At 39.0% G+C, this 70,721-nt stretch overlaps 6 protein-coding genes, 1 long non-coding RNA gene and 1 pseudogene across 12 annotated transcripts; 4 read left to right on the plus strand and 4 right to left on the minus strand.

Moving 5' to 3' along the window:
* Positions 1 to 1,717: 1,717 nt before the first annotated feature.
* LOC122034146 (cytochrome P450 81Q32-like) lies at positions 1,718 to 3,380 on the minus strand. Its single transcript, XM_042593269.1, has 4 exons — positions 3,095 to 3,380; positions 2,660 to 2,964; positions 2,168 to 2,599; positions 1,718 to 1,810 (listed from the first exon to the last, which is right to left on the minus strand). The coding sequence occupies exons 1-4, from the start codon at positions 3,378 to 3,380 to the stop codon at positions 1,718 to 1,720; spliced, it is 1,116 nt and encodes a 371-aa protein (XP_042449203.1).
* A 3,444-nt stretch (positions 3,381 to 6,824) lies between these two features.
* Positions 6,825 to 7,925, plus strand: LOC122034147 (zinc finger BED domain-containing protein RICESLEEPER 2-like). Its single transcript, XM_042593270.1, has one exon. The coding sequence runs from the start codon at positions 6,825 to 6,827 to the stop codon at positions 7,923 to 7,925; it is 1,101 nt and encodes a 366-aa protein (XP_042449204.1).
* Positions 7,926 to 16,050: 8,125 nt separating this feature from the next.
* LOC122034362 (ribonuclease H2 subunit A-like) lies at positions 16,051 to 17,979 on the plus strand. 3 transcript variants are annotated; one of them, XR_006126692.1, is made up of 4 exons: positions 16,051 to 16,322; positions 16,872 to 16,955; positions 17,469 to 17,592; positions 17,774 to 17,979. XR_006126692.1 is itself a non-coding variant. In XM_042593592.1 (4 exons), coding segments are annotated over exons 1-4 (261 nt in total). In that variant the 5' UTR covers positions 16,335 to 16,557; the 3' UTR covers positions 17,826 to 17,979. The 3 variants fall into 3 exon arrangements, 1 of the variants encoding a protein (XP_042449526.1); XR_006126693.1 differs by lacking the exon at positions 16,051 to 16,322 and adding an exon at positions 16,335 to 16,553; XM_042593592.1 differs by lacking the exon at positions 16,051 to 16,322 and adding an exon at positions 16,335 to 16,558.
* A 3,491-nt stretch (positions 17,980 to 21,470) lies between these two features.
* Positions 21,471 to 25,114, plus strand: LOC122034360 (cytochrome P450 81Q32-like). 3 transcript variants are annotated; one of them, XR_006126691.1, is made up of 4 exons: positions 21,471 to 22,477; positions 23,633 to 23,840; positions 23,964 to 24,489; positions 24,563 to 25,114. XR_006126691.1 is itself a non-coding variant. In XM_042593590.1 (3 exons), exons 1-3 carry the CDS (start codon positions 21,557 to 21,559, stop codon positions 24,089 to 24,091), a joined length of 1,257 nt encoding a protein of 418 aa, XP_042449524.1. In that variant the 5' UTR covers positions 21,471 to 21,556; the 3' UTR covers positions 24,092 to 25,114. The 3 variants fall into 3 exon arrangements, 2 of the variants coding, with proteins under 2 accessions (XP_042449524.1, XP_042449523.1); XM_042593590.1 differs by having other exon boundaries at positions 23,964 to 25,114; XM_042593589.1 differs by lacking the exons at positions 23,633 to 23,840; positions 23,964 to 24,489; positions 24,563 to 25,114 and adding an exon at positions 22,690 to 23,487 and having other exon boundaries at positions 21,472 to 22,477.
* Positions 24,054 to 24,800, minus strand: LOC122034361 (transcription factor bHLH113-like). Its single transcript, XM_042593591.1, has 3 exons — positions 24,525 to 24,800; positions 24,290 to 24,460; positions 24,054 to 24,182 (listed from the first exon to the last, which is right to left on the minus strand). Exons 1-3 carry the CDS (start codon positions 24,798 to 24,800, stop codon positions 24,111 to 24,113), a joined length of 519 nt encoding a protein of 172 aa, XP_042449525.1. The 3' UTR covers positions 24,054 to 24,110.
* A 2,051-nt stretch (positions 25,115 to 27,165) lies between the features above and the next one.
* LOC122034363 lies at positions 27,166 to 34,982 on the minus strand. 2 transcript variants are annotated; one of them, XR_006126694.1, is made up of 2 exons: positions 28,898 to 34,982; positions 27,166 to 28,168 (listed from the first exon to the last, which is right to left on the minus strand). It is a non-coding gene; the product is annotated as an uncharacterized LOC122034363 (long non-coding RNA). The 2 variants fall into 2 exon arrangements; XR_006126695.1 differs by having other exon boundaries at positions 28,823 to 34,982.
* Positions 34,983 to 39,464: 4,482 nt separating this feature from the next.
* Positions 39,465 to 40,464, plus strand: LOC122034148 (cytochrome P450 81Q32-like). The gene is made up of 3 exons (XM_042593271.1): positions 39,465 to 39,639; positions 39,728 to 39,927; positions 40,012 to 40,464. Exons 1-3 carry the CDS (start codon positions 39,465 to 39,467, stop codon positions 40,462 to 40,464), a joined length of 828 nt encoding a protein of 275 aa, XP_042449205.1.
* Positions 40,465 to 40,772: 308 nt separating this feature from the next.
* LOC122033306 lies at positions 40,773 to 42,945 on the minus strand (annotated as a pseudogene).
* Positions 42,946 to 70,721: the final 27,776 nt, after the last annotated feature.

Below are 70,721 nucleotides of genomic sequence, written 5' to 3' on the forward strand. Positions count from 1 at the left end.
AGAACTGTGGTACAGAGAAAGCTTAATCTTCATTCAGAGTCTTGCAGGCAGTGTAGCAACACTTGTGAACAGGTTGATGCCGTTTGCGGTAACAATGACTGCAAATTTGCTTTTGAGTTGGACCTCTGGAGGTTGAAATTCTGTTACCATGTGCTTCTCTCTGAAAATTGACACCTATTTTTATTGCATAGATTTTTTTGCTTCTTCTTATTTATCTTTGCCAGGTACCTTTTTTATTTATGCAGTTGTGAGTGCCCTCACCCTATTGTTTGTCATAATATGGGTTCCTGCGACCAAGGGAAGATCTCTTGAAGAAATACAATGGTCTTTTAGTTGAGTTCTGTAAATACTCATCAAGTGTGCTCTTTATATCTACTTGATTCGATACTTCACAGGTTCTCGAGTCAGCCATGGGCAAAGTACCAAGATGATCAAACCTCGGCTATTGCATGTACCTGTTGTCTCTCGTATAAATATGTAACTTTAGATTCTTCTTGAGTGCAATCATTCTGAAGGTTCTGACCAAATCACATCATAAATAATACAAGTGAAATCAAATTAAATATATAAGAAATATTGATCTCCTGTAGTCCTGTTTTTGTTTGAGACTAGCAACAAATATAAAAAATGGAGAATTCTTCTTATATGACTGTATGACGGTATTTTACCGATACCATACCGACATTTCAATATACCGAAATTTTGGTATACCGAAATATCGGTATGGTATCGGTATCATTTTTTAGAATACCGAATGTTTTGGTACGGTATACGGTACTCAATTTTTGGTATGGTATACCGTACCGACCCAGGCCTAGTGACCATGCCCAGCTACTTATAGATGCACGTAGGAGCTGTACAGCCCAGCCCTTTATTCTACGCATCCATGTGGAGATGGCTTTGTGATGAAGAAGAGAAGGGAACTCTGATGCTGTTAGAAGTTGGTGACACGTAGCAAGCATAAAGAATATCATGGTATATTATTGTAATGGTAGGTGCATTGTCTTAACACATCAGCCGACACTAGCTAGACCTCTGTCCAGAAATCACATCACTGTATCAGCCAATTTCAATCCATTATAACTTATCAATAAGACTATGCTTTCAGTCTGTTAGGGTAGCTAATTAACAAGTTTACTTCATTTTTATACAAGGTAATGGCCGAGAATCTGGTTAAGTAGCTTCTGGTTTTGTTTGCTAAGGAATTGGCGAGTAATAGGAAAGGATGAAATGACTTAGGTGAGAGGTCAGGTCAGCTCATTTGGTGGAGGTGAGGCCACAAGGATGCATTCGTACTAAAATTCATAATAAAAAAAACAGACTAATCGCTTTCGTTGATCCAAGAATCCTCCATTGCTAAAAACTTTGTTTTAAAAAAAAAATCAGCTTGGCCAACGAATAATTTAGGAACTAATAATAGATTATTGACAAACTTTTAAGCATCTCTTATGCAGTATACTGTTCGTGATTTTTCTATTCTTTTTCTTTTGTTTCCTTTGAGTTTCTTTGCGAAGTTAACCCTGAATAACAATTATACATTTTTCGTTTCTGTTTAAGCTGACAAATGCATCAAAACCTTTGTCCCTAATGATCAAAGGATGATCGATCAGTTTCATCAAAAAAAAAAAAAAAAGGTTAAGTGATCATTTGCCGCTACGGACATAGGGGTTCATAGTCAGATGGTAGTTCATTCTATTAGGAAATAAGTTCCTCCTACTTAAAAGGCAGTCCGCTTTGGGACAAACCGTGAAAAAGCATCTGAGATGAATGTTTTAAGCAGTCCACTTTGGGACAAACCGTGAAAAAGCATCTGAGATGAATGTTTTAAGCAGTCCGCTTTAGGACAAACCGTAAAAAAACATCTGAGATGAATATTTTAAGCCGTCCGCTTTGGGACAAACCGTGAAAAAGCATCTGAGATGAATGTTTTAAGCAATCCGCTTTGGGACAAACCGTGAAAAAGCATCTGAGATGAATATTTTAAGCAGTCCTGTCCGCTTTGGGACAAACCGTGAAAAAGCATCTGAGCTGAATGTTTTAAGCAATCCGCTTTGGGACAAACCGTGAAAATTGTGCACACAAAATTCGTAAACTTTGGTGATTTTGATACAAAATCATAATATAGAATCTTCTCAACTAAGTAGTATGACGAAGAGTGTGCACGTACCATCATCACGCGCTTGATGATGTCATCCGTGTAACGTTCCGGATCTCTGTTCTGCAGCGACAACATAACGTCCATCACTGTCTCCCTTCCTTCCCCATCGACGCCGTCGCCATTATCCTCGCTCTGTCGTCTCTCTCGGTGCAGCACTATGAGTTTTCCCCAAAACTCATCCCTCCTCCTCTGAAGCCTCATTAGCCTCTTCTCCAAACCGTGCCACGTCACTCTCATAAACTCCGGCATGTCGTCCCCTGCATTCGCGGCCGCCGCGCTCAACTGTAGTCCCTCGCTCACTATCTCCTTGATGATCAGCCTCTGCTCTTGCGTCTCCCCTGTCAGTGAAACCACCAGCTGTTCGATGATGGCGCACACGAGGTCGAACAAAGTCGACTTCAGATCCAGCCTCCTCGGCGCGCCACCACTGCCGCCGTCTTGCTGGAGGAAGAAGTTCCGCGCGAGAGCTCAGATCTCCCCGCTGAGAAGGTCAGAGGAAACGTGTAGGCTGTCGAACGCGAGCAAGTGCATGGAGGTGATGTGGCGGAGGCGACGCCAGTGGGACCCGTAGGGCGCCCACAGGATGGCGATGAAGTCGTATCCGAGGATCTTGCCGGCGAGGAAGCGGGGGTGGTTCGCGAAGGCGACGTCGAGGACGAGGATGGTGAAGCACTCTTCGACGGCAGACGGAGAGGACACGAGGAGGACGGGGCGGGAACCGAAGTGCAGGAGAACAACGGGGCCGTGGGCGGCGGAGATGGCGGCGGGAGAGCGGTGGATCGGCGGGTTGAAGAGGTGGAGGTGGCCTAAAATCGGAAAGGAAGGGGGACTGGGCGGTAGATGGCGGTGGTTTTGGCGCCGACGGCAAAAAATGAGAAGAAGGAAGAGAAACAGAGAGGGGAGGAGGAAAATTTCGATAGACATCGCTCTCCTCACTCTGGAGGAGCAGTAGCTCGATCTGGAGGGGAGGAACTACTCGATCTGGAGGGGAGGAGCAGTAGCTCGATCTGGAGGGGAGGAGCTGGAGGGGAGGAGCAATAGCTCGATCTGGAGGGGAGGAGCAGAGCTCGATCTGGAGGAGATCGAGGAGCAGTAGCTCGATCTGGAGGGGAGGAGCTGTAGCTCGATCTGGAGGAGATCGAGGAGCAGTAGCTCGATCTGGAGGGGAGGAGCAGTAGATCGATCTGGAGGAGCAGTAGCTGTGGCAGGTCGCAGTGACCATTAAGGCTGGAAAAAAAATACTGAAATACTGAAATACCGAAATCCCGAAAAATTGTACCGAAAAAATATTGAAATATCAAAATTTTCGGTATACCGAAAAATTCGGTACGGTACCATACCATGCCAAATTTTTCGGTAACGGTAATGGTAACGATTTACATTGTTTCGGTATACCAAAATACCGACACAACCCATATATTAATTATATTAATTTAATTATTTAATTACTCCTAAACCAAACCCTAAGGCATTGACTCTTCCGTCTTCTCAAACCTATTTCACGTTTCTCCTGCCGTCCTGCATAGCCGATCATCCCTATTCGCTCCTGCCGTCCTGCATAGCTCGATCTGGAGGAGCTGGAGGAGAGGAGCAATAGATCGATCTGGAGGAGCAGTAGCTCGTTCTGGAGGGGAGGAGCAGAGCTCGATCTGGAGGATATCGAGGAGCAGTAGCTCGATCTGGAGGGGAGGAGCTGGAGGGGAGGAGCTGTAGCTTGATCTGGAGGAGATCGAGGAGCAGTAGCTCGATCTGGAGGGGAGGAGCAGTAAATCGATCTGGAGGAGCAGTAGCTGTGGCAGGTCGCAGTGACCATTAGGGCTGGAAAAAAATACTGAAATACCGAAATCCCGAAAAATTGTACCGAAAAAAATATTGAAATATGTTTCGGTATACCAAAATACCGACACAACCCATATATTAATTATATTATTTTAATTATTTAATTACTCCTAAACCAAACCCTAAGGCATTAACTCTTCCGTCTTCTCAAACCTATTTCACGTTTCTCCTGCCGTCCTGCATAGCCGACCATCCCTATTCGCTCCTGCCGTCCTGCATAGCTCGATCTGGAGGAGCAGGAGGGGAGGAGCAATAGCTCGATCTGGAGGAGCAGTAGCTCGATCTGGAGGGGAGGAGCAGAGCTCGATCTGGAGGAGATCGAGGAGCAGTAGCTCGATCTGGAGGGGAGGAGTTGTAGCTCGATCTGGAGGAGATCGAGGAGCAGTAGCTCGATCTGGAGGGGAGGAGCAGTAGATCGATCTGGAGGAGCAGTAGCTGTGGCAGGTCGCAGTGACCATTAGGGCTGGAAAAAAAAATACTAAAATACCGAAATCCCGAAAAAATGTACCGAAAAAAATACTGAAATATGTTTCGGTATACCAAAATACCGACACAACCCATATATTAATTATATTAATTTAATTATTTAATTATTCCTAAACCAAACCCTAAGGCATTAACTCTTCCGTCTTCTCAAACCTATTTCACGTTTCTCCTGCCGTCCTGCATAGCCGACCATCTCTATTCGCTCCTGCCGTACTGCATAGCTCGATCTGGAGGAGCAATAGCTCGATCTGGAGGAGCAGTAGCTCGATCTGGAGGGGAGTAGCAGTAGCTCGATCTGGAGGGGAGGAGCAGAGTTCGATCTGGAGGAGATCGAGGAGCAGTAGCTCGATCTGGAGGGGAGGAGCTGGAGGGGAGGAGCTGTAGCTCGATCTGGAGGAGATCGAGGAGCAGTAGCTCGATCTGGAGGGGAGGAGCAGTAGATCGATCTGGAGGAGCAGTAGCTGTGGCAGGTCGCAGTGACCATTAGGGCTAGAAAAAAATACTGAAATACCAAAATCCTGAAAAATTGTACCGAAAAAAATACTGAAATATCAAATTTTTCGGTAACGGTAATGGTAACGATTTACATTGTTTCGGTATACCAAAATACCGACACAACCCATATATTAATTATATTAATTTAATTATTTAATTACTCCTAAACCAAACCCTAAGGCATTAACTCTTCCGTCTTCTCAAACCTATTTCACGTTTCTCCTGCCGTCCTGCATAGCCGACCATCCCTATTCGCTCACAGCCACCGTCGCGACTCGCGATTCTTCTTGCGCAGCCCATCATCGCGCATAGTCGCAGTTCTTCTCCTTGCACAGCCGACCACAGCCTGTCAAGATTCTTCTCCTTGCGCAGCCAACCACCACGCGCTGTCACTCCAGTCGCGATTCTTCTCCTTCGCATCCGACCATCACACTAGTCGCCGGAGAAGAAGTACCGAGTCTGAAGAAATCCGAGCACCGAGTCTGTTCTGAGAGCTGTGCTTGACTTGGGCAAGTGCTTGGCGAAGGAAGGCACGATGGAATCGCCGCCAGAGGATGTCTACTCGATCTGTCACGATTGGTTCACCCTCCCTTGCCAAGCCAATTGCTCCCATTGGTTCTGCGGTCAGAGCATATTCCAACTTCCTTTCCCTCCCTCCTCTCCCTTCTCAATCCTTAACCCTAGTTTCTTGTTCTAGATTAAATTTCCCTATTTTGTTGTATTGTGATACATTACACTGAGATTAACTTTTCTTTTTTTCCTTACTGATTTTGCTGCCAGGTGGGAGATTTGATTTATTTTTTGATTGCACAATATTGCATTTTTTATGTGCCTTGTTAATATAATGCATAGTTTCCCTCGACGAATCTAACACGATTATGTAAAATCACCACTATTTGTTGTTCGTTTTGCTTCCCATCGTTTATAATGTTTCCCCTATTTTTCCAGCTAGCGTTTAGCTATTTCCAGTAAGATTTCGACGAGTCTCTGTCGAGCCACCACTCTGGGACCACTATCTGCTGGTTTAAGCTTCAATATTGCATATTCAGGTTTAAAATCACATCTCTTGTTCTTATAAGTAAGCTGCCCAAACTAATTAAATGAAAAATATAGAAATCAATCAAAATAGATAGAGCTTCTTCTTCTACAGTTCTACTACTAGAGCTTCTGCTTAACTCATGATACTTACATTAATGTCTTCTTTTCTTGAAAGAACCATATTTACACTTACATTAATATTTTCTTTTCTTTGCCCTTATGGCCTTATGGTCTTATGGATTCGCATTCCTACTGTCCTGCATGCATTTGTAATGTTTAAAATAAGCAACTATTCTTTACATTTATAATTAGTGTGTAATTATTTTGATAACAGAGTTGCTATTACATGTTATCTTGATTTAAAAGGTTGATAGTTTCTATTAAATCTTCTTCATGTAGTATGATTTAATTCCTTTCTAGTTTCATGTTGATATATCGAATAAATTGGCAGTTAATACTATTATCTTAGTTTTCTTTCAGGATGGAGTCTAATACTCTCCAAAATTCATCACAAACATCAAATACAATTGAACCTGAAACACAACAGTCCACTGCTGAAAAACGACCAAGGAAGCCTCCTAGACATATCAGGAGTAAATTTTGGGAGCATTGTATAAAGGGATCAAGGAAGTTGAGTGATGGAACCGAACAACAAATAGGGACATGCAAATATTGCAAAGTTGAGATCCCAACAGTTTACGGAAGTACTAGTGGGTTAAAAAATCACTTAGTAAAGAGGTGTAAGTCAAGTCCGCTTTATGAAGCAAGGGGGGATGCTAAGAGCCAAACTATATTGACGAATGAGACTATGGGGCAAGGAAGTGCATTGGTTCCTCATACTTTTAATCAAAAAAAATGTGAATTGAAAGTGGCGAGATATGTGATTGTCGATGAAGTGTCTTTTAGGGTTGTCGAAGGGAAGGGGTTTGTAGAATTATTACATGAATTACAACCAAGATTCAGAATTCCTGATCGAAAGAAAGTTGCAAGTATGGTTTATGATATTTTCTTAGTTGAAAAGGCTAAGATACAAAGTGTGATTGGCAACCAAAGGATAAGCATCACTACTGATACTTGGACATCCATTCAAAACATAAATTACATGGTAGTGACAGCTCACTTCTTGGATAGTGATTGGAAGCTACATAAAAGAATAATTAACTTCACAAAAATCACTAGTCATCATGGGGAAGAAATTGGAAAGATGGTTGAGGTTTGTCTAAGAGATTGGGGGATAGACAAAGTATTTTCAATTGTAGTTGACAATGCTTCATCTAATGACACTGCAATTGATTACTTGAAAAGAAGAATGAAAAGTGAAAATTCATTGTTGTTTGAAGGGAAATACTTGCACTTGAGGTGTGTCTGTCTTATAATTAACTTAATTGTTAAGGATGGCTTGAAGGAGCTTAATGTTTCAATTAAAGCTATAAGGAATGCAGTTGTTTTTATTCATTCTTCCCCATCAAGATTGAATAAATTTAGGGAGTTTGTCATACTAGCCAAGTTTTCTAGTACATCAACAGTACCTATGGATGTCAAAACAAGGTGGAATGCAACTTATAAAATGCTTGAAGTTGCATTAAAGTATAGAAGGGTGTTTGAAAGGATGACTGAAGAATGGTTGCGCTTTATGAATTATTTCAGTGAAAAAGATGATAAGGGTAAAGAAAGGATAGGGCCTCCAAATGGTGATGATTGGGAGATTTCAAAGGCTTTTGTACACTTTCTGAAAAAGTTTTATGATGCCACTTTGGAGCTAAGTGCATCAAAAAGTCCTGCCTCCCAATTGCTTTATCAAACCATGATTGCACTACAAGTTGAGATTGATAGAAAGAGACATGATGATTCAAATCCAATCCTTAAAGAGGTAGCATGTGCAATGAAGTTAAAGTTTGACAAGTATTGAGGAAATTGGAATAACATTAACCCTTTGATATTTATTGGTAATATTTTGGACCCGAGAAACAAACTTCAAATGATGAAAGTCATCTTCAGAAAATTGGGAGGTACTCCTACAAGTGTCAAAGAGTTTGTTGATAGTGTCAAACAAAGCTTGGTAACTTTATGGATGGAGTACAAGGGAATAAATGATATTTTGAATGTTGAGAGTCAAGATATGCAAATAGAGTGTGATGATGGATATGGCGACACTAGTGGTGGTGGTGGACCTGGTGGTGGTCTTTGTGATGAATTGTTTGATGATGTGGAAGCACAAAATGAAGAAGAGCAACTTCAAGAGATATCCAATGAAGTGGATAAGTACTTGGCCGATGAGATTGAAAAACGATCTAATCAATCTTTCAATCTTTTGGAGTGGTGGAAAGGAAGTGAAACTAGGTACCCAATCCTTTCAATGATTGCTAAGGATGTTTTTTCAATTCCATGCTCAACCGTTGCTAGTGAGTCAGCTTTTAGTTTGGGCAAAAGAATTGTGGATCCTTTTAGGAGCAGTTTGAGTCCTAAAATGGTAGAGGCATTGGTATGCACTAGTGATTGGCTAAGAGCGGAGGAGTTCTCTTTTTGGAAAGATCCAACTGATGATGACCTTGAACTATATAAGGAAATTGAAGAAATTGAAAAAAGTAACCATTTTTTATTAAATTAAGTTTATATTTATATCATTGTTAATCTAACATGAATAATAATGTTTCTTTTAACAGATGCAAATGCCAATCAAGACCGTGCAAACACTTCATCTTCTCCCCCCTCCACTTTGGTCTAACTTTAAGAGTAAGACTATATTTATGTTTACTTATTTCAATTCTAATATTTGTAACTAAATTTAGTTTGTAACTTTTGCAGGTCCTTTGAGATGTTAGAGACTTAGAGTTTCAACAAAATTATAGTTAGTAAGATTGCATTTATGTTTTCTTATTTAAATTCTAATATTTGTAACTAAATTTTAGTTTTTAACTTTTGCAGGTCTTTTGAGACGTTGGAATTTCAAAAAATCTGCAGACACTTTTTTTTGTAACTAAGCAGTCTAAGCAATAGTCATTTAGTGTTACAACTTGTGATAAATTTGATGTGACACTTGTTTTGAGTTTTGACTTTTACATGAAACACTAATCTTGTAAGATATTTGATGGTTTATGAATTATATTTATATTCTGCATTCATGAGATTTATACTTGAGTGAGAATGTAGTTGACAATGGCTTACAAGAAGTATTGCAGGTTAATCTAAAATGTATTTGATAGTCATTTAGTGTTGCACTAATCGGAAATGTTTTATTTCATTCATCAACAGTCAATCTTATTATATTTTTCATCCTGTCGAATTTACTCTAGAATTTTTTTAATTGGAATTTTATATACTTTGAACTGTTAAGAAATGGGGTTTCCATTTGTTAATATATATGGATAAATTGATGTCAATCTGCATATATGTGCCCACATAATGGTAAACCTCTAAACCTTCATTTGAGTTCAAACATGTCCAATTTTGTCTGGATTTTTATTCTTGAACAGGGATTACAAATAGTGACCTTGCCACATGCGGCCTTGGAGCTATTCAGGTTATCATTTTGAATCTCATTTCAGGATTTTAATATAATATCCTAAAGTTTTAGTGTCCTCATCTTCTTACCAAAGGGACATCAACTATCTTCCAGGTGGTTGCTACTGGTGTTACCACATGGTTAACAAACAGAGCCAGGTCGAAGAATTCTTCTTATAGTAAGCTTATGCGACATAAATTACCTTTTTTATGCATCTGTTTTAAAAGTAATAATAATGTATATGGAAAATCTTATTTGGTTGCAGATCTGCACTGCAGGAATGGGCGAAGCCTTCTCCTAGTTTCTGTTGTTTTTTTTTTCTGGAGGTCAGTCTGGCAATAGTCAGTTTACTAAATTGTTAGTACAATGATTGTTCTGTGGCATAACTTGATGTTCCTTTTTAATGTGATTAGGCATCCTTTATACTTATTTCAATAATTTTTAAAATTTTTGTAATTGTTGATAACAGGGAGTCTTTTTGCAAGAATCTTATCCATACCATGTAATGAGCATCCTTTCTTTGGTTGGACTTGTGGTATGTATACGTCAGCTGTGAGTTTATCATTTTATATAACAGAAGTCATTGTTTTGTAATCCCTAATCTATTGTTTATCTTCTCATAGGCTTTTGTCGTTTCCTTCTCTCTTGGGTTGGGAGCAATTCCATGGATTATTATGTTATGTCTGAGGTATGTGAGTTAAAGCTAATTAGTTTACTCTCTTCAGAAAGATTGTTGTAGGTTACTGGTGTTCTTGTTGAATGTATGGTGGGTTAGCACATTTCTCTGAAAGTTTAAGAAAAACTTATTAACAAAATCAACGATTGATTCATCAATTATCCACAAACTCATTATATAGGTGCTTGTATTTTGTTATAGTTAATTTTTTCAATATAGAAATATAGATACTGAGGTGTCCGACACTGAATTATTGAAGTTTTACTATAGAATATTGAGTCATTGAGGTGTCCGACTATCAATTTTATATTCATTGTTTTATGAATTTTTGCTTTGTTGACATTGGATTTCCGAGAAATCTTTTCGTGATTTTATGTTGTATGCGAAGTTCACACTAAGTGATAAGCATTATTAGTTATGAGTCTTACCCATGTGTGTAACGTGTGTTCACTTAGTAAGTTGAGTCTCAATAAGCGTTGCGGTATTCAATTATATCTGCTTATGAGATTTTTCATATGTGATATTTTTCATAATCGTTGTGCATATCTATATCAATGTAATACTAGAACTGTGGTACAGAGAAAGCTTAATCTTCATTCAGAGTCTTGCAGGCAGTGTAGCAACACTTGTGAACAGGTTGATGCCGTTTGCGGTAACAATGACTGCAAATTTGCTTTTGAGTTGGACCTCTGGAGGTTGAAATTCTGTTACCATGTGCTTCTCTCTGAAAATTGACACCTATTTTTATTGCATAGATTTTTTTGCTTCTTCTTATTTATCTTTGCCAGGTACCTTTTTGATTTATGCAGTTGTGAGTGCCCTCACCCTATTGTTTGCCATAATATGGGTTCCTGCGACCAAGGGAAGATCTCTTGAAGAAATACAATGGTCTTTTAGTTGAGTTCTGTAAATACTCATCAAGTGTGCTCTTTATATCTACTTGATTCGATACTTCACAGGTTCTCGAGTCAGCCATGGGCAAAGTACCAAGATGATCAAACCTCGGCTATTGCATGTACCTGTTGTCTCTCGTATAAATATGTAACTTTAGATTCTTCTTGAGTGCAATCATTCTGAAGGTTCTGACCAAATCACATCATAAATAATACAAGTGAAATCAAATTAAATATATAAGAAATATTGATCTCCTGTAGTCCTGTTTTTGTTTGAGACTAGCAACAAATATAAAAAATGGAGAATTCTTCTTATATGACTGTATGACGGTATTTTACCGATACCATACTGACATTTCAATATACCGAAATTTTGGTATACCGAAATATCGGTATGGTATCGGTATCATTTTTTAGAATACCGAATGTTTTGGTACGGTATACGGTACTCAATTTTTGGTATGGTATACCGTACCTGTTGGTTGCTACTCGGAAAACCAAGAGGTTCCACTGTACAAAAATTTTGTACAAAGGTCTGAACCTTTTCCTAGCTACCATGTGTTCTTTTAAATTAAATTTTGGATCGCCTGCGGAACTTAACACGTTTGATCCAAAACTTAATCTATTTGTTCTTTTAGGTTTTGACTTGGATCTCCTGCGGAACTTAACACGTTCGACCCAAGTCACCTTAAGTTATTAATTCCATTAAATATTAATTTCCATAATTGGTTCCCAGTACTGACGTGGCGAGGCACATGGCCTTCTTGGATATGGGAGCAACCACCACCGACTAGACAAAACCTTTTATGGAAAGCTAATATTTAATTTCCTAAAATAACTTTAGGTTAACCGAAAAGAACAATCAAATCACAAGAAAAAGAAAAACAAAAGAACACTATATCGAAAACAAATTCGAAACTCTAGAATCGTATGCCTCTTGTATTTAGTATTATTTTCAAAAATAACTAGTATGATGCGGAAAGAAAAAATACTAGTTATACCTTTTAGAAAAACCTCTTGATCTTCTACCGTATTCCTCTTCTAACCTCGGACGTTGTGTGGGCAACGATCTTCCGAGATGAGAACCACCAAGCACCTTCTTCTTCCTTGCAAGTTTCGGCCACCACAATTCTCCAAGAGAAGTAGAGGTCCGGCCACCACCACCAAGCTCCAAGGGATGCAAGAAACAAAACCACCTTTCTCTCCTTCTCCTAGCTAGAACCGGCCACCATCAAGAGCTCCAAGAGAGGTTGTCGCCGGCCATAAGAAGAAGAGAAGAGGAAGAAGCTAGGGCCGGCCACCAAGGAGGAAAAGAGAGGAGAAGAATAATAGAGTTGATCACCCGTGAAGGCACCTCTACCCCCTCTTTTATAATCCTTGGTCTTGACAAATAAGGAAATTTTAATAAAAAATTCCTTAATTCTTTTGTCATAAAAAGAAAAATTATTTTAATTAAAAAACAATTTTCTTCTTTTAATAATAATGGCCGGCCACTTCTAATTCCCCAAAACAAGGAAAATTTAATTCACACAAGAATTAAAACTTCCTAATTTGTTTCTAGAAATTTATAAAAATTTCTCCAATAATTTTATCCCTTCATGATTGGTTAATAAAAAGGAAATTTTATAAATTAAAATTCTTCTTCTAAACATGCGGATAATTTCCAAAAGGAAAGTTATCTCTAAAAATTAAAATCTCTTTTCAATCTACAAATAAGGAAAGATATCAAATCTTTTCTTAATCTTTTATAGAAATTATAATTTTAAACTTTTAAATTATTATCATGGTCAAAAAGGAAAGTTTTCTTAAAATAAAATCTCCTTTCAATATACACATAAGGAACGATTTCAAATCCTTTCTTAATCTTTTGTAGAAAGCTTTAAAAGGAAAGATTTAATTTTTAAACTCTCTTTTAAAACAATGATATCAACATAAGAAATAATTTTAATAAAAATCCTTTTAATATGATGTGGCCGACCACCTTAAGGCTCAACCTTTAGGCTTGGCCGGCCCTAAGCTTGAGCTTCAAGCTTAGCTTGGCCGGCCCCTATTGGTTGGGTAAGAAGGTGGGTATGTGGTGGGTATAAATCTCTATATACAAGAGGCTACGATAGGGACCGAGAGGAGGAATTGGTTTTGGTCTCCCGATGAAATTAAGCTTCCCGTGTTCGCCCCGAACACACAACTTAATTCCATCAATAATAATTTATTCCACTAAAGAACTATTATTGAACTACCGCACCAATCCCAAATTACATTTTGGGCTCTTTCTTATTATGAGTGTGTTAGTCTCCCTGTGTTTAAGATGTCAAATGTCCACTAATTAAGCGAGTTACTGACAACTCATTTAATTAATATCTTAGTCCAAGAGTAGTACCACTCAACCTTATCGTCATGCCGGACTAAGTCCACCTGCAGGGTTTAACATGACAATCTTTATGAGCTCCTCTTGAGGACAATCTCAACCTAGATCACTAGGACACAGTTTCCTTCTATAATCAACAATACACACTATAAGTGATATCATTTCCCAACTTATCGGGCTTATTGATTCATCGAACTAAATCTCACCCATTGATAAATTAAAGAAATAAATATCAAATATATGTGCTTGTTATTATATTAGGATTAAGATCACACACTTCCATAATAACTGAGGTCTTTGTTTCTTTATAAAGTCAGTATAAAAGAAACGACCTCTAATGGTCCTACTCAATACACTCTAAGTGTACTAGTGTAATTATATAGTTAAGATAAACTAATACCTAATTACACTACGACCTTCCAATGGTTTGTTCCTTTCCATTATGGTCGTGAGTTACTGTTTATAATTTATAAGGTACTGATAACATGATCCTCTGTGTGTGACACCACACACCATGTTATCTACAATATAAATTAATTGAACAACTACATTTATCATAAATGTAGACATTTGACGAATGTGATTCTTATTTCTAGATAAATGTTTATACCAAAAGCTAGGCTTTTAGTATACACTCTAACAGTACCGACCCAGGCCTAGTGACCATGCCCAGCTACTTATAGATGCACGTAGGAGCTGTACAGCCCAGCCCTTTATTCTACGCATCCATGTGGAGATGGCTTTGTGATGAAGAAGAGAAGGGAACTCTGATGCTGTTAGAAGTTGGTGACACGTAGCAAGCATAAAGAATATCATGGTATATTATTGTAATGGTAGGTGCATTGTCTTAACACATCAGCCGACACTAGCTAGACCTCTGTCCAGAAATCACATCACTGTATCAGCCAATTTCAATCCATTATAACTTATCAATAAGACTATGCTTTCAGTCTGTTAGGGTAGCTAATTAACAGGTTTACTTCATTTTTATACAAGGTAATGGCCGAGAATCTGGTTAAGTAGCTTCTGGTTTTGTTTGCTAAGGAATTGGCGAGTAATAGGAAAGGATGAAATGACTTAGGTGAGAGGTCAGGTCAGCTCATTTGGTGGAGGTGAGGCCACAAGGATGCATTCGTACAAAAATTCATAATAAAAAAAACAGACTAATCGCTTTCGTTGATCCAAGAATCCTCCATTGCTAAAAACTTTGTTTTAAAAAAAAAAATCAGCTTGGCCAACGAATAATTTAGGAACTAATAATAGATTATTGACAAACTTTTAAGCATCTCTTATGCAGTATACTGTTCGTGATTTTTCTATTCTTTTTCTTTTGTTTCCTTTGAGTTTCTTTGCGAAGTTAACCCTGAATAACAATTATACATTTTCCGTTTCTGTTTAAGCTGACAAATGCATCAAAACCTTTGTCCCTAATGATCAAAGGATGATCGATCAGTTTCATCAAAAAAAAAAAAAAGGTTAAGTGATCATTTGCCGCTACGGACATAGGGGTTTATAGTCAGATGGTAGTTCATTCTATTAGGAAATAAGTTCCTCCTACTTAAAAGGCAGTCCGCTTTGGGATAAACCGTGAAAAAGCATCTGAGATGAATGTTTTAAGCAGTCCGCTTTGGGACAAACCGTGAAAAAAAGCATCTGAGATGAATGTTTTAAACAGTTCGCTTTGGGACAAACCGTGAAACATCTGCGGAACAAAAGCCCTATGTCCGTAGCGGGAGATCATTGTGATCGGGAGATCGATACGAACCCATAAGAACTTGTTTTGTGCAATTTCAAGCTCCGTAGGTACATCTTCCGCATTTTATACGTATTTATTTTGATTTTTGAAAAAAATTAAATTTTGCAACGAACTTAGAAATTTGTCCCTAATCTGGGACGAACTCTAAAGTTCATCGCAAATTAGGGACGAAATTTCAAATTTGTCCCTAATTTTTTTTTTAAGGTAAGACTTTTAAAAATTGAAGATGACCCTAGAAAGCTCGGAATGACACGAAACAAGTTTCTATGGGCTCGTATCGATCTCCTGGTCTTATTAGTAGGGTCAAACATAATTTTATACAAATACACTGACGTTTATAAATTTTTGGAACAATAATTAAATATTTATTACTCGTTCTGGGTAAAAAATTTATAAACGTCAGTGTATTTGTATAAAAATATGTTTGACCCAACTAATAAGATCAGGAGATCGATACGAGCCCATAGAAACTTATTTCGTGTCATTCCGAGCTCTCTAGGGTCATCTTTCAATTTTTAAAATTCTAACCTTAAAAAGAAAAAATTAGGGATAAATTTGAAATTTCGTCCCTAATTTGCGACGAACTTCAGAGTTCGTCCCCAGATTAGGTACGAATTTCTAAGTTCGTTACAAAATTTAATTTTTTCAAAAATAAAAAAAAAATGCGTATAAAATTTTCAGAAATGAAAATTTTAATTATTGATAAAAACATTTATGAATCTCAAAATATTAAATGAAAAAAATAATTGAGATCATTATTGCGATCAGGAGATCGATACGCATAAACTTTTTTTATGAAATTTCGATGTATGTAGATCCATATTTAAGCATTTCTTTTTCTTTTTTAAAATATTTTTAATTCTAGGGCGAATTTTGGATTCGTAACGAATACAGAATTCGTCCCAGATTTTTGGGACAAATCCATGATTTAGGGAAGAATTCAGAATTCGTCCCAATCTGGGACGAATCCTCAATTTGTCGCCAAAAACCCCTAAAATCGTTCCAGATCTCCGTTCCTTTCCTTTGCCACTCGTGTTTTCTTCTCTCGGCGGTGGCTGCAGCGATCTTCGGCGGCGGTGACTGCGATCTCCAGCGGCGTTGGCAGTGTGTCTTGGTAAGTCCCTCTCTTCTCCCCTCTCTCCCCTCTCCTATCTCCCCTCTCCCTGGTTGCCGTCTGTGGCCGCGGCTGGCCCCGGCCGAGTGGCCGGGCGTCGCTGCAGCTGGCTCCGGTGGCCCTGTGGAGCATGCCCCCGGTGGCCGTGTGACCGTTCGCTTCTCGTCGCATAGTGCGATCCGTGAGTTCCTTCCTCAGTCCCTCGTGTTGGAATCGGCAGCAACTTGGGCGGTGAAGTAAACTATTGCTTTTTGTTTATTTCCTTTTTTTTTGGTAAAATAGAATTTATTATGCCTGTATCCAACTTGAAATAATTATAATGTTATTTTTCTTGTATGGTTACTTGTTGCTCAAATTAATTTGCCAAAATTTGCTAATTTTACCACTTGTATTGTTATGTGCACATGAGCTGCTTTACCATATCCATCAATGTAACACCATTTAGCTTATAACAAAGTAAACTTTCAAGTATATGTCCAACATCAATTTATTGTGTAGAAGTTGATGCTTCTAAAGAATGAATTTTTGTTGTTTGCTTCCTCTTTCTAGTGGATTTGCACACTCGGGTTGCAGTAATTCTAAATCAAGACGCAATCACTGAGATGGGCTATGGGCATAGTTTCTGCAATGATTGTAAGTTTGCTAGCCTCCAGATTTCTTACAAAATATTTTGATGAACATCACACTAACTAATTCCGAGATTTTCTGTAATTGTTTGTAAGCTTTTTTAAGAATATTATTCAACTGTTAGTGAGGACTAAGATATTCTACAAAAAAAAATATATTAGAATTTGACATCATCATAAGCTTGCCCTCTGAATCATGAATATGTTTGTTTTTGTAATATGCAAATAGGGAACTTGTTATAAATGGTAGTACATGTCATGGATTTGTTGGGATTAATTACTTCTTGAAATGTCTCTTTGTTCTAATGTTACTTCAACATCCGCAGCTTTCTAATCTACTAGTTTGTTATCCTGTTCATTGGATTTGATTTAATTGTTTTACTTTGATTGATTAGTTAAATATTTTTCTCCTTAAGTTGTTTGCATTGTTCCACGTATATGGTTTTATGATGCAATTCTGCACCATTATGGATCCAAAGGCAGCGTATGTGATGGCTTTTGTTGTTTTAACTTTTCAAAGATTCTAAGACTCATAGAGAGGAGAAGAGGGAAGAGTTGTTCGAAAATCTAAAACTTGATGATTCTATTGGATGGGAAGTTGATGTTATAGATCCATGGGAGCTATCAGCTAAGATGTTAAAGAGGTATGCATATGATTCTTAGCACCTTATCTAAATTCATCGTGCTACATTATTTGTAAGTGGCAAGATATACATATTGACTTTCAAGTCTATCGCCAACCTCTAATATCACTCTAACTTTATAATTTAAGTACTTATCTTTTTTGTTAGAAATAATCTGGTTTGTTTGTTTATTTTTATGCAGGAAAAGAAGATTTGATGGGAAAGAAAGTTTGTGGAAAATAAATATGAGTTGATGTATGTATAGTTTATTTTGAAAAAACTTGTATAACTTTTAGGAGTGTTGGACTTGTAACTTCTTTGAGTCTTGAAGAATTGATTTGTGGAACTTTGGATTTGTATTATTGTAAAATTGATTTTAAATATTAATAGATTTATATATTTGTTAAATAGGATGTGATGATATTAATTAGAACGTGTTGAATGTTTATGATGTGCTATTTAATTTTGTTGTATACGGATTATAGATATGTATTAGATTGGAATAAATTGCAAAATTGGTTCTGTTGAATTTTTTGGGATTTAGGGACGAATTTTGCGACAAAAATAATTTGTCGTCAAATTATTGTAAATTACTCTGTATCGATAATTTTGTGATAACTTAATTTTTGTTCCAAAATTCGTCCCAGAATCTGGGACAAATCTGTGAATTTGCCCCAGAATTTGGGACGAATCCACATTTTCGTCCCAGATTCTGAGATGAATCTGTGATTCGTCCCAGAATTCGTTCTAGAATCTGGGACGAATCCACAGATTCGTCCCAGAATCTGAGACAAATTTTGGGACAAAAATTAATTTATCACAAATTATAATTTTTTAAAAAAAATATTATTTTTGTTGTCAAATTTGTCGCAAAATTTGCAACGAAAATAATATTCATTGCAGTTTGACTATGAGAATTTTGCGACAAATATAATTTTTGTTGCAGAATTGGTGACAAATTTGGCGACAAAATTATAATTCGTTGCCAATTTCGTCGCCGAATTCGTCCCCAATTTTGTAGCAATTTTGCAACAAATATTATTTTTGTTGCAAAATTGGCAACAAATTTGGCGACAAAAATATTATTCGTTGTCATTTTCGTCCCCAAATTCGTCGCTAAGTTAGCAACGAGAATTTTGGGACGAAATTTTTTTCGTTGCAGAATTCTTGTCAAAAATTTTTACAACGAATTTTTTTTATAAATTCGTCCCTAAACACTGCATTTTTTGTAGTGCAGTCTCCGACTAGCCTGACCTGTTCGGGTCCACTATGACTTGTATGCATTGACCCGTGTTCCTCCGTCTTGTACGTCCCAATCCATATCCCGACCTGTACATCCTGACCTGTCCTTGAACGCCGCTTATGTCCCCCGGGACCATCTTGTAATTTGAACCTTTGACCGTCACATAGGCCGGACTTTTGACTATTACGTAGGCCTGACTGTTGACTGTCACGTGAGCTTGACTTATGACCACCACGTGGGTTTGATTTCTAACCACCCCGTAGACTTGACTTCTGACCACATCAAATACTCGACCCCATTATCAAGCGCCGTATCAACTAATAATAGATTATTGACAAACTTTTAAGCATCTATTATGTAGTATAGTGTTCGTGAGTTTTCTATTCTCTTTCTATTGTTTCCTTTTGAGTTTCTTTGCGAAGTTAACCCTGAATAACAATTTTTGAAACTTTAACTGAATCGGTACTTGATATACATTTTCTGTTTCTGTTTAAGCTGACAAATGCGTCAAAAACCTGTCCCTCGACCCTCATGATCAAAGGATAATTGATCAGTTTTATTAAAAAAAATCTAAAAAGATTCATTAAAAAAAAAAAGGAATAAGTGATCATTGCTCCGGCGGACATAGCCTCGTTGAGACCTGGATACCGTCCGCTTTGAGACAAACCGTGAAAAAGCATCATGAATTTTTTTACCCAAAGGATAGGAGATCATTGTTTGGATGTAAGACCTATTTAATTAAAACTCAGATCTAGGGAGAGGACAATATTATAGCCATATATATATGTACAAAAATTAATATTTTGGATTTATCTAAAAAAGGATTTATCTAACTCATGCCTTACAATAATAGGGTTCATTTCAACTATTTGGCAAAAGACGAACCGTTCGTTTCCAACACCCTTGTTAACTTATCCCTATAGATAACACAAATGAGGTAATCATAGATGACTACTAACCATTAGTGCAGGTGGCAAGATATGGAGGAAACTATATATGCTCTTTTAGGCTAAATAAAAATTCAAATAAACTCACGAGTCATGAATATATTCGTTAAATAAAGCTCGAGCTCGACACGATTATAAACGAGTCAAACTCAAACATTCAAGAGTTCGACTCGGTTCGACTCGATGACATCCCTAGATATAAGATCATAGCAGGTTCAACGGTGGGCCTGATATGGAAATATATCAGTCCCTTTTTAATCCTGAAGAGAGGGGATGAATTGGAAAATGGTGAGAGAGGAGGGATTTAGTAGGTTGGCGGAAGGGAATAACACTATTTTTAGTATTTTTGATCATTTTAAAATTAGAGTATCAAGGTCGTCTCAACTATTCTTGAGGCCTAGGCATAATAATAACTTTATCTTATCTCAAATTTCACTTCTTTATTAATAAAATTTAAAAAATAAAAAATATTTTATGTTAACTAATTTGACAATGGGTAATAAATTATTGTAATATTATTAATATATATTTTAATTATTATTATTATTTAAAAATAATAGCTCAATTTTAACTTTGATGAATGAAAGTCTTGACGCAACAATAAAAAATATTATTGTGTGACCTAGATATTGGCACTGCATACAATAGACCCTTCTCTAGGAGTACATATTGGCAGAACCTTCACGAACCAAACTGTCTTTTTATCAATTTTAACTTTGATAAATTATAAATTAAATTTATTTAGTCAAAAAATATTTAGGTAGTAAATATCGATGGTAAATTATTAAAAAAAGTGTGCATAATAACTCGTTCAAGAGCAAGGACAAAGTAAAAATGTTATAAAAATGATAATAAAGGAGAAGAAAGAAGGAAAATAAAATTTAGAGAGGAATAATAGTGCAATATTAAATATGCTTTTGACATCCCAAAATATTTCTATAAAAAAATACGAATTAAGTATAACCAATAAGTATTTTTAATTTATTAACCAAACTTAATTTTGATTATTAAATTAAATTTTTATAAAAAAAAATTAAAATTATGAGTTAAATTTTTATGAAAATTAAAAATTATGAGCCAAATTTTAATAAAAAATTTAAAAATATCAACTAAATCTAACTTTAAGATTTAAAAATTAAAATTATCAATCAAATCTAATCATGTAAAATAAAATAAAAATGATCAAATTTAATTTTAATTTATAAAAAAATTAAAATTATTAGTTAAATCTAAAAAATTAAAAATTATTGATCAAATATAATTTTGTAGTAAAAATTTAAAAATATCAATGAAAATAAATTTTATCTAAAATTATTTTAATCATAATTTTAAATATTTAATATTCAAATTCATATATTTTTAAATTAATATTTATATATATATATATATATATATATATAATTTGATGGATCCAATATAATAGGTGCTAAACCGGCCTGGTAGAGTATTCTTTTTGATAAATAAAGAAATGTAACCGTTTTATTTTTTTGGTAAAAAATTGTAAAAGTTATTAAAAGAAAATCAAAAGAAAAAAATATATAGTGGTGCACTGGAAAAGACGTAACGAAGGAAGAAACTGGTGGACCATCTGCGCTTTTATTCAACTCTTTTATTTTTATTTTTTTGTCGGCTTCTCTTAAATGCATTTGGCAGGATTAACTCAATAATTTATCTCTTTTTCAACGTCTCAGATTTATCTCTTTTAATTTAATTCTAGACGTTCTTCTTTCCTGAGCTTCGCTATAAAGTAGACTTGGTCACTGCGATTTCTCTCCAAATTTTTCTACACTCCGAAATGGCTCTTCTCCAGTTCCTCCTCCCCTCTCTGTTTCTCTTCCTCTTCAGTATTCTTCTCATATATCGCCGTCAGCGCCAAAACCACCGCCGTCTACCGCCCAGTCCCCCTTCTTTTCCGATTTTAGGCCACCTCCACCTCCTCAAACCGCCGATCCACCGCCCTCTTGCCGCCATCTCTGCCGCCCACGGCCCCGTCGTTCTCCTCCGCTTCGGTTCCCGCCCCGTCCTCCTCGTGTCCTCTCCGTCCGCCGCCGAAGAGTGCTTCACCGTCCACGACGTCGCCTTCGCGAACCGCCCCCGCTTCCTCGCCGGCAAGATCCTCGGATACGACTTCACGGCCATCCTTTGGGCGCCCTACGGGTCCCACTGGCGCGACCTCCGCCGCGTCACCTCCGTGCACTTGCTTGCGCCTGGCACCCTACGCGCGTCCGCTGACCTTCGCAGCGGGGAGATCAGAGCCCTCGCGCGGAACCTCTTCCTCCAGCAAGGCGCCGGCAGCGGTGGCGCGCCGAGGAGGCTGGATCTGAAGTCGACTTTGTTCGACCTCGTGTGCGCCATCATCGAACAGCTGGTGGTTCCGCTGACGGGGGAGACGCCAGAGCAGAGGCTGATCGTCAGGGAGATGGTGACCGAGGGAATACGGTTGAGCGCGGCGGCCGCGAACGCAGGGGACTACATGCCGGCGTTTATGAGAGTGGCGTGGCGCGGGCTGGAGAAGAGGCTAATGAGGCTTCGGAGGAGGAGGGATGAGTTTTGGGGAAAACTCATAGTGCTGCACCGAGAGAGACGACAGATCCAGGATAATGGCGGTGGCGGCGTGGATGGGGAAGGAAGAAAGACAATGATGGACGTTATGTTGTCATTGCATAACATCGATCCGGAACGCTACACGGATGACATCATCAAGGGCCTAATGATGGTACGTGCACACTCTACCCAAAGGCCCTTTCTTATTAACCCGTATCATCTGGTTTTTCGATTCCTATTCATTGAAGCCACACAAACAACCCTTTTGGTACCGTTATGAAAAATAAGTTTACGAATTTTACGTGCATAATTTTCTGGTGCATCTTGGGTGCATCATCTTTTCCACAAGATTGATGGATATACATTTCTGTTGTTTTTTTATAGACAATGTTTGCAGCAGGAACAGACACCTCCGCCGTCACAACAGAGTGGGCAATGAGCTTAATGTTAAACCATCCTCACGTCCTGGAGAAGGCTGCCGCCGAGCTCGACACGACAGTCGGCCACAAGCGTCCTGTCTCCGAAGACGACCTTGGCAATCTCCCCTACTTGAACTGCATCATCCACGAGACTCTTCGATTGTACCCCGCCGCCCCTCTCCTCGTGCCCCACGAAACTTCCAAAGACTGCGTCGTCGCGGGATTCGACGTCTCCGCCGGCACTATGTTGCTCGTCAACGTGTGGGCTATCCACAGGGATGCCGGCCTCTGGGACGAGCCCGAGAAGTTCAAGCCGGAGAGGTTCATGGCGGGGGAGGCGGCGGAGGGATACAAGTTCATGCCGTTTGGGATGGGGCGGCGGCGGTGCCCCGGCGAGGGTCTGGCTATGCGAATGGTGGGGCTGATGCTGGCGACGTTTGTCCAGTGCTTCGAGTGGGAGAAAGTGTCACCGGAGGAGCTGGACATGACGGAGGGGCCAGGACTGTCCATGCCTAAGGTGACGCCATTGGAGGCGTTGTACAAGCCACGCCAGAGCATGGTGCCACTTCTTTCGCAGCTGTGAGCTTATAAGAGGATATATGACCTGAAGGGCTTCCCAAAAATTAACTATCTTCTTTATTATAATAATTAAAATTGAATGAATAAGGCTCGAAAAATTTTGAATTCAGTGAGGACTTCTTGAAATGAATTATTATACGATAATAATTTCAATTATTATACGATAAATATTATTATTGTCCTACTTTTAAATGTCAAACTTTTCGCAATTTCTTCATCAGATTATAAAGCAAACAGAGATGACGACAGAATTCTGGGAGCATTAACATGTGTCTCGAACTCGCCTCTGTACGACATTAATGGTGTTTTAACAAAAATATATTTGCAAGGCCGAGGCTGTTTTTGTGTCCCCTTCAAAGAAAAGCCGACAGCAAACGGAGCCAGAACCCAATGCCTCCGAGCTCCTGCTAATCAGTGCTTGGCGTCGGAGGAGCCTCTGCTGTTCCCGACGGTCGGCGACCATAGATCGGCGCCGTTGCTGCTGCCTACGTGCTCCGTCTCCGACACCGGCACCAAGCATAGCCCCCGGCTTCGCAGGTCACCCCCTCTCCCTCCTCCCTTCGTTTTAGTACACCAAACCAAAATAAGTTTCAATATCAGCGATCGAATAAGAATAGATAGAACAATTAAAGCGTGTCGTGCAATTCGTATTACATGCAGGTGCGCATAGGATGGCAAGCCGTGCAGATACGGAGAACTTAGAACTTGCAACGCCAGTTCAATTGAAAGGGACGAGGACCAGTATAAAGGTCCTGTCAGAGACAGAGAAGAAAGAAAACATCCATTAACGTGCTTAAAGAAAGAGCACTACACCTGGACTTGGTCATGCAGGAATCTGATGTATCCCTGAGCTTCATGCAGAACAGATGCTGTATCCGACTGCCATGATCCGCACAGTCAAACTCAAATCAAACCTTCTGAATTACTGCTAATTTAGGTATTAGGCAAAGGAAATTGAAGGAAAGCATTGACTTGATCGATCTTACCTTGCCGAAGGGTGAAACCAGTTGCTGCAGTGCCATAATTCTTTCCCCCAACTTCTCCTTCCTTATCATGATCGTGCCTGACGGACCAGGAGAGGCCACTGTTTTGGGCTTCTTGGTGCTACTGGCCGCCACTCTCCGTCGTCCTCTGCTTGCAGTTTCCTTCTCTCGAGCCTTTCACGGAGTTACTTCTACCTTCATCGGTAAGAAATATATTGAGAAAATTAAAAGGACTCACCTTGGTGGGGGACTGAGAGCGGGTGATGATTGTGGAAGGTGGAGAAGAGAGAGAAGACAGAGAAGAGTCAGTTGACTTCTGGGAAGCCCCGCGCACTACTGCCACAGTCTCTTCCTGCTTCACACCGAAACAGAGCATCGCGGAGGAGTAGAAGGAAGACGACGATGAAGAGAGGCAGGACGTGGGCGAGAAGACGTAATCTTCTTCGTCGCCCGACCGCAACATGTCCATGAAGCTCTCGTCGTCCATTTGGCCACCGAACCCCTTTTCTTCCATCCAAACGGAAACGAGGCAGAGTAAAAATTACAGAGCACAGTTCCTTATGGAGTCAATAGGCTTCCTCACGCTCGATCTGGAGAAGTAGCACTATGGCAGGTTTGGAGAAGTGTCCGGAAGAAGAACAAGTGAGCCCGAGCCTAGCTTTTTGTTGGCTTCTTCGCCGCTTTTGGCATCACCTAGGCCGCAGGTGGGCGGGTGTCTGTCGCTGCTTCTGCTTTTGCTTGCTTGCCTTTTTGTTGTCTTTCTCCTGTTGTGTCTGCTAACTTTGGATGCTTCGAGTTCGCTTTATTTTAAGTTTCAGGTTTAGCGTCTCCCCCCTCCCTCCTTTCCTGTTACCCAAAACCGGCATGTTTTTTTGTTCACGTTGCATTAGTGTAGTCCTCTGTTACCGTGAGGTAAGCTTTGGTTGCTGGATGAATGATGAAATAATTTGTGACAAGCAGAAAGAGTAATTTACAGATGGGAAGAATCAAATCACCGGAGTTCCTCAATTGTACCGAGTGAGTGACGACTGGAGAGGACGGCGGAGGCTACCGTCTCTGGCGAGACAGGTGGTTCGTGTACATCGAAGTGGGGTCGATAACAACGTGAGAGGCGATGGTAACTCTTTGGTCATCATATGCCCTTTTTTGAGTAGGACAGATGAAAGCGACGGAGGTACGCTACCAGATCTCGCCCGCCACTTCGTTGTATCGATTGGAACGGAGTGGGGCAGGCTTCGTCCAATCTCGCCGGCGCATCGCCGGGTTATCTCTCCGACACCGGCGATAGTAAAAACTAAGAAGGGGAGTGAAAGTTAATCTCAAACATAGACATGATCATTGTGGGAAGACTCATGCCTTCCGAATTCCAACAAAATCTTCTTTAATTGCTTCCGGACAAGAAGCATAATTTCAAGTGACGTGATTGCACTCAATTCGTAGTTTAAAAACAAATGGATAAGAATCATTTTAGTAGGTCATGCTCCTTTATTTATGTTCTATTACAACAAAAATACTAATCCTCACCTGCGTTGTTTGAGATCGTCAATAAATGGACTATTGATTTGACGTCAATGTTGATTTTATCCTCATTCATCTTGATCTAGTGAGACTTGTGGGGGTTCTCCGTCAAAGCCAGGAGAAAGAGCATAAAAAAATAATGTTAAAATGACGATCAGAAATTTCCTAATGTAGTCATTTCAACATTTCATTGCGGTAAAAGGCGATTCGCTCGTCCCAGCGCCTACGACAACCTGTCCTTAGGCCAACACGGAAGAGATAAATCACAGGGGATACTAGCCCGGACAATGACTAGTGCATAAGGGAGGATAGGAACCTGACTACTAGCCGAGATTTGACCCCCAGACCTCATTGTAATAACACTTTATGCACTAGCCACTAGTCCATCCCGAGAGGACGTCATTTCAACATTCAAGTAATATCCGATGGAGGTGGAAGAAAGAAGCGAAAGATGAATAATAATCTAGAGTTTATATATATACACACATGTCCATAGGATCTAGCTACCTTTTATAGAATTGTAGCTATACTCCACGTATTCTGAGATCCCCACTAGTGTTATCCACGCTCCTGAAATAAGTAGTCATATTACGAGTTCAGATCCTCTGTCCCACTCATCGCCCCTGGCCCATCACCAGCAGCCTCCGACTGCCAGACTGACCAAAACTATACCCTGAGGGGAAGGTGAACCCAAGGGGATCACTGCCAGAGTGATCGATGTTGGAATCCGGCCAAATCTGAGTCTGGCATTCCTCCGCCGTCGATCTGAGCTCCAGCTCAAATCCAGCCGAATTCCGGCGGTGATCCCCCTGGCTTTGCCTTTGGAGTCAATCATATTACATATCACGTGACACATCAAATTAATTAAGATTGAAACTCATTGTAACTAAGGACAAGCATTATAGTAAGAAGTCCCAAGTCGTATTTTTTTCTAAGGAGTAATTAGTAAATGTGTGAGTGCCTAGAATGTGATATTCATTTTGAGCTTTATTCTGGAAATGAAGTTTTGGTTATTTCACTATGAAAATTTGAGTGACTAATTATTTCGACCAAATGCAATGCAATAGAAAATGTATGATTGACAAAATTGAATCTGAGCAATTAATTCTTTACTCAATTCAAAGCTAACTTCAAAAAATCAAGCTACGGCAAGCAAACTTAACATGAAAAATATCAAAGCAAGTAGATTTAATACTAAACTAAACTAGACTAAATTACAGTTGATGAATTAAATCTAATTATTCGAAACTAAACTAAATCAAGAAATATCCAATTGAAGAAAACAGAATTTCTTAACTATTCAAATCTTAATGAAGTTAATGAATCCGAAGATTTAGCAACTCAGAACTTAAACTAAGAAATGAATTGAAATCCTTAACTCTTATTTCTGATTACTCTGAAATGAAATCCAATAGAGCAGAATTAGTTCTGGGTTTTGTCGAATTGAAAAGAAAAAACAAATCTAAGCAATAGATCTAATAATCGAAACTAAAATTCAGATGAAGGAACATCCACAACTCAAATCAATGTTCGTAAATTGTCTCTCTGCCAATTTGCAGAAAAACTCTCGAAAACTCCCGTGAGCAATCACCAGATTAATTTAGATCCTCGGTTGAAAATTAGGAAGTGCGCAGCTGGTAGAAACCTCCCTACAAGCTTACGATCTCATCAAAAGCTCATTGCCCGAAGAACAGGGAAAGACGAACGAATCGCGATCGTTAATCGATTGATCAGATCGATTGCGAAGTCGCGAGCGAATTGAGAAATGAATTGGAAGTAGAAACTCTGGAAAAACTTCTCTGAAACTTCTGTTGCCTGATAGAATCCCTCAGATAGGAAAAACTCCCCCAATCTGAGCTCGTCTAGTGAGTGTGAAGTGCAAGGATCGCGGCAGAAGAACCTCCCTCTCTCGCGATCTGATACTCGGACAATGATTGCCTGTCACTCCGAATGCCGCCAGTGATGACAAATCTTGAACCCTGGTCTGAATGTTGATGGGAGCTTCGGGGAAGAAGATGAACAGTGGAGAAAATCGCGAAGAGAAAGAAAAAGCCCGAGCTTGCGTTTGCACGGTAGCTTCTCATCTTTTAAAACAACTCCCTCTCTGATCGGACGATCCAGGATTCTTTAATCTTGATCAACGGTTCAAACTTCTCAGATCGGAATCAAAACCTTTAGATCTTCATCTATGGCTGAGATCTACTTCCTCTTGGCTTGGATGGACCAGATCCTTGACAGATGGTTCAGATCTCTCCGGTCTTCAATGAACGGTCCAGATCACTCCAAGACTTGATCGTCTTGTTTAGTCCTAGATTTGACCCCAAATGTGGTCTGATCTGATCGGGTCCATGACCCTTTCGATGCCTACAAAGAATATATCAAATATTAGCATCAAATACCATGATTATAAGCTAATTTACAATTAAGCCCAAGATCAAATGCAATTATGAAATGTGATGTAAATATGAGTTCATTTATGAACAAGATCATTAAAAACATGCATTATGAATCAAAATAATGTAGCAAAAATCATGGTTATCAAATCCCCCACACTTAGTCGTGGACGTCCCGTGCAAGTCAAGAAAATCTAAAAATCATCTCCACAAAAAATTCCTTAGCAATACCTAGAAGATGATAAAATGTAATTAACTAAAGTCATCTAAAGATCACAAACAATCATGAATACAATCCAAATAATAATCAGTAAGTATGGTAGTTTCAATCCAATTGAAAAATTAAGCAAGTTGCAATCTCACAAGGTATTCACCTATTCTATCTCACACACTCAAATATGCATATAAATAGAGCTCAACTCAATGCAACTCACAACATTTCACTACCATAAGCTTGCTTATTTTCTAATTCTCCGCCACTATAAAACATAGCATACATGAATCAAAAGGATTTTATCATCAAGAATTGAAATGGAATAAAAAAAATAATTAAAGTGAATGAAATAGGCAAAAGAAAAGAATTCAATGAAGTAAATGAGAAGATAAGAGTATTGGAGGAATATACTTGATGAGTTGACCAATTTGATGTGAAAAGATATGAATACCATTTGTCATTACCAATTCAAAAGATCAAGCTAACCTCTCTTTCAATTTGATGGTCATCCAAAAATCTTGATACTCTATCTTCACACTTGATACACTTAGTCTTGCCACTGTTTTTTTTCTTTCACTGTTTTTTTCCACTTCAATACCAGCACTAAAAACTAAAACAATCTCTCATCAACTTATGAAGAAGAATTCCCTCCTCCACACTTAAAATTTTGGCCTTCTCGGACAATGAAACTCAATCCAATCCAAGTTTCCAACTATTTCAGATGTGTAATGCAGTACCAAATCCAGCTCAGCATTTTCAGAAATTTAACTTCAATTGAAAATATAGAAATCAGAATGGTTGTCAAGTTACTAATTCTTCCAATTGTAGGATCATAAAATCATTAAACATCTTGGTCAGAATTACAGAAACCAACTAAGTTATTTGACCAAAAATTTCAGAACTTGATCCGACATTAACAGAATTCCTTTACTGAATTCTGAAATCTAATTCAAAAATCCTCTAAGTCATGATGCGTACTTCAAATAATAAGCAGCTCAGAGCTTTCTTCTCTCCACCACAAATACAAATTAAAGTTAAAGAAACACAATTGAGGTTTAATCTGAAATCTTATTTCCAAATAGTAGGTGATAGAAAGAATGCAACATTATATTTCTCATCTTTTTGTTTTCTGAAACTTTTATAACTTTTGTTTCTTGCACATCTAAAAATGGCAATGAGACGTTTAGGAATTGAAGTTCAACTTCTCCAGCAAATGCAACTTAATTTCCACTTCAGAGCTTTCTAAGACACAACAATCAGCAGGAAAATAACTAAATTCAATTGCTCTGTTCAGTCTTGATATTTTTTTCTGAATTCTAACAACCTAATAGCATTTCTGTTCCTTCATTCTTTTGCTCTTTATCACTGCAATCTACTTAAGCACCAACAGGCTCCAGCAGTAACATAATTCAGATTCTCAAATTAGTACACTAGAAACTTAAATTGATACATTCATTCACAGCTTGATTGCTTTTTTTCTGGGCCTCAAGTGTAATTGGCTCTTGTTTCTTTGTCTGCAGTAATTATAGAATTGCAGGAACTATGAAAATGTTACATGTGATTCTGGCACCATATGAATCAATCACACTTATTCCAAATAACTCTCACAAATTCAGAATTCAAAATTCCATTCAGAATATCCAGATTTAAGAGAGCTCCGAATTCCATAATTCTTTGAGTTCTTGCTGTATTTGATCTCTTTGTTGAAATGTAGGAAAGAATCTGTTTGTCAAATAATTAATGCTACCAAAGAAAGTTTCAGAACTCAGCAACCTGGTTCAACATCAAACCTTAAGTTTCAGCATTTCAAATGTCAAGTAGAACTCAAAGAATTCAATTGGTTTTGAATTCTGGTTAATAACCTGTAATCAACTTGGCACACAAAAATTGAAATGTCCTACTTGAGTATCAGCAAAACAGATTCGTCTATTCTTTTCTTCCAACGGAACCTTGGACTCAAATTTCAGAATTCAAAAGTTGAAGCAATTCCAGCTTATCTAATAAACAATTCTGTTAAACAAACCAATACCATTCAACATTTGATTGCTTGGTATATCAATTCAATGAGGTAACAACTCAGCTTCAATCAATTCCAATCCTTGATTTTTAAATTCAGATTCAGGAATTATGCCAAGAAATAATTTCAGAAATGAAATTGCCTCAGAATTTTGATTTCAAATTTCAGTCTCATACCTGGAATTCAAGGTCATCTCAGCTTGGTTACTAGAAAGTTATGAGTTGTAATTCGAATTATTGCTGTTGCAGATCCACCGCTAATTGGTTGAACTCCGAATCCATTCATGAATTGAAACAACTTGGAATTCCTTCAGAATTCATTACTATAGAAATAAAATTTAAGCTCTGCTTCTAATGAATTCAACAGAAGTGTTTTTCAGAATTGAATCTGATAGCTAAGTTCTGATTTTTTGGTACACACATTGCCACATAATGCTATCTTGGTTACTCCCTTCCAGATATTGAACAACAATCTAATTCTGATCAGCTTCTCTGTTACTTCTTCTCTGTTATTTCAGAGTTCATTTCTAATGACCTAATGCTGATTTTAACCAATAATAACATGAAATTGTTTTCCTGTCAATTTTAGCATTTAAAATTGGCACAGTGCATGTGTGTTGAGAACTCTTAATTCCAAATTCAGAGATAACAAAGATTGAGTTTCAGTTTGTGTTCTAATCAGGAATAGCATGATAAATTGGTTTCTGAATTCATTGGCAACAATAACCAATCAAAATCAGGATCTTTATGATGTGTTAGCTATTGTTTGTTCAAATGAAGCCAATGTATCACCCATAGCTACACAACACTGAAATTCAGAACTATACGTCTTCTCACCAACTGATTAACAAAATTCAGTGATACCAGTTCATACAATTCAATCTCAGTGTTGCTGTAAAATTCCTTCTTCAGCAAACCAACCTCAAATTCTGCTCCAAACTCCAAGCTTCAGAATTTGCTACTCTCTCAATTCCTTGGACTAAAATGTTGATCACAACTAATAGAGAATTTAGTGAATAATATTTGGCACAAAATAATTCAATCTAATGCATTTCATCAGCACTTCTCAGATTTCAAACTAACTGAAATAAGAAATGAAAATTTTGCCCAAAATTGTTCAACATCCTTTAACCTCAAGCAATGCAACCATCAATGAATCTCAAGTATATACAATTCCTCCCCCACACTTAATCGTTGTCCATCTAGTCAATCCAACTCATCAAGAATTCAACCAAAACTCTCAATAAATGACAAGCAAAAATGATCAAGGATTAGAATGCTAGATGAAAATATTTCAAGAAAATTTGTGGGAAAGAGATTGGAAATTATGATGAAACAAGAATGACAAATATCCTTTATTTTCATGCATACATATGTTATTGTGATTTTGAAAAGAAGCAAAACAAGTTCTAGAGTTTCAATTGTTGTAAGTACATGCCACACAAAAGAAAGTAATTAAGTATAGGCTTAAGGTGGTCCTCTCTAGGTAATTTCTCTTGCAATTAACTCAATTAATCAAAATGGAATCCACCGCCACACTAACCAATATCATGTAAGTAAAACATCCAATCATGTCAAATGACCTAAAATTGATGATCAACTTTAAGAAACTTTTACCATCTTAAAAATATTACTAGAACAATTTCATTGATAATTTTATTCAAATGACATGCTATGTATACCAAACTAAATGCAAAGTATGGAAACAAAAATGCAAATGTAAGAAAATGAAACTAACGAAATGTATAAAGCACAAAGAATTTATTAAAGAAAATACTAAACACAAAGCATGAATTAAAATGCAAAAGAAAGTGAAATTGGAACCAACTTCCCTTTAATTCCCGGTGGTTGGAGAAGATTTAGAAGAAGAATCCATGCTAGTAGTGGAGTGATTGTGGTTCCAATCAAATCCTTTTTATTCATCCTTTTTCATTTCAAAATTCTTTCTGGAGGCCGAAGACGGTTCAGTTTAAGCATCCACTTCGGAAGCTTATATTCTCCTAAAACATCAATAAAAGATTATCCCTCCCACTCACATAAGGGATAAGAAGAAAATAGGAGAATATTAGTGTTGGTAGAAAATATATTAAGCAATGAATCACATCTATTAAAGTCAATAATTGGTACCTTTATGAAATTTTCTGATGTATCACAAATAATACTCACCTTGTCATGTTGAAAGGTACCTGGAGTGGTGATTGTTACCTCCTTTTCATCAAGTAATTGCTCAGCCTCTGGTTCAGGTGAATGTACAACCAAAGGTAGTGATTCTTGGGTCGTTGACTCCATAGCACAAGTCCCTACACTCTCTTCATCATCATCATCAAATACAGGTGATTCTTGGAGTATTGCTTCCAGTAAGCAATCCCCTACACTTAAATTTTCTTCAAGTAAATCTTCATTTTCTGCATCATTCACAACATCTAAAGCAACACTATTAGTAAAATCAGAAATCTGAACAACTACATCATCATCACAAATTATACTAGAAAAATCTTGTGAAGTAATGGAAGTAGGGTCGGGCCTGACATAATCTCTACTTTCCATCTCCCCACTGGAGTTTTGTGTTTGTAACTGATTGATGGATGATGCAATTTTATCTAACTGTTCTGTATATTCTGTATCCTTGAGAATTGTTGCTCTTGATACTCTCTCATTTGTTGCATAACCTCCTTGAATTTCCATGTTGACATTCCAAATTGAGAATCGTTCTGTTGAAAAGAATGTGACATCGAAGATGTTGAAACATCTTGAAACTCATATGAATTCTGGTAGGTTGGATATGACTCAATAAATTGTCCTTGTGCATTTTCATACCTGAAACATGAATGATCCACCCAATTAGCATTATAAGCATTAGAAAATGACTCATACCTCTTTTGTTGATCCATGGTTGGGTAAAATTGATACTCAAGCTGAAAATACTGATTCTCCATTCCTCCTCTAAAATTCTGAAAATATGGATCCATGCTACTGAAATCTCCTATTCTTACACAGCAATACTAACACTCAAAATTAGAAGACTGAAGAGCATAAAGTTTCAAACACATGAATACATGAACATTAAAGAACTTAACAATTCAAACATAAGCCAACATGAAAATACAAAAGATAAGCAATCAAATTAATAAAGATGCTAACAAAATAAACCAATCAATGCGCAATCTAAAATAAACACATACTACTAGTTAGTTCCCCGGCAACGACGCCAAAATTTGGTGTCAACCATATTGCATGTCACGTGGCACATCAAATTAATTAAAATTGAAACTCATTGTAACTAAGGACAAGCATTGTAGTAAGGAGTCTCAAGTCGTATTTTTTTTTTCAAGGAGTAATTAGTAAATGTGTGAGTGCCTAGAATGTGATATTCATTTTGAGCTTTATTCTGGAAATGAAGTTTTGGTTATTTCACTATGAAAATTTGAGTGACTAATTATTTCGACCAAATGCAATGCAATAGAAAATGTATGATTGACAAAATTGAATCTAAGCAATTAATTCTTTACTCAATTCAAAGCTAACTTCAAAAAATCAAGCTACGGCAAGCAAACTTAACATGAAAAATATCAAAGCAAGTAGATTTAATAACTAAACTAAGCTAGACTAAACTACAGTTGATGAATTAAATCTAATTACTCGAAGCTAAACTAAATCAAGAAATATCCAATTGAAGAAAATCGAATTTCTTAACTATTCAAATCTTAATGAAGTTAATGAATCAGAAGATTTAGTAACTCAGAACTTAAACTAAGAAATGAATTGAAATCCTTAACTCTTATTTCTGATTACTCTGAAATGAAATCCAATAGAGCAGAATTAGTTCTGGGTTTTGTCGAATCGAAAAGAAAAAACAAATCTAAGCAATAGATCTAATAATCGAAACTAAAATCCAGATGAAGGAACATCCACAACTCAAATCAGTGTTTGTAAATTGTCTCTTTGCCAATTTGCAGAAAAACTCTCGAAAACTCCTGTGAGCAATCACGGGATTAATTTAGATCCACGGTTGAAAATTAAGAAGTGCGCAGCTGGTAGAAACCTCCCTACAAGCTTATGATCTCATCAAAAGCTCATTGCCCAAAGAACAGGGAAAGACGAACGAATCGCGATCATCAATCGATTGATCGGATCGATTGCGAAGTCGCGAGCGAATTGAGAAATGAATTGGAAGCAGAAACTCCAGAAAAACTCCTCCGAAACTTCTATTGCCTGATAGAATCCCTCAGATCGGAAAAGCTCCCCCAATCTAAGCTCGTCTGGTGAGTGTGAAGTGCAAGGATCACGGCAAAAGAACCTCCCTCTCTCGCGATCTGATACTCGGACAATGACCGAATGCCGCCGGTGATGACAGATCTTGAACCTTGGTCTGAATGTTGATGGGAGCTTCGGGGAAGAAGATGAACAGTGGAGAAAATCGCGAAGAGAAAGAAAAAGCCCGAGCTCACAATTGCAATGTAGCTTCTCATCTTTTAAAACAACTCCCTCTCTGATCGGACGGTCCAAGATTCTTCAATCTTGATCAACGGTCCAAACTTCTCAGATCGGAATCAAAACCTTTAGATCTTCATCTACAGCTGAGATCTACTTCCTCTTGGCTTGGATGGACATGATCCTTGACTGATGGCTCAGATCTCTCCGGTCGTCAAACAAATACCTATTTACTTTTGATGGTTTCACAATGATTTTCATTGGCCAATTTCATATCCTATTTTTTGAGCAACCAGATCCAGTTTAGTTTTTAATCTCTGATTACTGTAATTGTTAGCCACTACAAAATATAAGAGATTAGTATTGCTAAGATATGATCACTCATAGAACTCAGTTATAGGGTAAGAAGATCTCTATAGGACTGATCTCAAATAGTTGGATCAAACAGTTTGTTGCAGTATAGGCTTGTACTATTTTTGTAGTGTAATTTTAAATTTAATTTTTATGACAAGTTTTATTTCTTTCATATTGTGCACGGGCAGACTCATAATGGAGAAGTTGCCTCACTTGTATCATTAATCTACATGTGCTGTACACAATGAGTGTGTTTTTATTTTTGATCATATGTTATTTAGAACTCATGCTGATATGCTTACCTTTGGTTGATGTTCTTTCAGTGTCCAAGTGGGCACACTTTGTGCTTTTCCTACAAAAACAAAGTAAACAAGTGCCCAATCTGCCGAAAGGAAATTGGCCAAATCCGTTGTTTAGCACTGGAAAAACTTGCTGCTTCACTCCATTTTCCTTGTTCATACCATCATCTTGGTTGCACAGAAATGATGCCCTATTACAGCAAGTTGCAGCACAAAACACATTGTGTTTACTAGCCTTATGCATGCCCTCATCCTGGTTCAGATTGTCCCTTCACCGGAGACATTCATGAACTTATGTCACATCTTAAACAATGCCACAAATTGGATCTTCAAGCAGGAAGCACTTTCCATCACCGTTATGTGAAACAGGATCCTCATTCTGTTGACAATTGCTCATGGACTCTAACTGTAAGCAAAGCCTTTCCTGGGACATACTGCATTTTTTCTGCAGTTACTTAGAAAGTTACTTGTTAATACACATGGATTATTTCTTGTCCTTTTGACACATTTTGATTGTTATCTCTTTTCCCATCTATTCAACTGCTTCGACTGCTACTTCTGCCTTCATTCCGAAGCGTTTGTGATCGGTTGTGAGCCAGTTTATATGACCTTCATCTGTTTCATGGGCGAAGAGTCTGAGGCAAGGAAGTTCACTATTACCTTGAAATTGGAGGACATGGGCGCAACATGAAATGGCAAGGTGTACCTCAAAGCATCAGGACTCACCACAGGATGGTGCGAGACACGATGGGCTCATAGCCCTGAACTTTGCTTCTCAAAAATCAGATGTTTTTGCTCTCGAGCAGATTTTGCTACTGGAAGCCTCAATGGCACTCTAATTCCAGACATTTCATCGCTACTACTTGGATATATTACTCAGTAAATCTTGAAACTCATAGGAGACAGGCACAAACCCCAAACCCATAAAAATAGGATGGTTTTGCTATCTCGCAGATTTTGCTCCTGGAAGCCTCAATGGCACTGTTATTCCAAATCTCAAATCACTGTATATCTAATCGGTAAAAAGCAACTGAACAATGGTGTATATGTGCATTTTGTTATTAAGTATATTCGAAAACTACTCGATATGTTTCTTGTTTCTAACTGGATCGATGAGTTGAGAACAGGAAGTTTTAAAACTAATATTATGTTAGAGTCAACAAGTTATCTCAAAGATTATTTGGGATCGAAGAGTTTATAGACTTGAGGATTATAGTTCAAAGAAAGAATTTTATGTAGCGTATGGACAAACATTTTATATAAGGCTTCCCTAGATGCCACTGAAACAAACAACGCCAAAAGATTTAGAAAAATCACATTTTAGGCGCTGATAACATTCAGCAAAAACCCACATATGCCAAATGCAACCATATCATATGTGCCCCCAAATGCTCCTTCAATTCTCCAATATTTACATCACCAAAACCATAAAAAACGATTTCTTTCCTGTACAAAACTCGCAAAAGAAAAAGCATGCAATGGAACACCATGCATCCACAAAGGACAACAAACTTCATATGATCAACAATGAGCTAGTCACAACAAAAATAATGTTAGATTAAAGGAGCACATGGATTATACTAAGTGTAAAATTCAGTACCAACAACCTAGAATTAATCAAATCAAAACAAAAGAGAATAGTTCTTTAACATTGTCTACTTGAAGAAGTTGAAGGTAAATGTCAAAGTCAAAGATTTCAAGCTTAGGATCGACAAAAGAAAACAAGTTACATCAGGAAATAAATTGTACCATTTAGAGTTACATCACAATGTCAAGTTAAAGGATTTCATGCTTAGGATTTTCTGCCATGATTTTCTTTCCTTGTACCTGAACAGCACTAATATGCAAAAAAAGACATAAATTAGATAATCAAATTAAACTATTTAATTTGATAATCAAAACTTCCTATGAATCAGATAATCAAATTAAGATATTTAAAAAATAGTAACTCAAGGGGCATCTAACATGAATTGTAATACCTTAAACTAAATCAACTATAGTTTAAAGGATTTGCTTCTGAGAAAGATCAACAGCACAAACAAGAATAAATGACAAGTTTTTCAACAGCAACTCAAAAAACAGTACATTACTAAGCTTGGGAACTGGCCAGCAAAGTTCAACATCACTAGTAACTATTTTTTTATTTATGTAAATTAATAATTTGGACAGCTTCATAAAAAAAAACATTAAATTGGCCAATGAAAATCATTGTGAAATCATCAAAGTAAATAGGTGTTTGTTTGACTTATAAAATATTAGCACCCTAATTCACTACATCATCATCCATGTACCTGATACCAATTTTTTTTAAAAAAAAAAATAAGTCATCTAGAGAGTTTGGTCATGCATGAAATCATCGAACAATGATCTAAAAGACCCGAGCTTTTAGAGACCATACGCTTTTTATTCAGGGCAAAGTTCAAAATCACTAGTAGCTACAACAATTAAACTTGTGGAAATATTATAGCAATTGTAGCACAAAAAAAAGAAACTGAGAAATGAAAATAGATTAAATCTGCTAACACGATCAGGAGGAAATAGAAACCGATAGGTCCAATGAAAAGGGAAATCAAAATTGTATTAGGGAACTTTCATCTTTCCCTTCTTTCTTCCTCCTCCACTGGATATTACTTGAAAGTCGAAATGACTTTATTAGGGAACTTTTGATCGTCATTTTAATATTGTTTTTCTAGTGCTCTTTATCCATGCTTTCACGGAGAACCCTACCAATTCTCACTAGATCAAGATGAACGAGGCTAAAATCAACATTGACATCAAATCATCAATAGTCCATTTATTGACGATCACAAACAGTGCATGTGAGGATTACCATTTTTGTTGTAATAGAACATAAATGAAGTAGCATGACCTACTAAAATGATTCTTATCCATTTGTTTTTATACTACGAATTGAGTGTAATCATGTCACTTGAAAATTATGCGTCTTGTCCGGAAACAAGTAAAGAAATATAATCGAGATTTTGTTGGAATTCGGAAGGCATGAGTCTTCCCACAATGATCATGTTTATGTTTGCGATTAGTTTTCACTCCCCTTCTTAGTTTTTACTGTCACCGACGTTGGAGAGATAAACCGGTGATGCGCCAGCGAGATTGGACCAAGGACGAAGGCAATATTTAAAAGTACCTTGGGCTAACAGTCGATTATAATTGATAAATATTGCAACCAATGAATCTTTCTTCATTTTTTTGAGGAATTTTCACCTTGATCCTTGATTTGAGTTTTTTCAATAGACGATTGTTAAAATCTTGCCAACTCAATTTAACTATGATTTTGAGAGTTTTGAAGCTTGATTCGTTACTTGTATTGTTCAATTTGTGGGTTGCCTGGAGTGAAAATTTTACCCTTTTAATTTAATTTAATTTTCAACTCATGTATCGAGCTAATATTGTTTATTGATTAGTTTATTATTATAGGTTCTGAAATTATAGACTTTGAGGTAAAATATAATAACTCAAAAATTATATCGAATTTTTAGTTATGATTATTTAAGTTGTGATGATATTTATAGATAATGTTTATAAATTTTTCAAATTTAGATTTTTGGCCTAAAAATTTATTTTTGTAAAGTTTAGAAAAATAATTCATTGGTTGCAATATTTGAAAATTATAATTATATCATTTACTTATATACTAAATCTAATATATTTATTTAATTAGTAGGTTAATGAGTTAGTTAAAAAAAAATGCTAATAAAATAAATAAATTAATTTGATTTTAATATTAGTGACTAAAAAAAATCAGAGCACCATTTCAATGATATTTTTATTTAATATTTTTAAATGTATTAAATACTTTTATTTCATATTTTTAACAAATTAATATTCACATAATTTTATTTTATTTATATTTTTAAATTAATTAATTTATAATATCAATTATAATCGACTGTTAGCCCAAGGTTTTTTAATCTTGGCTTCGCCTCCGTGCGCCCATGGATTGGATGAAGCTTGCCCCACACCGTTCCAATAGATACAACGAAGCGGCAGGCGAGAGAGTTACCATCGCCACTCACGTCGTATCGACCCCACTTCGATGTACACAGGCCACCCGTCACGCCACGCCGGAGACGGTAGCCTCCGCCGTCCTCTCCAGTCGTCACTCACTCGGTACAATTAAGGAACTCCGGTGATTTGATTCTTCTAATATGTAAATTAATCTTTCTGCTTGTCACAAATTACTTCATCAAACATCCAGCAACCAAAACTTACCTCACGGTAACAAAGGACTACAGAGTGATGAGTTTTGGGGGAAAACTCATAGTGCTGCATCGAGAGAGACGACAGAGCGAGGATAATGGCGGCGGCGGCGTAGATGGGGAAGGAAGGGAGACACTGATGGACGTTATGTTGTCGCTGCAGAACAGCGATCCGGAACGCTACACGATTTTCAGATACGTTCCTTCAATCGAGAAGATTATGATTATGATTTTGATTATGATTACAGATTGATGGATATGTGTTTCTGTTGTTTTATTATAGGCAATGTTTTCAGCAGGAACAGACTCCTCCGCCGACACAACAGAGTGGGCAATGAGCTTGTTGTTAAACCATCCTCACGTTTTGGAGAAGGCCGCCACCGAGTTCAACATGACGGTCGGCCACGAGCGGCCGATCTCCGAAGACGACCTCCTCAACCTCGCCTACTTGAACTGCATCATCCACGAGAGTCTGCGATTGTACCCCGCCACCCCTCTCCTCGCGCCCCACGAAACTTTCAACGCGTGGGCTATCCACAGGGACGTCGACCTCTGGGACGAGCCCGAGAAGTTCAAGCCGGAGAGGTTCATGGCGGGGGAGGTGGTGGAGGGATACAAGTTCATGCCGTTTGGGATGGGGCGGCGGCGCCTTGGCGTGGGTCTGTCTATCCGAATGGTGGCGCTGATGCTGGCGACATTCGTCCAGTGCTTGGAGGCGTTGTACAAGTCACGCTAGAGCATGGTGCCACTCCTTTCGCAGCTGTGAGCTTATGTACCAGAGGATATGTGATCTGAAGGGCTTCCCAAATATAAATTATCCTCTGCTAAAATAATTAAAATTGAATGAATAAAGCTCGATAAACTCTGGATTCAGTAACAACTTATTGTAATGAATTATTATACGATAACTATTATTGTCCTACTATTATTCAGTAAGGACAATAATAGTTATCGTATAATAATTCATTACAATAAGTCCTCACTGAATCCAGAGTTTATCGAGCCTTATTCATTTAATTTTAATTATTTTAGCAGAGGATAATTTATTTTTGGGAAGCCCTTCAGATCACATATCCTCTGGTACATAAGCTCACAGCTGCGAAAGGAGTGACACCATGCTCTGACGTGGCTTGTACAACGCCTCCAATGGCGTCGCCTTGGGCATGGACAGTCCTGGCCCCTCCGTCATGTCCACCTCCTCTGGCGACACTTTCTCCCACTCGAAGCACTGGACGAACGTCGCCAGCATCAGCGCCACCATTCGGATAGCCAGACCCACGCCGAGGCACCGCCGCCGCCCCATCCCAAACGGCATGAACTTGTATCCCTCCGCTGCCTCCCCCGCCATGAACCTCTCCGGCTTGAACTTCTAGGGCTCGTCCTAGAGGTCGACGTCCCTGTGGATAGCCCACGCGTTGATGAGCAGCATGGTGCCGGCAGAGACGTCGAATCCCGCGACGGTGCAGTCTTTGGAAGTTTCGTGGGGTGCGAGGAGAGGGGCGGCGGGGTACAATCGCAAAGTCTCGTGGATGATGCAGTTCAAGTAGGTGAGGTTGGGGAGGTCGTCTTCGGAGACCGGCCGCTCGTGGCCGACCGTCGTATCGAACTCGGTGGCGGTCTTCTCCAAAACGTGAGGATGGTTTAACAACAAGCTCATTGCCCACTCTATTGTGCCGGCGGAGGAGTCTGTTCCTGCTGAAAACATTGCCTATAATAAAACAACAAAAACACATATCCATCAATCTTTGGAAAAGGTGATGCGCCCAAGGTGCACCGGAAAATTGTGCACACAAAATTCGTAAATTTTGGTGATTTTGATACAAAATCATAATACAAAATCTTCTCAACTAAGTATTAAGACGAAAAGTGTGCACGTACCGTCATCAGACCCTTGATGATGTCATCCGTGTAGCATTCCGGATCGCTATTCTACAACGACAACATAACGTCCATCAGTGTCTCCCTTCCTTCCCCATCCACGCCGCCGCCGCCATTATCCGCGCTCTGTCGTCTCTCTCGATGCAGCACTATGAGTTTTCCCCAAAACTCATCCCTCCTCCTCCGAAGCCTCATTAGCCTCTTCTCCAACCCGTGTCACGCCACTCTCATAAACTCCGACATGTCGTCGCTGCACTCAACTGTAGTCCCTCGCTCACCATCTCCCTGACGATCAGCCTCTGCTCTTGCGTCTCCCCCGTCAGCGGAACCACCAGCTGTTCTATGATGGCGCACACGAGGTCGAACAAAGTCGACTTCAGATCCAGCCTCCTCGGCGCGCCACCGCTGCCGCTGCCTTGCTGGAGGAAGAGGTTCCGCGCGAGGGCTCTGATCTCCCCGCTGCGAAGGTCAGAGGAGGCGCGTAGGCTGTCGGGCGCGAGCGAGTGCATGGAGGTGATGTGGCGGAGGTTGCGCCAGTGTGAGCCGTAGGGCGCCCACAGGATGGCGGTGAAGTCGTATCCGAGGATCTTGCCGGCGAGGAAGCGGGGGCGGTTCGCGAAGGCAACGTCGTGGACGGTGAAGCACTCTTCGACGGCGGACGGAGAGGACACGAGGAGGACGGGGCGGGAACCGAAGCGCAGGAGAACGACGGGGCCGTGGTCGGCGGAGATGGCGGTGGATCGGCGAGTTGAGGAGGTGGAGGTGGCCTAAAATCGGAAAGGAAGGGGGACTGGGCAGTAGACGGCGGTGGTTTTGGCGCCGACGGCGAAAAATGAGAAGAATACTGAAGAGGAAGAGAAACAGAGAAGGAGGAGGAACTGGAGAAGAGCAGCGGCCATTTCGGAGTGAACAAACAGTGCTACTGCTCCGGACGCCGCTTTTGGCATCATAAGCCGCAGCTGGTGGGCAGGTGTTCGCTCCCTTCCTGTTGTATCTGCGAACATTGGATGCTTTTGGCATCACAAGCCGCAGCTGGTGGGCAGCTGGTGGGCATCACATATAGCTTTAGCTTTTCTTTTGCTTTTCCTTTTGCTTGCATGCCTTTTTGTTGTCTTTTCCTCCTGTTGTATCTGCGAACTTTGAATGCTTCTTGTTCGTTTTATTTTAAGTTTCAGGTTTGGCGTCTCTCCCGCTCCCCCTCTCTCTCTCCCTTCCTGTTATCCAAAACCGGCATGCTTTTTTTTCCACGTTGCATTAGTGTAGTCCTTTGTTACCATGAGGTAAGTTTTGGTTGCTGGATGTTTGATGAAGTAATTTGTGACAAGCAGAAAGATTAATTTACAGATTGGAAGAATCAAATCACCGGAGTTCCTTAATTGTACCGAGTGAGTGACGACTGGAAAGGACGGCGGAGGCTACCGTCTCCGGCGTGGCGTGACGGGTGGCCTGTGTACATCGAAGTGGGGTCGATAACGACGTGAGTGGCGATGGTAACTCTCTCACGTGCCGCTTCGTTGTATCTATTGGAACGGTGTGGGGCAGGCTTCGTCCAATCCATGGGCGCACGGAGGCGAAGCCAAGATTAAAAAACCTTGGGCTAACAGTCAATTATAATTGATATTATAAATTAATTAATTTAAAAATATAAATAAAATAAAAATTATGTGAATATTAACTTTTAAAAAATATGAAATAAAAGTATTTAATATTTAATACATTTAAAAATATTAAATAAAAATATCATTGAAATGGTGCTCTGATTTTTTTAGTCACTAATATTAAAATCAAATTAATTTATTTATTTTATTAGCATTTTTTTAACTAACTCATTAACCTACTAATTAAATAAATATATTAGATTTAGTATATAAGTAAATGATATAATTATAATTTTCAAATATTGCAACCAATGAATTATTTTTTTTAAATTTACAAAAATAAATTTTTAGGCCAAAAATCTAAATTTGAAAAATTTATAAATTTCATCGCAACTTAAATAATCATAACTAAATATTCGGTATAATTTTAGAGTTATTATATTTTACCTCAAAGTCTTTAATTTCAGAACCTATAATAATAAACTAATCAATAGATAATATTATCTCGATACATGAGTTGAAAATTAAATTAAATCAAAAGGGTAAAATTTGAAAATCTGTACGGATTGTAAATCTGATTTGATTCAGAAAATGGCTGTAAATGTTACCAATATTGTGCGGATTAAATTTCTTTTATAAGCTGTATTCTGAAACTGAAGCATCAAAACAGAATTCATGAAATCAGTTTCAATTCTTTCAGTTTCATTTCAAATCAGAATCGGTTCTTAAATTCAGAGGTTGCTGTAAGATTTAGTTTTAAGCAGCTGTTTGCAATTTAGAATTCCTGCATTTGTACATGAAGGACACAACTTACAAACCATTTCAAAAAGGGAAGTGAACAATAGTTTCGTAAGCTGTCCAATTCTGCTCAGTAATTGATAGCAGAAAGGAAATGAAGATTGTAACAAGAGAAAAAAAGGAAATGCTGAAACCTGATACTTGAATCTTTAGAGTCATGCAATTACCACTCCACCAAATGGCCTCTGTTTACAATGAATTTGAATCAGACAAATTAGAGATAGAGAATGGAAGAAAATGCAGAAATTTCTGCAAAGGAAGCATTTCTGTGCTATTCCAGAAATGAGTTATAACAAGCTTGAGTTTCTAAAACCTGGAAAAAATTTTAGAGGATGAATTGATAAGGGTTTTAAGGAGCTCAATGAAAAGGAATTGGAATTTTTAGGAGCTAAATGATGATTAGTTGATACAAAGTCAAGGACTTAAGTAGGAAATGCTGAATTTTTTTTTTTTTTTGCTGAGTGGAATGCAGATTTAAGCCATTCATTCATGGAAAAATTTAAATCCATCTGTTGTTTTGGTGTTGATAGATGCTGAACTTGCTTCACCAGAAATTATTTGATTTTAGGCTGAAAGTTGAATACAAATCAGAGGTGCAAACCAAAGGCTGGAAACTGAAAATCTACTCTGTAGTAATACCAGTTTCTGAAATTGCAGAGTTAGAATCAGTTTAGGTTTGGCTGTAGAATCTGTCCAAAGCATTAAGCAGAGAATCTTTGCTGAGCTGGAATCTTTGTTCAGTAATTCAAAGGGTCTGTTCTGGAATTTTACAGAGAGTGCCAATTTGATCTGCAGATTTCTGCAGAATTCGATTATCAGCTTGAGTTAGAATTCAAGAGCTCCAACCAAATGTTTGCAATCTTCTAAGACAACACTCCTGTGCCATGATGTAGAGCATGCATTTCCAAAGATGCAGGACCTGGAATTATATAGCTGTATCCATTTCATCAAGGTCTGAATTCTAACCAAACATCAAATCTAGGAAGTGTTCAGAAATTTGGAATCCAGATATTCTGAAATTGAGGAGTTCATTGATTTCTACATCAATCCAAAACTCAAAACCTAAATTATTTTTGAATTCAGAGATTGCTAGGAGATCAAAGAGGCTAAATTCTGTTCTGAAATCTGCTGTTGATTTCAGAATTGCAGCTGGTTTTAGATTTTGTTGCTGGAAATAATTACATTGAATGTTATGATCCAAGTTGCTTTTCATTTTTCTGATCAATGGGATTTCAAGTGGAAATGTTATAAGATGTCATTTACTCTATACTTAACCTTCCATGATTTGAATTGATGTCACCTGGGGTTGTGAATTCTGAACGGAAGTTCAGTGACCGAGATGGAACTGCATTCTGGATTCAGAAATTCAGAGATCTACAGACCCAACTGTGATACACAAGCTGACAACCTAAGTTGATATTCTTAATAGGATTTTGATACTTTGGTTCTGATTTTGTTGACTGTTGTTGCATCTGATTGACTAGCAATGTTTTTCTGCAGAAATTCAGTTCTGAATTTCATGTATCAATTTGGTTGTTGAAATTTCAGGATGTAATTTGATTGTTGAAATTTCATTGAGTCAAAATTCATTGAATCCTGGAGAATTCAGTTAGATTGCTTTCAAGTTGTTGCTGATTTTCAGATTCCAGAAACAGAATTTGCAAATGCAGAAATAAAAATCTGCAGAACACAGAAATGCAGAAACAAGGAAGTTGGAACTGTTTTGTATCAAATGATGTATCATAATTCAGGAACAGCCTTAAAACCAATGAGAAACTCAAGTTAGTGTTTCTATTGTGCTGAAACAAATGGTATTCTACCTTCCATAAGGCTCAAGGAAAGCTGATGCAATCAGAATATGTTGCTGAACTCTGTGATCAAAGAAGGAGTGGTAATTCTGGACTTATTTTTAGCCAGTGAGAAGCTCAAGGCATATCAGTTGCAAAATGCTGTTCTGCAGAAGCAGTGAAGGAATTTTTGAAACTGAAACTGGAAGATGAGTGAGCTATGACATTAAAAGAAAGGAAATAGGATTGGGATTGTAATTGAAGAAGTACAAGTGCATTCAAAGAGTATCAAGATGTATTCTAAGCTTTAGAAGGCAATGATGAAGATAAAGGTGATTATTTGGCACAAGGAAACAGTGGTAATTTTTAGTGCCAAATCTTGGTGATAAACTTCTAATTAGTAAGAGTTCCAAGTGAAGTTGATGATTTTCTATTACCATTGATATTGGGTGGTCTTATCACTTCAAACCTCTCATGATTTAAAGCATGCAACCTGATGTGAACTTTGAAATTGTACAGGAGTAAGCTGCCAATCTGCAACAAGCTACAAGTGAGACCATACCAATGAATTCAGGAAAATGAATCAGTAGGAAAAAGAATCTGAATTCGTCTTGCTGGAATTGATTTCTGAGCTGCTGAAACTTAAGCCTTAAATCTGAAATTCTGATTTTGAATTTTGAATTCTGAAATTGGATTGCTGGAATAGGAGCTGCAGTTTTCTTGTTTGTGTGTGCTAGTTTTTGTATGAAGATCCAAACTTTTGGTAGTTCTTGTTTGCTACTATTCTCCTTCCTTTGCCTTTTGTATTGTTTCTATAATTCTGTATAGCTTGAAGCTATTCTGAAACAGGGAGGGCAGTGGTAATAATCATAGAAAGCTTTGTGTTGTAGGTGGTTTCCTCCTAGCAACCTGTAATCATCTGCTGGTGTTTGCTTAATTCACTTAGTGGATGAAATTGCCATGAGATCGCACTAGTGTGATGCTTACATTTGGGTTGACTGTTTTCTGCAATTGCTGTTGCTAATTCAGAAGAAATGCAGAGACAATGAAATGAAGCAGAAAATCTTCAATTGTAGAAGCAGAAATGAATTGCTGAATCTGGGTTTTCTGAAATTGATATTTCTGGAAATGCAGAATTTCAGCTCTGAAAACTGTGAATGCAGAACAGTAATGAAATCAGATTCTGTACAGCCTCAATTCTTTGAAACTGGATATGTTTCTTCACCAATACAATGGGAATGCAAATTTCAAGATTCAAATTTCTATATGATAAATCCTGGAATTGGAAGGGCTGAAGCTGATATATTTGATATCATGGTGAATTCAAGCTCTAAATACTCTCATACTAATTGTAATCCTTTTCCAAGTTAACTCATCATGGAGTAAGAAGGGATTCTTTTAGATGCAAATTTCTGAAACTCAAGATTGATATTTTATGAACTTTAATTGTAGCAGCCTGCCAAGAACCCAGATTATTGAGAATCTGAAATTTTGATCTTAACAGATAAGTAATTGAGATGAGTGGAAGATTCATAAGATCATCTTATGTTATGCACCTTATGCAAATTCATTGCTGCCGAATCCTTAAGATGAAATCTGAGATATCACATTAAAACTTGATACACTGAATTTGGCATTGTCTACCAATCATGGAATCGAAGGTCTAGCAAATTCTGAAACTGGAAGAGGCTGAAATTGTGATGTATGATACTTGTTCAGTGGGATATTAATACTACATTATTTGAATTGTTCAATTTGAAATTGATTCAAGTATTGTATTGATTAGAGTAGGTAAGGTTCTTGGAGTATTTGTTATGAATTAAAATGCTGCTAAGTGCCAATTTTATGTGCTGATTCTGGACAGCAACAACTAGAATTCAATCTTCTGTATTTCAGTGTTTATTGCAATTATTTGCTGAGTTGAATTCTCCATGAACTAAGCTGTAATTACTTGGAAATCAGAATTATAAAACTGAACAGAAGGTTTTCTATCGATTCTTATTTCAGAAGTGACATTTTAGGGAGATGAATGCAAGAGTTGGAAGCTACTGTTAGTGCTTATAAACTTCATTTTAGTTTCATACCTATGTAAAGTGGATGCAACTCTTAAGAGGTTTAGGAAATAAGTGCCAGCACTACAACATGTAACTCCAATGGATCAAGAGTCTGAAATTTACCAGCTGCACATCAGTACTGGAATCAGTAATTTGGAATGCTTATAAAGGGATATATGAGTTATCTTCCATAGGAAGAATTGAATAAGTAAGAGCAGATGAAAGGCATTAAAGAACTGATACTTTTCTGAGGAGGAATGGAACTCGTTTTTAAAGAATTCAATTATACATCTGAACCTAGAATCTGCTACTGGAAATTTAATTTCTGAGTTCTAGAGTTTCAATTAAAGCTCCTGTGCCAATTCTTTTGAAGTTTCTCACCGAGATTATGTTACTACTCCATTATTGTTTGTTGTCCTTTTCTTTCTAAGATTTCCATGGCTTAAAGTATGGAATTTCAGCAGACTTAATTTTTGACACTGTCTTTTGATTTCAAATTCTGTAAATGAAGTTGCTAGAAAATCAGAATTCAGAATTTAGCTTCATTTCTGGAATTCTCGAACATTGCTTCTGGACTTGGTTTCTGCAATTATTTAGAATTCTTCTCAAGATTTGCATACTACATTTTGAAATTTGCAGGAGTCAAAATCCTGGAACAGAACTCTTGAAGCTAAGTTATGAACCTTGAAGCTCTACTGTGAGTTTATGTGAAGGATTCTCATTTCTGATTTGAATTTTGAAATTCAGAATCTGCCTCAGTTCTGTTTTCGGCTATGAAATCTGGTTATATTTCTGAGTTTCTGAGTTTTGAGCTAAAATTCTGCTGCTAACAGGACAGCAGTTCTACTCTGCTTATTGCATGTGTATGGAGTTTTGATTTGAAACAGTAGCACCTTCAAAATTGATTGTTTTGTTTGATTATATGGTGTGTTTCATTGCCCGAGATGGACAATGTTTTAAGTGTGGGGGAGGGAGTTCTTTTCCATATGGGGATTTGAGTTTGTTTTTTTGTTTCCAAATGCTGAAATTTAAGTGCAAAAACAGTGAAGAAGAGAAGTAAAAATTGGCAAATCAATAGTGTATCAAAGGTGAAGATAGAGTATCAAGATTTTTGGATGGCTATCAAATTGAAGGGGAGTTTAGCTTGATCTTTTGTATTGATAATGACAAATGGTATTCATCTCTTTTTACATCAAAAGGGTCAACTCATCAAGTATATTCTTCCAATACTCTCATCTTCTCATTTTCTTCATTAAATACTTTTCTTTTGCCTATTTCATTCACTTTAATTGTTCTTCTTGCTTCCATTTCAATTCTTGATGATAAAATCCTTTTGATTCATGTATGCCATGTTTATAGTGGTGGAGAAGTAGAAAATAAGCAAGCTTATGGTAGTGAAATGTTGTGAGTTGCATTGAGTGAGCTCCACTTATACACATGTTTGAGTGTGAGAGCTAGAATAGGTAAATCCCTTGTGAGATTGCATCTTACTTAATTTTTCAATTGGATTGAAACTACCATACCTACTGATTATTGTTTGGATTGTATTCATGATTGTTTGTGATCTTTAGATGGTCTTAGTTAAATTCTTTTTACTATCTTCTAGGTATTGCTAGGGAAATTTTTGTGGAGATGATTTTTAGTTTTCTTTACTTTCACGGGACGTTCAAGACTAAGTGTGAGGGATTTGATAACCATGATTTTACTGTATTATTTTGATTCATTTATGCATGGTTTGATGTTGATTTCATAGGTTTAAATCATGGTTACATCACTTTTTTGTGCATTGTCTTATTCTTGGACTTAATTTCAAATTATTGTATTTTTGTGTTATTTGATGCTAATATTTGATTCTTATTTTGTAGGCATCAAAGGATCTTGGATTTGGATCTATTTGAACCAAATTTGTGCTTGAATCGGAGTTGAAACGAGAAGATCAAACCTTGGAGTTATTTGGACTGTTCATCTACAATCAAGCAGATCTGAGTCATCCATTGAAGATCTAGCTCATCCAACCTAATGAGGAGGAGATCTCAGCCATAGATGAAGATCCAGAGGTTTTGATTCAGATCTGAGTTCATACAGCCATTGATCAAGCCTGAATTAATCTGGACCGTTCATCGAAGATTGGGCAGATCTGAACCATCCAGTGAAGATCTGGTCGATCCAACCTAAGGGAGAGTAGATCCAGATCATAGATAAAGATCAGTACCTCCGGATCGAATTTTGGATGACTTTCCACCATTGATCAGGAGCCAAATCGATCACAGCCGTCCGTTCAGATCTGGATCAGATTCAAAACAGAAGCTACAGTAGCTTCCCGGCTTCGTCGACTCCTCCACAGTGCAGCTTCGTCCCGCGGCGAGTTCTTCAGGATTCCGGCCCCTTTCTCTTCTCCAATCAATTTCCCGAGCTTCAACCTTGGTGGAGAGCTTCTCGGCGGCGTCATCCCGATCATCTGGAGCCTCCGGCGGGTGTTCCCTCCGGTGAATTCTGCACTTCCGGCCTTCTCTGTTCCAGCGCCGATTTGGAGGTGGTCTTCCAATCGGCGACTCCGATTCCCATCAGCAACATTTGGAGGTGGTCTTCCGGTATTCCTGAGCTCCATCCGACATCACACCACCATCCACAGCGTCATTCCAGATTCAGAGTTTGGAGGTTGCAGAAATCCAGATTTTCGGCCATTATTGGGTTTAGGGTTGTTTCCAGCGTGTCGAGGGTGGTCCGTCGGCACTGTTGAGCACTCCTTGAACTGAGACGCAGCTGAGATGCTCCACTGAGGTCCAGAATTGGGTGGTCTCGACTTTGGCACTCTTGTGTGACGGCAAGAGTGTGTAGCTTGGTAGATTGATTGTGAGAATGGATTGGTTTACCTTTTTAGTTCATTTTGTTATTGTTTTGTAGCTTAGAATAGATTTCTTGATGTTTGTTAAGTTGTTTTAGCAAGTAATCTAGCATTTCTTTCCTTGTTGAAGTTTAGTTTGTGTTTAATTTGTGCTTGGTTAATTGTTAAGTGGATAGGTTTAAATTAAGGTTTTAATTGGTGCTTTAGATTAGGTTTTTCTGATGTCTTGCTATTTAATTCTATTCTTAAGATTAGATTTAATTGCATTTCATTATTTCATATTTAGTTTAAGTGTGTTGATGGTTTAATTATAATGTAGGGTGACAATGCATTATGGTTTGATCATTGACACATAGTTAGAGTTTCATTTATGCATTAGATTAATTTCTTATTTGCTGTGCTTTTCATTTGTTAGACTTCGATTCAAGTTTAAACCCCCATTTATATGTAAAAACCCCAAAAATAGGAATAACGTACAATCCTAGATTACATTCTACCGCAGTTCCTCGAGGTTCGATCCTGGGCTTGTTATTACAACATTATTGCGAAATTAAGGGGTTCATGGAAAATACACTTGTTAATTTGATTTACGAGTGTGACAGACATCGCTATCACTTGTCAAAGGTGTTAGAGGGTCATGTCACTCATTTCTTGTAATGTGGAGATCTTGAGGGAATCACGCTATGTCATATATACTATTCCACGTGTCTGGACACCCATGTCTTCTAACAATCCATAGCAGGGCCACATACTAAAACATTTAGATATTTAGACCTAGGAGAGGCATCGGGTTGGAGTGGAGGTGAGCCGGAGTGTCCGGTCAGTAGAGCTGGTCGACCATGAGCTGGATACCCTATCAAGGAGCTGAGCCCCTAGAGTTGATATAGGACCACTCAGTGATAGTAGGTCGGCTCGGCTGGACTGACTAGCGAGTCAGCTCGGCTGGACTAATTAGCAGGTCGGCCTTGGAAGAATGGTCAGTTGGCTCTGACTGGTTGGCCTTGGAAGATTTGTCGGTCGGCTCTGGCGAATCGACCGTGGAAGACTGGCAAGTTGCCTCTGGTAAGTCGATATTGGAATACTGGTCGGGTAGCTCTGGCAAGTCGACCGTAGAAGATTGGTAGTTCGGCTCTAGCAGGTTGGCCTTGGAAGACTGACTGGTGTGCCAGCTTGGCCGAACTAATTGTCGGGTCAGCCTTGGAATACTGATCGACCTTGGAAGACCAGTCGGTCAACTCTAGCAGGTCGGCCTTGGAAGACTGATCAGTTGATTCTGGTGGGTCGGTTGTAGAAGACTGGTCGATCAGCTCTGGAGGGTCAACCTTGGGAAATTGGTTAGTCAGCCTTGGAAGACTGGCTGGTTAACTGAGCAAGGAAAATTGGCGGGTAGGCATTTGAAGACTGACCGGTCGGCTAAACCAAGAAGATTGGTGGATCAACCTTTATTGGGTGGACTGCCTGTCAGCTTGATTGGGTAGAGATGGTCATGTTGACCACCTTTGACTTTAACCTAACTCAACATTTGATTGACCCTCATCTGTATTCGTGGTAGCTTTAATACTCATTGTATCATCCAGATTAAATGGTCGGTGTTTCCGATGTTCTTTGGGAAGCAACGACTATGTTGTTCATATTTTTAGTGAGCAACAACCTATAAAGGTGAGTATTGGGTTAAAATCGAACTAAAAATAATCGAAATTGAACAAACCAATTTTTTTTCGAGCAAACCGAACCAATTGAAAATTTTAACACAATTGACTAAACTGAACCTATTTTTTTTTCAATTAATTCAGTTTTAAATCAAATTAACCGAACTTTTGATAATTCTTCTCCCAACACTCAAAGTCGTAGGGACAGAATTTCATGGCCAATGTTGTTCAACATCAGTAGGAATCAGATAGAATTTCACAACCAGCGGTTCGATGAAACTTTGGATCTTACCGTGTAATAAATGGCTACTAAATCAAAAGTAGGGAAAAATATATAATCAATTCGACAGTTTCTTGTGGGTGAGTTCTACAAAGAAGAAAGAGCCGATGACAATTTGTGATTCAATATACGAGTGCATAATAATTGATAAGATACAATTTACAAACTTTAAAATACTAAACAAGATAGGAATCCTGTCGGTGGTCACTGATTACTATAGCGTGAGGACGAGAGGATGAGGGAAATCGGGTCTCGAAAGTAATGAGCAAGAGGTGGTGAGACGATAGTGTTGGTGTAGTGAGCACCAATGGTTAAACTTAGGTTTTGATAAATGACAAAGAGATTAAAGTTAAATGTTGTGTTGTCTAACCTTGTTACCAAGTGCAGGAATTAACGGATCTAGAGGACCTGACACCAGGCTGAAGCTCAATTAGGTCTGAGAACCTGATAACTGGCACAAAATCATATAGGTTAAGGAGTGACCCGATATCTGGCAGAACGTCCAGCTGGATCTGTTGGACCTGACAACTGGCCAAAGTCCAATTGGGTCTGTGGATCTGATAACTCGTGGGAAGATCTGGTGAGTCAAAGGCAAGTCAAGTGACTACAAATTGTAAGTAAGGTAAGTCACTGGAGAAGAGTGATATAGTGAGAGTGAGTCCAAGCTGGAATTATAGACGTTGATCCAGTTTAGGTCTATTTTGAAAACCTAAACTGAGATCATAATTAGATCATGGTCTTGGTAAGACAGGATCTAATTTATAAATCTTATATTTAATTACGATAACTTTGTTTTGTAAGGTATAATTTGTTATTTGGACTAACACATTTTACAAGGGTGAAATACATTTTTAAGCCTCGGATGAATAGTGTTGGAGGTGCCCTGGACAGATTGAAGGCACCCTCGCATGTTGGTTGAAGGTGTTGGAACCCCAAGGTTGTTTTGGTGTGATCAACAAGTTAAGTTAGGTCCTATGTTGTTTTAACCTTGTGTCTAAGTGTGCAGGAGCTTAGGAGCACAAATACTCGAGCGGAAGACGCAACTAGCGAGAAGGACGGCACGCACGGTGCGTCCGATGGACGAGTTGCTGCGGAAGAGTACCCCGGTGGACGAGAAGGAAGCGTGCGGTGGTTCCGAGGGACGAAAGCCGAAGCGGAAGATTGTTCGGGGAGCAAGAGACGCAGCTAGCGAGAAGGTCGGCACGGGGTGCGACCGAGGTACGAAGACTGCGGATGAGTACGCTGGTGGACGAGAAGGAAACACGCGACGATTTTGAGGGACGAGAAGCCGGAGCAGAAGGCTGCTCGAGAAGACCGGAAGTTGGGTTCGGGTGAGCCCTTTTCCGGATGGCAGAGATCACCCAAGCGAGCGGATCCGGAGGAGAAGAACCGGACTGAGACGGGACTAAACCAGAGAAGAGGTCCCGGACGAAAAAGTCAACATCTGTTGACTTTGGGCTCCGGGGCGCCCGGAGCCCTCCGGGGCTCCCGGACCAGACTTTTGACCAGGATCGAGATTTGACTCAATCTGATCGTTGGGGGATAAAGTTTATCCCCCCAGGGCGCCCGGAACCCCTTCGGGGCGCCCCGACCAAGGCTATAAATATAGACTTGGTCCAGAAGCTTTTCAACGAACTCTGAATTGTAATTCCAACGCCTGTAAGCTTTAGTCTAGAGTTGAGCTTCTGTTTTCTGCGCTTCAACGCTGTACGAGGCTTCTCCGCCTGAAGAAGTTTTTAGTGAGCTTAATCTTCCTTGGATTAACAACCATATCGGTTGTAACCAAGTAAATCCTTGTGCCTCGCTTTTTCTTTATGCTTTTAATTTATCGGCTTACTTTATATATACAAGTGTTAGCTTAAAGAGTTCGAGGAAGGGTTGTTTTGTTTGTTTTGTTTTTGTAGGATATCCAACAACCCCCCTTCCAGCCGGCCGTAACGGTCCTACAAGTGGTATCAGAGCCGAGACGCCTCAGAAGGACTAACCGCCGTCTGAAGCAACAAAATGATGGCCGGAGCTAGCAACTATCCACCTGCATTCGAGGGGGAGTTTTCCGTCTGGAAACAAAAAATGGAGGTATACCTTAATTCAGATTTTGGTATCTCTTTAATAATGAAATTTGGTTATGAAGAACCGAAGAACGCGTACGGAGAAGAAATCGATAAACGTCTCTGGACTCACAAGCAACGTGAAGAGTTTATGGCAAACGCACGAGCTAAATTTCACATTCTAACCGTAATACCAAAAAAAGATCTCGACAGAATCGGAGAATACAAGAACGCAAAAGAACTCTGGGAAAAGTTCTTGAAGATCTACGAAGAACCAGCTGAAGCCGAATCCGACTCCTTGATGGACACCGAGCCGCCGACAGAACAGTCCGAGAATAAGAAAACTGCCGAGATAGTTGATCTCTCACCACCGAGCATCTACCAGAAGACGCAATCAGCTCTACCTCAATAAATATCAAGAGCATCAATAAAGGGGGAGTAACGTCAGAAGAAAATAACTCGACAGGGGGAGAACTAACAGTCGAAAAGGTAAGTCAGGTATGGACTTCAACTTCTGAACAATTAGTTAAATCAATCAGAATGTCGCAGAAAGAATTTTGTGAATTAAAAATTGAATCTTCGAAAGAATTTTTCGAATTAGAAAATCTTCTGACGAATAAATTTTGCAAAATACGAAATATTTTTTCGAACGAATTTTGTAAATTAGAGATATTATCGAAAAAGTTTTTCAGATTATCAACAGATTTGTTCAAATTAAAATTTATGTTGTCAAAATATTTTTACAAATTACAAAATATTTTGTCGAACAAATTTTGCAAATTGGATATGTTGTCGAAAAACTTTATCAAATTAGAATTTAGATTATCAAAATATTATTGTGAAATAGAGATTAACATTATACAAATCTTTACATGTTTAATCATGGTTGCTTTAAATATGGAAAAGTGTGATTTAAGAAGCTATGATAAATTAAAATGAAAATTTAAAACTTTATGATAAAAGCATAAAATAAAATTAAAAATAAATGCATAGAAATTTTTTTTATGCATAAAGTTTTCTACTGAGAAAACTCTTAATTTTCATGACGAAAACTTAGAAATTTTCCAAAAGTTATTTTTAACTTTGAAATTTTCTCTGATATTTTGAGATTGCTTTTGTGAAAATTATTGTAAAATTTTCAAAAGTCTCAAAATTTTCTAAAAGTTCTTAATGCTTAGAAATTTTTTAAAAATTTTCCTTGACTTAGAAATATTTTCCTGAAAATCATTGAAATAGATCTTTATAAATTTTCTAAGTGTCAACCCTTAGATTTTTCTTGTAACCCCAATTTTTTATGTGATTAAAGGGGGAGAAGAAAAAGTATAAGTCAGGGGGATGTAGAAAATTGAAAATTGAAAATTGGAATTTTTGAAATTTAATTTTTTCCATCATGTTGCATGTTATTGCAATAAATTATTTTATTTTATGTCTATTTTTTACCCTAGCTTAACTTGGGTTGATCACATCAAAAAGGGGGAGATTGTTAGAACCCCAAGGTTGTTTTGGTGTGATCAACAAGTTAAGTTAGGTCCTGTGTTGTTTTAACCTTGTGTCTAAGTGTGCAGGAGCTTAAGAGCACAGATACTCGAGCGGAAGACACAGCTAGCGAGAAGGACGACACGCGGTGCGTCCGAGGGACGAGTTGCTGCGGAAGAGTACCCCGGTGGGCGAGAAGGAAGCGTGCGGTGGTTCCGAGGGACGAAAGTTGGAGCGGAAGATTGCTCGGGGAACAAGAGACGCAGCTAGCGAGAAGGTCGGCACGGGATGCAACCGAGGGACGAAGACTGCGGATGAGTACGCTGGTGGATGAGAAGGAAACACGCGGCAATTCCGAGGGTCGAGAAGCCGGAGCGAAAGGCTGCTCGAGAAGACCATAAGTTGGGTTCAGGTGAGCCCTTTTCCGGATGGCAGAGATCACACAAGCGAGCGGATCCGGAGGAGAAGAACCAGACCGAGGCGGGACTGAACCAGAGAAGAGGTCCCAAACGAAAAAGTCAACATCTGTTGACTTTGGGCTCCGGGGCACCCGAAACCCTTTCGGGTGCCCGGACCAGACTTTTGACCAGGATCGAGATTTAACTCGATTTGATCGTTGGGGGATAAAGTTTATCCCCCCCAGAGCGCCTGGAACCCCTTCGGGGTGCCCCAACCAAGGCTATAAATATAGTCTTGGTCCAGAAACTTTTCAATGAACTCTGAATTGTAATTCCAACGCTTGTAAGCTTTAGTCTAGAGTTGAGCTTCTGTTTTCTGCGCTTCAACGATGTACGAGGCTTCTCCGCCTGAAGAATTTTTTAGTGAGCTTAATCTTCCTTGGATTAACAACCATATCAGTTGTAACCAAGTAAATCCTTGTGCCTCACTTTTTCTTTATGCTTTTAATTTATCGACTTACTTTATATATACAAGTGTTAGCTTAAAGAGTTCGAGGAAGGGTTGTTTTGTTTGTTTTGTTTTTGTAGGATATCCAACAACCCCCCTTCCAGCCGACCGCAATGGTCCTACAGAAGGCACCCTTCACCAGTTGGAGGAGCACTCATGCATCTGTTGGAGGCGCCCTCAAACGGATAAGAAGCAGACTTTGCACGGATAAGCTGCAAAGCTCTCGAATCTAATAAACCTCAAAGGAGGTTCCTCGAAGACGTTGGAGGTGCCTTCAATTAGCTTTAAAAGGATATTTTGACCATCACTTCCATACAAACTCCAACAATCAATCTGATGCTTTGTTTGCAACTGTTGTGACTCTACTACGCCTGATCACTGTCGACAAACCAACACCAACACACGAGTTTGATCAAATTCAATCCTTCTAAGTGTTGGTAAAGAATTCTTTTATTGTGCATTTTCTTTTATATACTTGCAAAAGAAAAGTGTAGGGTTGTTACACTTTTCTTCTACATTTGTATTCGAATTACTCTTTCGATAGTTCCAGAAAAGAATTTAGTGGATCATCCATCGATAGATCCAAAGGACCTGGGTCTTAGAGTATGAGTCGTCGAAGGTTCTGAACAAAGTAAAAAACCGACCTTGTGTTCTTTCTCTTGTTTTATTGTTTTATTTTCCACTACGCCCTCATTTCAAAAACCAATAAAGAATAAGATTTTAAAATCACATGATTCACCTCTCCCCTTGCTCACATGTCATTGATCCTACAGACAGGAGCAAAGGAGGGCTCAGACAGCCGGTGAGAGTAATGGGGAGGCTTGAGCAAATAACCAGAAGTTATAGATGATTCACAATAAGAATGATGGGAGGGGAACAGGTGCCAATGGCAAGAGCAATAAAAGGGGATCGAGGCCGATGTCGACGGTGAAAGTAACAAAAGGGGATTGAGGTTAGTGCCAACGGCGAGAGCAGGAGGGAATCAGGCAACGAATCTAGAGCGGGACGTGAGTCACAAATGAGGAGAATCGCATATTTGGGAATTTAGGTTTTATTTGTGGATTCAATTTTTTTTATATCGGTGAATTCGGTTAAACCTAATAGAGAGTTTAAAACTCAAAATCGAATTGAATTAATCAAAAAAACTAATTGGGGGGGGGGATTAAAATTTCAAAATAACATAACCAAAATTTTAAATTCGGCGAGTTCAGTCGGTTTGTTTGGTTTAACCAAATTTTAGCTCACCCCTAACAGCCTATCACCTTAATTTCCAATAGTCAGGTTGTTGCTCCGATTAATTGGGGCGATTCAGAATTGAGATAATCATGCATCCAGGGTTACTTGGAGTCAAAGCTACATGGAGTCAAGTTACTTGAAGTTAGGGCTACATAGAGTCGGGTTGCTTGGAGTCGAGCCTGCATAGATCTAAGGATGACCCTGATCCAGGAATAGAGTCAGGCCAAATAGGAAGTCACAGGAGGATGCAGAATTTTGGAGCAACTCTCTATTTACTTTGACCACCACCTCAACAGCACTATTGACCTCCTTAACCACATGACACCCTCTGGTTACCTCCAGTATCATTATCCCTTCAAGTCTAGTTGAAAAAGTTGAGAGTCTGACCGACTGGACTGTTATGTAGTCGAGCATATCGACTATCTCTCACCCGACTGTAACGATGGTAAATCCTAGGAGTGTTCCAAATGACATTTTGCATTAAATATCACCAAGATTAATAAATGCACGCTATGCATAATCTACCTCGATCATCAGGCTCGGAGTATGCCATCATGTCTCGAAAGTTACATCTCATTAAGGTAATGTGATCATCTGTAGAGAATGTGAGACGTTATCCGAATCGTAATGATTACCTAGATTTGGCTATATCCATGTGCTCAATCAAACGATTGAGAGCTCATCCCACTCTCGTGATTGAAGAGATCCATTGGTCAGAGTTGAACGATCGATATTAGATCAAAGAAGGATATCGTTGCCCTCATCATGTAGCCCTTGCTTCTATGCCAGCCACTTGCATCCCCTTCATCTCTGAGCGCTCCAGCTTCTATTTTATCGTAAGTTGGCTTGTTTGTTGTCTTCACCTTCTGTTCTGATAAACTAATGAGTGTCGCTTCTTTGGTTATAGATTTTGTAACCCGGTATTGTGCCTCTCGATGATTGTAGAGTCTTCATCTACTCTCTGGTATAGGTCCATCGAGTCAAGTTTCACCAATTGTGAGCTAGATCAAATGAGGACAACCTATGGGATCTCGGCCTATCATGTAATGATTTCAAATGATAACGATCGCCTAGACTATCTACCTCTCACTTTTGTAATCTTTTTTAGGAGTCATTTGCTGAGCGGACTACGTTTCTCTATCCCAACCTTCTTTACCAAACTATCACAATATTTTTGCATTCGTTATCTCAACTGGGTCCAAATTCCTTCCTAATCTTAACCAGTGTAGTCATCTTTTTCCTACTGTATCACATTCCTTTATCTTCTCCAATTTTCCATTTTTTTATCCTAAGAAAATGGAAGACGGAGTATTTTTTTTCATCTTGAGTCGAACTTAGTCTCCTGAAAAACTTTCTGTCTTCACACAAGGGGTTGAAATCCCAATTGTTCTTTGTGAAATTCCCAAACCCTGTGTCTTAACCGACTCAATGATAGCTCGAGTTATCTATAGCTCCCTCATTGAAAAATTATCATTTGAAGTGGAACTACATTAGCACTTCCGAGAATTTGCAAGATCTAAAGTTCAACAACAACCTTCTACTCGAGGAGAGATTGTTTTACAAATTCGGATTGAGTCTCATCCCAACCTCTTTGACAGATCCATTTGGTAAGACTTTTAGCTTTTACCAGCTTTAAAATCTAATTGAATGCTCGTCGATTCATGTAGCGCTACTATGCCGAAGACCTCAATAAACAAAGTGGTCAAGATGACCAAGTTCGAATTGGAAGTGTGCAATGCAGTGATCATCGACTTGACTCTGGACAAGGGAGTGTTCAGCAGCGGCTGGGGGGGGGGGGGGGGGGCCACCGGCTTCGCTAGTGGCTCCTACAAAAAATACCCTACGTAGTGACTAGAGAATCGACTCCACATAGGTAGTCAAGAACACCTCCATCTTGTTGTTTGGAGGCTACGGAGCCGACTTCACCTACGGAATCAAAAATGCCTCTAAGGCTAATGAGGAAGATGCCACACTCGCTAAAGACACTTGCTAGCCCATTGGGCCCATCTTCACCAGTGCCAGTTCAGATCCCGATTTCACTAGTCGAGTTGGGGAACTAGCAAGCTGCAAGTAGTTCCTCCCAGCTACGAAGCCCAACCTTGCTCCTGAGGATTAAGACCCCAGCTTCCCCTGTAAAATCCTCTCGCCCCAAGTTGGGTGTGGACATCGTCCTGGCTGCCATAGAAGCACCCTAGGAATAAACTCCCAAAGAGAACAAGTTGAATCACACCCTCTACGATCTGGTGGTGGTTAGGTGGACAGACTCTGAAGAGGCCACAAAGGGCATGTCTTTTAGGGCTTTGGCAGAGGATCTTGTGCTGAATAGAGTGAGCACATGTCCAAGATGATGGTATTTAGCCAATGATTCGATGAACCTTTGTAAGGTCATCCAGAAATGCGAGCCTGAATAGCTAAACTAGAGGCTCAACTAGTCCAAGCTCCCTCTGACTAGGTTCTAAATGTAACTTAGAGGGAGACATCCATAGCACAGTTGGAGATTCTCCAACTGAAGAAGTTAAGAGTTGCCAACCACAGCACAAGTGGAGATCAACCGACTGAGAGGGGTCTTAGCAAAAAGGATGATAGAAAAACTCTAGATGTACCATGACTTGGACACGACTAAGAAGGGGGTGGAATTTTGTAAAGCCAAGAATAAAAAGTTGAAGTCCAAGAGGAAGCGATGCAAGCAGAGAGTCTTTCAAAGGTTCGTTGGGCTTTTACTTAAGAGCAAACAAATCATGCAAAAATTTTTGATACCTCCGACTGGTGGTGAAGTGTTGCATGAATATGGAATTCAATTGCTCAAAAGGTCGAATGGAGAAGGCAGTGAGACGACCAAACTACCTCTGTGCCTAGCCCAAGAGTGTTGTCAAGAAGACTCGACATTTGATGTCATCTGCATACTGATGTAATAGGGAGATATTTTTAAATTTACAGATGTCGACCTCAGGGTCATTCGTACCTTTATATTTCCTAATCTGCAACGCCAGGAAATGTCTCGATAACTCATCTTGGGGTATGCTTCTTGAGAATGGAGGGCATTGGGGGGCCTTCGCTTCGCTAGATACGAGGGCTTTTCCCTTTAGAGGGTCCCAATAGGCGGTCTCTCCCGAAGATTTCAAGGAAGATTCCCTCACGGCTGACATATCGATCTGAGTGGGGAACGCATCCTGCGGCATTCCTATGGGTTGGGTCGATTGAGGCGGTATTAAGGGCATATGTGATGGTGGTTGTTGAGGTTTCCCTTGCAACACTGCATACACCATCGCAGTTGCCAATTTATCAAAATCCTCTGATCCGGTGGTAAGATGGGGCTCGCCCCATAGAGGGTCATTGCCACGCTGGAGGTCAAAGTCAGGGCAGTTAATGATCTCAGGTCATCGTCCGATCGGACGAACCACTCGCCCGATCAGACTGAGGAGTATCTGATCCAACATCATCACAGCTCGGCCGCGCACCGAGCTTCCGACGCTTAGAAAACCAAATTATTGGTAAAGCATATGTCGAGAGGCTAGGCCGCACGTCTCGGGCAAATAAAATAAAACTAAGAAGCAACTAAAAACTTATCTCCCTATCAATTCCCTAACAATACTATGAAAATAATAAAAGAAAGGTATTTAGGATCATCAAATTTTAAGAATTTTCAATCAACTTGAATAGATTAAGCATGATAAAGCCTCACAAGGACAATATATACACTCATGCTCACATAAATAATAGACATGAAAGTGGAGCTCTCTCTAAAGCAACTCTTGATATGGCACTACCATATGCTTGCTTATTTTCTACTTCTCCACTAATGTAAACATAAGTGCACACAAATGAAGAGGACTTGTCATGAATAATAATGAAACCACAAATGTAAACAATAGACCAAGAAGGATAGACAACAAAGGAATTCAAAGAGAATATGAGAGCATTGGGGTAATCAACATGAAGAATACAATAAAATAATATGCTAAAAAAAACTCACTCAAACATCCAACACTCAACTCTCCTTGCACATTCTCAATGCGATATACATCAACCATTATTACATCTCCAAAATACATGTATGTATTAACAACTAACTCATGAGAATCTCTCAATAAGAATGTAAAATGAGTATACATCAATCTTTCCATGGAGATATTTCTTCTTGTTCATCACTAACAAAATAACAAATACTTGAGAATTTTTTTTCCTCTCTCTCTCTCTCTTATTTTTTTTTCAACTTTTTTTTTATGTAGAGAGATTTTTTTTTTACATAGAGAGATTTTTTTTTTTACATAGAGAATTTTTTTTTTTCAACAAGCATTTGTCCATACATATTTGCATCCCCCACACTTAAACTTATCCGTCTCGGACAATATAACAAATCATGATATTTCTTAAAACTCACAACAATAGGGGCTAAAAATAAACCAATAAAGATATGCCAAAGAAAATGTAACTCTTTATGCAATCACCCAATGCTCTCATCAAAAGACTAGGGAATGAATGAATCAATAAAGATATGATAGTGAAAATATAATGACAATGAGAAGATATGACAAGAAAAGTACAATGAAATATGAAAGCAATAGGTGAAATGCTTACTGATAAGAACAACAAAGTAGAGGAACAACTAAGAGATGAATAAGAAAATTTGCCTCTATCATATTCATGCAAGCTTATGTTACCATAATTTCAAAAAGAATCAAAGCAAGTTCTAGAGTGTCAAGTATCACAAGTGCTATCACACACAAGAGGATTAAGGATAAGCGTGGAAAAAACCTCACTAGGTGAATAACAAAATATCATGCATAATCTAACAAGATAGAGTCCATTACCACAACAAATGACTAATGCAATTAATGTACCCAACAATACCAAGGAAACCAAAACTTGATAGTCAAACTTAACTGTCTTTTTCGATTCTCAAAGCATTATAAGGGACATCTAGAGAGATATGACTCAAAATCAAGCAAGGTATAAAAAAAACCAAACAAAATGCAAAACAAGAAAACAAAGTATGAAAGCAAAGTATGGAAGCAAAGTATAGAAGCAAACAAACATGCAAGTGTAAAGATAAAGAAAAACAAGAAAAGGAAAGGAAAGGAACGAACTCCCCTTTATTCCGAGCGGTTGAAGACGATTCAGAAGTAGTATCCACGCCGGTAGTGAAATGATCCTTCCTGGTGGTTGCAAACGATTAAGGTGCAAAATCCAAGTTGGGAGTGGAATGTTTGTATTTGAAGTAAAGACCGCTCCCTTCCCCCTATTCTTTTTGAAAGTTCTTCCCAGAGGTTGAAGACGGTTCAATTTAAGCATCCACTTTAAGGGCCTGTAAAAACCTGCAAGGCCAAGGACAGAATGCACCTTCCACACGCATGTGGGGTAAGGAAGAGATAAAACACTATCAAACTTAGATAAGCATGAATCCAAATATAAGTCACATCCAATAAAATCAATATTCGGAACCTCTATGGAATTATCTAAAAGATCACAAGAAATATTTACCTTACTGTACTGAAATGTACCTGGAGGTTCTAGAACAATGGATGTGACTTTCTCTTCATCAAATAATAACTCAGACTTTGGTTCTGGCTCAGATTCTGGTGGTGCATAAAAAAGAAGTGATTCTTGAGACTCTGTCTCCACAGCACAAGTCCCTACACTTTTATCATCAGGTGGTCGTGTAACAAAAATAGGTGATTCTTGGGACATTGCTGTTGGAGAAATCCCAATGGTCCGCGGGACCATGTGTTTTGGTGTTTGGGTAAAGGGTTTAAGTTAGGTTCACCCTTGTTATTTGATATGTGTACTTGAGTTGTGCAGGACTGCAGGATACACATGTGACTCAGGTTGACGGCTTCAGGTTCGGTGAAGGATGGAGCATCCGAGGGACCGTGGACAAGGCAGCAAGGACAAGGGCTGAGGGAAGCGACTTCAAGGCACGCGCAAAGGATGTCATTGTGGACGAGCCGCGGGCTTGGATGCATCCGAGGGACGAGAGCCAAAGGAAGTAGGCTTGAAGGCAAGAGGTCAAAGCTGCAAAGAAGAGTCAAGTGAGTTGTGAGGGTCCGAGTGCTGAGAGAAATGTACTCGGGATGGGAACCCTAGGTATAGGGTTGTACCAGTCGATTGGTACTGAGATCAGTCGACTGGTGGTGAGCACAGAAGCTCTCTGTGCCCGAAATGGCTGGGATCAGTCGACTGGTCCTGGGACCAGTCGACTGGTAGAGAGCCGTTGGGCTGGCACCAGTCGACTGGTGCAAGGACCAGTTGGGATGGCACCAGTCGACTGGTGCAAGGACCAGTCTACTGGTAACGGGCAAATCAGGTTACTGATTTCTTCCAAGCTCTATAAGAAGGAGCTTGGGATGGTCGGCCAAGGCGACGAAATTAGACTTGGTTAAAGCCTAATTAGTAGTCACTAAGTGCTTAAAGGTTCCCTTGTGTCTAAGTATTTTTGGTGAGTGTTGTGGTGAGGTTTCTCCACCCACAAGGAGGTTGAGGTAGCCGGAGTTTGCCGGGGACTAATCCACCGACGGATTGAGGGATCGTCCACCTTACGGACACGCCATGGAGTAGGAGAAAGTTATCTTCTAACCACGTAAACGAACGTGTTAGCGGTTTGCATTTCCATTCTTATATTTGGTGTTTAGCTTTTTATTTGTGTTTGTTTGTATTCCGCTGCGCTAACATCGTAGGAAGCAAGGATTTGGGGGTGCCGTCCATTCAACCCCCCTTCTAGCCGGCCGCAAGATCCCCCTACAAGTGGTATCAGAGCGAGGCCGCTCTCCGTCGGACTAACCGCCGAGGAAGCAAAGATGACCGGCTTGATAGATCCACCAAAGTTCGAAGGAGGAAGCTTATGGGACATCACCTTTTGGATGGTGAAGATGAAGAACTTCTTCGAGACGGATTGGGACACAATGATGGTGGTGGAAGAGACATTTGAAGTCCCTAAAGACAAGAAAGGGAAGAAGCTCCGACCACGACATTGGACGGAGGAGCAAACCACACGATCAAAGGCAAATTCGAAGGTAATATCAATTTTAATTGATATGTTGCCTAATGATGTTGTGAGTCGTGTAGGTAAATATGAGAATGCCCATGAATTATGGAGCAAAGTGAAGAAATTTCCATGGGAGGAATTTTTGCCTACACAAGAAGAAGAAGAAAAATCCGAAGAAAGTGATGAAGTGGTCCAAGAGGAGAAGAAGGACCAATCGGATGTGGAGCCCAAGGAGATGGGCTTAGTAGCTCAAGAAGAGGAGGTGGAGCAAACGGAAGTTGAGTCATGCTCAACATCCGAGGAGGAGAAGGAAGATGAGACATCATCTACATCCTCAAGAATTGAAGAAGATTCCAAGACAAGTGAAGAAGAAGAAGTCTTGGAAGTCAACATAGCAACCACCTCCACCGAAGTGAAGTCAAAGAACAACATAATTTTCTTCGGTTGCAATGAAAAAGGACACTACAAGAGTAGGTGTCCATTGGGTAAGAAAGAGGTATCTCCTAAACTCAATTCAATTCATTTTGAATCTAATTTGAGTTGTAGGATGAAGAAGGAGAAAAAGCACATAGTGTGCTTCACGTGTGGTGAGCGGGGTCACTACCACACCAAATGCCCAAGGAAGAAAGAAATCAAAAAGTTGGCGCATTTGAAGAAGGAGGAGAAGAAGTGGAGGAAGAATGGAGGCTCATGTCAAGGGGGAGCTCCAAAGGTAAAGGGTAAGGTAAACCCTAGTTTAAATTTGAAGTCAAATTTAAATTCCTCCATGCATGCTAGGAATAATTCTTATTATTTACCCATGCAAAATTTTGGATTTAAATATCATGATAGGAATAGGGTAAATATCGATCATGACCCTAGGAGACCTATGCATGATAGACCTAGGAAAGTTAAATTCTCATTACCTAAGGAGAAGAAGGTAATAGAGAACCAAGACATTAATCCCAATAAGGGGAGACATATGCCTAGGAAGGGTAGGTCTAGGAATGTCCAAGGTGGACAAATTAACTCTAGGGTTAGGAACCTAGAGAAGGAGAATCAAGCTTTAAGGGGAAAGCTTGATAAGTTAGAACAATTCCTTAAGAGATTCAATGTTAGATCTAAGGAATTAAGTATGGTGTTGGGTAGTCAAAGACCCAACAATAATAGATCGGGCTTGGGATACCGATCTAGTCCCTCCAAGGCCAAAAGGAGACCATGTGCTAGGGTGGCACATGATAAGGGCAAGGGAGAGTCATCTAAAGCCAATGAGAAGAAATATGTTAGGGTTGCATATGATTATGGCAAGAATGATGTGTCCAAAGTGCACCATTGTGGTTTAGCCATAATGGAGAAAGCACCTAGGGAGGTGGCTAAGGCTAAGGGTTCTAGGGGGAGCTCTAAGAGTCAAATTGGGACCCATAACAAATAGATCTCAAGTGAATTTTACTTGGGAGTCTAAAGGAGCCATGGAGTGTGCCAAGTGGTTTAGAGACGGACTTGAGTCTCAAACCTAGGGATTTGGCACACATGGTTTGTGTTTCATGCAAGAAATATGACATTTGGGGATCATATAACATGATAATTGGTTTTGGATGCATAGATGCCATATAAACCAATGCTAGGGATGCATTGTGGGTTGGTATGGGCAAATATATCAAGAGGAAGCCAAAACTAGGACTTTAGGTTAAGGTTCAATTGAACCATGTAGTTAGTTTTGGATTTTATGTCAATCTTGGGATTGGTGATAGATACATTTTGTAATGTATTTTTCCCAAGTAGACAAGGGTACAATAGACCTCTCCACAAAATTTGGAGATTTTTAGAGATCTAGGGAATTTCTGGTGCATTTCCCAAGTAGAAAAGGCTGATTTTTTCATAAATAGGGTACCAATCGACTGGTAACAGTATTTTTTAGCACAGAATGTCTCTGTAAGCTCATTTTTATGAGGGCAGTCGACTGGTGCCGAGACTAGTCGACTGGTAACAGTAGATTTCGATCACAGAACACTTCTGTAAGGTTCTGTCGAAGGGGGCAGTCGACTAGCACTCAGGGGCAGTCGACTGATACTAGCCTGATATTGTTTTTCAGTGCTGTTCTTGACCGTGTCAACTTGTTTAAATGTATGGGATCCACGGGGGATAAATACATGAGTTTGAGTCAGTTTGGATGATAAGTTTTCAACAATTTGGATATTGTTGGAGAACTTTTTCGATGTTAGGCAAAGGGGGAGAAGTAAGGTTTAGTTGGGAAAACCTTAAATGCCTTTGCATAGGGGGAACCTTGTGATAGGTTCTTAAAAATCTTTGTGGGAAAATCCTAGCTCATTGGGGAGCTTAGGTGTAGGGGGAGCCTTGGGATAGGTTCCAATGCATGTTGCATTTTGATTCGGCAGTGTAAGTCCAAGTGTGTAGCCTTGGCAACGTAAGTTCATTCGGCGGTATAAGTCCAAGTGTGTAGCCTTGGCATCGTAAGTCCATTGGTTTTAGCATATTTTTTTGCTATTTGTTTTCCCTAACTTAAACGTATTGCCAAATACCAAAAAGGGGGAGATTGTTGAAGCAATCCCAATAGTCCGCGGGACCATGTGTTTTGGTGTTTAGGTAAAGGGTTTAAGTTAGGTTCACCCTTGTTATTTGATATGTGTACTTAAGTTGTGCAGGACTGTAGGATACACATGTGACTCAGGTTGACGGCTTCAGGGTCGGTGAAAGATGGAGCATCCGAGGGACCGTGGACAAGGCAGCAAGGACAAGTGATGAGGGAAGCGACTTCAAGGCACACGCGAAGGATGACATTGTGGACGAGTCGCAGGCTTGGATGCATCCGAGGGACGAGAGCTAAAGGAAGTAGGCTTGAAGGCAAGAGGTCAAAGCTGCAAAGAAGAGTCAAGCGAGTCGTGAGGGTCCGAGTGCTGAGAGAAATGTACTCGGGATGGGAACCCTAGGTATAGGGTTGTACCAGTCGACTGGTACTGGGATCAGTCGACTGGTGGTGAGCACAGAAGCTCTCTGTGCCCGAAATGGATGGGATCAGTCGACTGGTCCTGGGACCAGTCGACTGGTAGAGAGTCGTTGAGAGAGTCGTTGGGCTGGCACCAGTCGACTGGTGCAAGGACCAGTCGACTGGTAACGGGCAAATCAGGTTACTGATTTCTTCCAAGCTCTATAAGAAGGAGCTTGGGATGGCCGGCCAAGGCGACGAAATTAGACTTGGTTAAAGCCTAATTAGTAGTCACTAAGTGCTCAAAGGTTCCCTTGTGTCCAAGTGTTTTTGGTGAGTGTTGTGGTGAGGTTTCTCCACCCACAAGGAGGTCGAGCTAGCCGGAGTTTGCCGGGGACTAATCCACCGACGGATTGAGGGATTGTCCAACTTACAGACACGCCGTGGAGTAGGAGCAAGTTATCTCCGAACCACGTAAACGAGCGTGTTAGCGGTTTGCATTTTCATTCTTGTATTTGGTGTTTAGCTTTCTATTTGTGTTCGTTTGTATTCCGCTGCGCTAACATCGTAGGAAGCAAGGATTTGGGGGCGCCGTCCATTCAACCCCCCTTCTAGCCGGCTGCAAGATCCCCCTACAATTGCTTCCACCATGCAAGCCCCTACACTTTCTTCATCAATAGATGTATAATCAGGCTCAGCTAGCTCCTCAACATCACCAACAACACCTGCATCAACAATATCTGCAGCAACAATATTAGAAGAATTAAAATAATCACAAATTGCAACATCATCACACAAAAGGCTAGAGGAGTCCTGTATAGGAGTAGAATCAGGGTCAGGGCCATGACATTCTCTAGAATCCATCTCCTCACTAGATAATTGGGCTTGTCGCTGGCTGATGGATGCTGCAATTTGATCTAGATACGTCTGACAATTCTGTAGTGATGCTTCATTTCTTTGTTGAGACTGGGTATATGCCTCTTGTTGTTGCTGCATCTGCTGCATTACATCCTTCAAATCTTGAAATATTGATTGACTAGGGGCATGAACTTATTCAGTGCTCTCTTGAAATGCCCCCCAAGGAGCTGGTTCGGTCTGTTGGACTGAATGTGACCATGTGGGCATAGGATCATCCTGAAATCCTTGTGGCATCTGATATGATGGAAAAGATTGATTCAATTGTTGTTGCTCATTCCCATGCATAAAATTTGGATGGTTCATCCAATCTGAATTGTAACACTGAGGATGCTCAATAGCCTGTTGTTGTGTATTCTCATACTGCTCAGGAATTTGTTGGGGTTGATAGCATTGAGATTCGAAGTATCCATACTGCTCTGGAATCTGGGGTTGAAAGTACTGAGTCGAATAATTGCCCCAGTCATGACTATAGGTATCAGGAGCTGGATCATATGCCTGTTGATATTGATGTTGGAAATACTGGGGTTCCATAGGAAATCTAGCAGTCTTTTGAATGAGATGACATATAGCAACTGGATGTGATGGATTGCCACAATTAGTACATATGTGTCTCACTTGCCCAGTATCCAAATTGTGATATTCATTGAAACTTCCAAATTGCTGAGAATAAAGATCCATGTTGAACTGAAAGAATTATCCTAGTCTTACACTGAAACACTAATAGACAAGATTAGAAGACACAGGAATATATGATATCAACACATGAATCAATGAACATCAAAGCATTTGAACATTTTTTTTAACAACATTTTGTAGAAAAATAAGAAAGTAATCCTAAAATTATCAAACACCACTACAAGATCCCCGACAATGGTGCCAAAATTTGATGTAAGCTCGAGTGTCGTGCTACGGGAGCTTATCAAATTACAATTTAAAGTTTACCGAACTCCTCTACACTAAAGTAGTATAGAAATGACTCGGGTCATCTCCCAAAGAATGTAACGATAGGATGATAACTTCAGGATTGGTTATGACTTTTGGATTTTTGATAAGAAACTGGGGGTTTGAGTTTTGAATTTTGAACTACGATATGAAATAATAAAATAAGTATGAAATTAAACTTAAGGAACAAAAGAGCAAAGCAAGTATGAAATCTAATCCTAATTAATGAAAGACATTCTATCTATCCGTTAGTAGTGATCTCATAATGCATTGTCACTCTACGCTACGATTTCACCATTAACGGAATTAATCTAAGGAATGAAATAGCAAAACATTAAATGAACCTAACCTAGTAAATGAAAGACAATGCAAATAAGAAAACCTAGTCTAACTTAAACTATGATTGCAAGGAAATTAAAGACAACATAAAATAAGCATTGAATGAAATCTAGAGCATTAAAGAAAACTAATCTACCCTTGCCTAATTGCATTCAAATGAAGAACAAAACTTATAGCAATTGCAAAAGACAAGACAAGCAAACATTAAGTGAAATAAAGTGCACGAATTTAAATATACTGTTGGAAGAAACATTTTGTCGAACACTTCACGAGCATGAATCAAAATAGCATGAGTACGTGCACTAAAACATAGGAGAACAATTTAGTACAAGCA

Source organism: Zingiber officinale, chromosome 11B (assembly GCF_018446385.1).
Source record: "Zingiber officinale cultivar Zhangliang chromosome 11B, Zo_v1.1, whole genome shotgun sequence".
Lineage (NCBI taxonomy): Eukaryota > Viridiplantae > Streptophyta > Magnoliopsida > Zingiberales > Zingiberaceae > Zingiber > Zingiber officinale.

Coding starts and splice junctions, on each gene's coding strand:
- LOC122034361 (XM_042593591.1), bottom strand. CDS start 24,800: ATGGAAGAAAAGGGGTTCGGTGGCCAAATGGACGACGAGAGCTTCATG. Junction 24,461..24,524: donor GCTCTCAGTCCCCCACCAAG/GTGAGTCCTTTT, acceptor ACTCCGTGAAAG/GCTCGAGAGAAGGAAACTGC. Junction 24,183..24,289: donor TGGTTTCACCCTTCGGCAAG/GTAAGATCGATC, acceptor GGATCATGGCAG/TCGGATACAGCATCTGTTCT.
- LOC122034146 (XM_042593269.1), bottom strand. CDS start 3,380: ATGGTCACTGCGACCTGCCACAGCTACTGCTCCTCCAGATCGATCTAC. Junction 2,965..3,094: donor CGAGCTACTGCTCCTCCAGA/GTGAGGAGAGCG, acceptor TTCCGATTTTAG/GCCACCTCCACCTCTTCAAC. Junction 2,600..2,659: donor TCGCGTTCGACAGCCTACAC/GTTTCCTCTGAC, acceptor TTCTTCCTCCAG/CAAGACGGCGGCAGTGGTGG.
- LOC122034360 (XM_042593589.1), top strand. CDS start 21,557: ATGGCTCTTCTCCAGTTCCTCCTCCCCTCTCTGTTTCTCTTCCTCTTC. Junction 22,478..22,689: donor TCATCAAGGGCCTAATGATG/GTACGTGCACAC, acceptor GTTTTTTTATAG/ACAATGTTTGCAGCAGGAAC.
- LOC122034362 (XM_042593592.1), top strand. Junction 16,956..17,468: donor GCATAGTTTCTGCAATGATT/GTAAGTTTGCTA, acceptor AACTTTTCAAAG/ATTCTAAGACTCATAGAGAG. Junction 17,593..17,773: donor TCAGCTAAGATGTTAAAGAG/GTATGCATATGA, acceptor ATTTTTATGCAG/GAAAAGAAGATTTGATGGGA.
- LOC122034147 (XM_042593270.1), top strand. CDS start 6,825: ATGGGGCAAGGAAGTGCATTGGTTCCTCATACTTTTAATCAAAAAAAA.
- LOC122034148 (XM_042593271.1), top strand. CDS start 39,465: ATGGATTGGATGAAGCTTGCCCCACACCGTTCCAATAGATACAACGAA. Junction 39,640..39,727: donor CTCCAGTCGTCACTCACTCG/GTACAATTAAGG, acceptor TCAAACATCCAG/CAACCAAAACTTACCTCACG. Junction 39,928..40,011: donor GCTACACGATTTTCAGATAC/GTTCCTTCAATC, acceptor GTTTTATTATAG/GCAATGTTTTCAGCAGGAAC.